The sequence below is a fragment of the Musca autumnalis genome, unplaced genomic scaffold (assembly GCF_047663935.1).
Source record: "Musca autumnalis isolate F117 unplaced genomic scaffold, ASM4766393v1 scaffold_121, whole genome shotgun sequence".
NCBI classification, from domain to species: domain Eukaryota; kingdom Metazoa; phylum Arthropoda; class Insecta; order Diptera; family Muscidae; genus Musca; species Musca autumnalis.
This window is the reverse complement of record NW_027411669.1, coordinates 131556-203644: the sequence shown is the minus strand read 5'-3', so window position 1 is coordinate 203644 and position 72089 is coordinate 131556.

Sequence of the window (72089 nt, the reverse complement as noted above, 5' to 3'; positions counted from 1 at the left end):
AATTGCATGGATTGTGTGTCAAAGTTTGCTTAACAAACGACGTAATAAACGAGACTGTAGATTCTATAGGTCACGATATATTTGCTCTCATATGGACATGTGTTTGATTTGACAAAGCTGACCCTTGTATTTCGTGAGACTTGGATGCTTCTGCATCTAATTTCGATACGGAACACGATATCATCATATAAATTGCATGGATTGTGTGTCAAAGTTTGCTTAACAAACGACGTAAGAAACGAGACTGTAGATTCTATAGGTCACGATATATTTGCTCTCATATGGACATGTGATTGATTTGACAAAGCTGACCCTTGTATTTCGTGAGATTTGGATGCTTCTGCATCTAATTTCGATACGGAACTCGATATCATCATATAAATTGCATGGATTGTGTGTCAAAGTTTGCTTAACAAACGTCGTAAGAAACGAGACTGTAGATTCTATAGGTCACGATATATTTGCTCTCATATGGACATGTGATTGATTTGACAAAGCTGACCCTTGTATTTCGTGAGACTTGGATGCTTCTGCATCTAATTTCGATACGGAACTCGATATCATCATATAAATTGCATGGATTGTGTGTCAAAGTTTGCTTAACAAACGACGTAAGAAACGAGACTGTAGATTCTTTAGCTGACGATATAGTTGCTCTCATATGGACATGTGATTGATTTGACAAAGCTGACCCTTGTATTTCGTGAGATTTGGATGCTTCTGCATCTAATTTCGATACGGAACACGATATCATCATATAATTTGCATGGATTGTGTGTCAAAGTTTGCTTAACAAACGACGTAAGAAACGAGACTGTAGATTCTATAGGTCACGATATATTTGCTCTCATATGGACATGTGATTGATTTGACAAAGCTGACCCTTGTATTTCGGGAGACTTGGATGCTTCTGCATCTAATTTCGATACGGAACTCGATATCATCATATAAATTGCATGGATTGTGTGTCAATGTTTGCTTAACAAACGAAGTAAGAAACGAGACTGTAGATTCTATAGGTCACGATATATTTGCTCTCATATGGACATGTGATTGATTTGACAAAGCTGACCCTTGTATTTCTTGAGACTTGGATGCTTCTGCATCTAATTTCGATACGGAACTCGATATCATCATATAAATTGCATGGATTGTGTGTCAAAGTTTGCTTAACAAACGACGTAAGAAACGAGACTGTAGATTTTATAGGTCACGATATAGTTGCTCTCATATGGACATGTGTTTGATTTGACAAAGCTGACCCTTGTATTTCGTGAGACTTGGATGCTTCTGCATCTAATTTCGATACGGAACTCGATATAATCATATAAATTGCATGGATTGTGTGTCAAAGTTTGCTTAACAAACGACGTAAGAAACGAGACTGTAGATCCTATAGGTCACGATATATTTGCTCTCATATGGACATGTGATTGATTTGACAAAGCTGACCCTTGTATTTCGTGAGATTTGGATGCTTCTGCATCTAATTTCGATACGGAACTCGATATCATCATATAAATTGCATGGATTGTGTGTCAAAGTTTGCTTAACAAACGTCGTAAGAAACGAGACTGTAGATTATATAGGTCACGATATATTTGCTCTCATATGGACATGTGATTGATTTGACAAAGCTGACCCTTGTATTTCGTGAGACTTGGATGCTTCTGCATCTAATTTCGATACGGAACTCGATATCATCATATAAATTGCATGGATTGTGTGTCAAAGTTTGCTTAACAAACGACGTAAGAAACGAGACTGTAGATTCTTTAGCTGACGATATATTTGCTCTCATATGGACATGTGATTGATTTGACAAAGCTGACCCTTGTATTTCGTGAGATTTGGATGCTTCTGCATCTAATTTCGATACGGAACACGATATCATCATATAAATTGCATGGATTGTGTGTCAAAGTTTGCTTAACAAACGACGTAAGAAACGAGACTGTAGATTCTATAGGTCACGATATATTTGCTCTCATATGGACATGTGATTGATTTGACAATGCTGACCCTTGTATTTCGGGAGACTTGGATGCTTCTGCATCTATCTTCGATACGGAACTCGATATCATCATATAAATTGCATGGATTGTGTGTCAAAGTTTGCTTAACAAATGTCGTAAGAAACGAGACTGTAGATTCTATAGGTCACGATATATTTGCTCTCATATGGACATGTGTTTGATTTGACAAAGCTGACCCTTGTATTTCGTTAGACTTGGATGCTTCTGCATCTAATTTCGATACGGAACTCGATATCATCATATAAATTGCATGGATTGTGTGTCAAAGTTTGCTTAACAAACGACGTAATAAACGAGACTGTAGATTCTATAGGTCACGATATATTTGCTCTCATATGGACATGTGTTTGATTTGACAAAGCTGACCCTTGTATTTCGTGAGACTTGGATGCTTCTGCATCTAATTTCGATACGGAACACGATATCATCATATAAATTGCATGGATTGTGTGTCAAAGTTTGCTTAACAAACGACGTAAGAAACGAGACTGTAGATTCTATAGGTCACGATATATTTGCTCTCATATGGACATGTGATTGATTTGACAAAGCTGACCCTTGTATTTCGTGAGATTTGGATGCTTCTGCATCTAATTTCGATACGGAACTCGATATCATCATATAAATTGCATGGATTGTGTGTCAAAGTTTGCTTAACAAACGTCGTAAGAAACGAGACTGTAGATTCTATAGGTCACGATATATTTGCTCTCATATGGACATGTGATTGATTTGACAAAGCTGACCCTTGTATTTCGTGAGACTTGGATGCTTCTGCATCTAATTTCGATACGGAACTCGATATCATCATATAAATTGCATGGATTGTGTGTCAAAGTTTGCTTAACAAACGACGTAAGAAACGAGACTGTAGATTCTTTAGCTGACGATATATTTGCTCTCATATGGACATGTGATTGATTTGACAAAGCTGACCCTTGTATTTCGTGAGATTTGGATGCTTCTGCATCTAATTTCGATACGGAACACGATATCATCATATAAATTGCATGGATTGTGTGTCAAAGTTTGCTTAACAAACGACGTAAGAAACGAGACTGTAGATTCTATAGGTCACGATATATTTGCTCTCATATGGACATGTGATTGATTTGACAAAGCTGACCCTTGTATTTCGGGAGACTTGGATGCTTCTGCATCTAATTTCGATACGGAACTCGATATCATCATATAAATTGCATGGATTGTGTGTCAATGTTTGCTTAACAAACGAAGTAAGAAACGAGACTGTAGATTCTATAGGTCACGATATATTTGCTCTCATATGGACATGTGATTGATTTGACAAAGCTGACCCTTGTATTTCTTGAGACTTGGATGCTTCTGCATCTAATTTCGATACGGAACTCGATATCATCATATAAATTGCATGGATTGTGTGTCAAAGTTTGCTTAACAAACGACGTAAGAAACGAGACTGTAGATTTTATAGGTCACGACATAGTTGCTCTCATATGGACATGTGTTTGATTTGACAAAGCTGACCCTTGTATTTCGTGAGACTTGGATGCTTCTGCATCTAATTTCGATACGGAACTCGATATAATCATATAAATTGCATGGATTGTGTGTCAAAGTTTGCTTAACAAACGACGTAAGAAACGAGACTGTAGATCCTATAGGTCACGATATATTTGCTCTCATATGGACATGTGATTGATTTGACAAAGCTGACCCTTGTATTTCGTGAGATTTGGATGCTTCTGCATCTAATTTCGATACGGAACTCGATATCATCATATAAATTGCATGGATTGTGTGTCAAAGTTTGCTTAACAAACGTCGTAAGAAACGAGACTGTAGATTATATAGGTCACGATATATTTGCTCTCATATGGACATGTGATTGATTTGACAAAGCTGACCCTTGTATTTCGTGAGACTTGGATGCTTCTGCATCTAATTTCGATACGGAACTCGATATCATCATATAAATTGCATGGATTGTGTGTCAAAGTTTGCTTAACAAACGACGTAAGAAACGAGACTGTAGATTCTTTAGCTGACGATATATTTGCTCTCATATGGACATGTGATTGATTTGACAAAGCTGACCCTTGTATTTCGTGAGATTTGGATGCTTCTGCATCTAATTTCGATACGGAACACGATATCATCATATAAATTGCATGGATTGTGTGTCAAAGTTTGCTTAACAAACGACGTAAGAAACGAGACTGTAGATTCTATAGGTCACGATATTTTTGCTCTCATATGGACATGTGATTGATTTGACAAAGCTGACCCTTGTATTTCGGGAGACTTGGATGCTTCTGCATCTAATTTCGATACGGAACTCGATATCATCATATAAATTGCATGGATTGTGTGTCAATGTTTGCTTAACAAACGAAGTAAGAAACGAGACTGTAGATTCTATAGGTCACGATATATTTGCTCTCATATGGACATGTGATTGATTTGACAAAGCTGACCCTTGTATTTCTTGAGACTTGGATGCTTCTGCATCTAATTTCGATACGGAACTCGATATCATCATATAAGACTGTAGATTCTATAGGTCACGATATATTTGCTCTCATATGGACATGTGATTGATTTGACAATGCTGACCCTTGTATTTCGGGAGACTTGGATGCTTCTGCATCTATCTTCGATACGGAACTCGATATCATCATATAAATTGCATGGATTGTGTGTCAAAGTTTGCTTAACAAATGTCGTAAGAAACGAGACTGTAGATTCTATAGGTCACGATATATTTGCTCTCATATGGACATGTGTTTGATTTGACAAAGCTGACCCTTGTATTTCGTTAGACTTGGATGCTTCTGCATCTAATTTCGATACGGAACTCGATATCATCATATAAATTGCATGGATTGTGTGTCAAAGTTTGCTTAACAAACGACGTAATAAACGAGACTGTAGATTCTATAGGTCACGATATATTTGCTCTCATATGGACATGTGTTTGATTTGACAAAGCTGACCCTTGTATTTCGTGAGACTTGGATGCTTCTGCATCTAATTTCGATACGGAACACGATATCATCATATAAATTGCATGGATTGTGTGTCAAAGTTTGCTTAACAAACGACGTAAGAAACGAGACTGTAGATTCTATAGGTCACGATATATTTGCTCTCATATGGACATGTGATTGATTTGACAAAGCTGACCCTTGTATTTCGTGAGATTTGGATGCTTCTGCATCTAATTTCGATACGGAACTCGATATCATCATATAAATTGCATGGATTGTGTGTCAAATTTTGCTTAACAAACGTCGTAAGAAACGAGACTGTAGATTCTATAGGTCACGATATATTTGCTCTCATATGGACATGTGATTGATTTGACAAAGCTGACCCTTGTATTTCGTGAGACTTGGATGCTTCTGCATCTAATTTCGATACGGAACTCGATATCATCATATAAATTGCATGGATTGTGTGTCAAAGTTTGCTTAACAAACGACGTAAGAAACGAGACTGTAGATTCTTTAGCTGACGATATATTTGCTCTCATATGGACATGTGATTGATTTGACAAAGCTGACCCTTGTATTTCGTGAGATTTGGATGCTTCTGCTCCAATTTCGATACGGAACACGATATCATCATATAAATTGCATGGATTGTGTGTCAAAGTTTGCTTAACAAACGACGTAAGAAACGAGACTGTAGATTCTATAGGTCACGATATATTTGCTCTCATATGGACATGTGATTGATTTGACAAAGCTGACCCTTGTATTTCGGGAGACTTGGATGCTTCTGCATCTAATTTCGATACGGAACTCGATATCATCATATAAATTGCATGGATTGTGTGTCAATGTTTGCTTAACAAACGAAGTAAGAAACGAGACTGTAGATTCTATAGGTCACGATATATTTGCTCTCATATGGACATGTGATTGATTTGACAAAGCTGACCCTTGTATTTCTTGAGACTTGGATGCTTCTGCATCTAATTTCGATACGGAACTCGATATCATCATATAAATTGCATGGATTGTGTCAAAGTTTGCTTAACAAACGACGTAAGAAACGAGACTGTAGATTTTATAGGTCACGACATAGTTGCTCTCATATGGACATGTGTTTGATTTGACAAAGCTGACCCTTGTATTTCGTGAGACTTGGATGCTTCTGCATCTAATTTCGATACGGAACTCGATATAATCATATAAATTGCATGGATTGTGTGTCAAAGTTTGCTTAACAAACGACGTAAGAAACGAGACTGTAGATCCTATAGGTCACGATATATTTGCTCTCATATGGACATGTGATTGATTTGACAAAGCTGACCCTTGTATTTCGTGAGATTTGGATGCTTCTGCATCTAATTTCGATACGGAACTCGATATCATCATATAAATTGCATGGATTGTGTGTCAAAGTTTGCTTAACAAACGTCGTAAGAAACGAGACTGTAGATTCTATAGGTCACGATATATTTGCTCTCATATGGACATGTGATTGATTTGACAAAGCTGACCCTTGTATTTCGTGAGACTTGGATGCTTCTGCATCTAATTTCGATACGGAACTCGATATCATCATATAAATTGCATGGATTGTGTGTCAAAGTTTGCTTAACAAACGACGTAAGAAACGAGACTGTAGATTCTTTAGCTGACGATATATTTGCTCTCATATGGACATGTGATTGATTTGACAAAGCTGACCCTTGTATTTCGTGAGATTTGGATGCTTCTGCATCTAATTTCGATACGGAACACGATATCATCATATAAATTGCATGGATTGTGTGTCAAAGTTTGCTTAACAAACGACGTAAGAAACGAGACGGTAGATTCTATAGGTCACGATATATTTGCTCTCATATGGACATGTGATTGATTTGACAAAGCTGACCCTTGTATTTCGGGAGACTTGGATGCTTCTGCATCTAATTTCGATACGGAACTCGATATCATCATATAAATTGCATGGATTGTGTGTCAATGTTTGCTTAACAAACGAAGTAAGAAACGAGACTGTAGATTCTATAGGTCACGATATATTTGCTCTCATATGGACATGTGATTGATTTGACAAAGCTGACCCTTGTATTTCTTGAGACTTGGATGCTTCTGCATCTAATTTCGATACGGAACTCGATATCATCATATAAATTGCATGGATTGTGTGTCAAAGTTTGCTTAACAAACGACGTAAGAAACGAGACTGTAGATTTTATAGGTCACGACATAGTTGCTCTCATATGGACATGTGTTTGATTTGACAAAGCTGACCCTTGTATTTCGTGAGACTTGGATGCTTCTGCATCTAATTTCGATACGGAACTCGATATAATCATATAAATTGCATGGATTGTGTGTCAAAGTTTGCTTAACAAACGACGTAAGAAACGAGACTGTAGATCCTATAGGTCACGATATATTTGCTCTCATATGGACATGTGATTGATTTGACAAAGCTGACCCTTGTATTTCGTGAGATTTGGATGCTTCTGCATCTAATTTCGATACGGAACTCGATATCATCATATAAATTGCATGGATTGTGTGTCAAAGTTTGCTTAACAAACGTCGTAAGAAACGAGACTGTAGATTATATAGGTCACGATATATTTGCTCATATGGACATGTGATTGATTTGACAAGCTGACCCTTGTATTTCGTGAGACTTGGATGCTTCTGCATCTAATTTCGATACGGAACTCGATATCATCATATAAATTGCATGGATTGTGTGTCAAAGTTTGCTTAACAAACGACGTAAGAAACGAGACTGTAGATTCTTTAGCTGACGATATATTTGCTCTCATATGGACATGTGATTGATTTGACAAAGCTGACCCTTGTATTTCGTGAGATTTGGATGCTTCTGCATCTAATTTCGATACGGAACACGATATCATCATATAAATTGCATGGATTGTGTGTCAAAGTTTGCTTAACAAACGACGTAAGAAACGAGACTGTAGATTCTATAGGTCACGATATTTTTGCTCTCATATGGACATGTGATTGATTTGACAAAGCTGACCCTTGTATTTCGGGAGACTTGGATGCTTCTGCATCTAATTTCGATACGGAACTCGATATCATCATATAAATTGCATGGATTGTGTGTCAATGTTTGCTTAACAAACGAAGTAAGAAACGAGACTGTAGATTCTATAGGTCACGATATATTTGCTCTCATATGGACATGTGATTGATTTGACAAAGCTGACCCTTGTATTTCTTGAGACTTGGATGCTTCTGCATCTAATTTCGATACGGAACTCGATATCATCATATAAGACTGTAGATTCTATAGGTCACGATATAGTTGCTCTCATATGGACATGTGTTTGATTTGACAAAGCTGACCCTTGTATTTCGTGAGACTTGGATGCTTCTGCATCTAATTTCGATACGGAACTCGATATAATCATATAAATTGCATGGATTGTGTGTCAAAGTTTGCTTAACAAACGACGTAAGAAACGAGACTGTAGATTCTATAGGTCACGATATATTTGCTCTCATATGGACATGTGATTGATTTGACAAAGCTGACCCTTGTATTTCGTGAGACTTGGATGCTTCTGCATCTAATTTCGATACGGAACTCGATATCATCATATAAATTGCATGGATTGTGTGTCAAAGTTTGCTTAACAAACGACGTAAGAAACGAGACTGTAGATTCTATAGGTCACGATATATTTGCTCTCATATGGACATGTGATTGATTTGACAAAGCTGACCCTTGTATTTCGGGAGACTTGGATGCTTCTGCATCTAATTTCGATACGGAACTCGATATCATCATATAAATTGCATGGATTGTGTGTCAAAGTTTGCTTAACAAACGACGTAAGAAACGAGACTGTAGATTCTATAGGTCACGATATAGTTGCTCTCATATGGACATGTGTTTGATTTGACAAAGCTGACCCTTGTATTTCGTGAGACTTGGATGCTTCTGCATCTAATTTCGATACGGAACTCGATATCATCATATAAATTGCATGGATTGTGTGTCAAAGTTTGCTTAACAAACGACGTAAGAAACGAGACTGTAGATTCTATAGGTCACGATATTTGCTCTCATATGGACATGTGATTGATTTGACAAAGCTGACCCTTGTATTTCTTGAGACTTGGATGCTTCTGCATCTAATTTCGATACGGAACTCGATATCATCATATAAGACTGTAGATTCTATAGGTCACGATATAGTTGCTCTCATATGGACATGTGTTTGATTTGACAAAGCTGACCCTTGTATTTCGTGAGACTTGGATGCTTCTGCATCTAATTTCGATACGGAACTCGATATAATCATATAAATTGCATGGATTGTGTGTCAAAGTTTGCTTAACAAACGACGTAAGAAACGAGACTGTAGATTCTATAGGTCACGATATATTTGCTCTCATATGGACATGTGATTGATTTGACAAAGCTGACCCTTGTATTTCGTGAGACTTGGATGCTTCTGCATCTAATTTCGATACGGAACTCGATATCATCATATAAATTGCATGGATTGTGTGTCAAAGTTTGCTTAACAAACGACGTAAGAAACGAGACTGTAGATTCTATAGGTCACGATATATTTGCTCTCATATGGACATGTGATTGATTTGACAAAGCTGACCCTTGTATTTCGGGAGACTTGGATGCTTCTGCATCTAATTTCGATACGGAACTCGATATCATCATATAAATTGCATGGATTGTGTGTCAAAGTTTGCTTAACAAACGACGTAAGAAACGAGACTGTAGATTCTATAGGTCACGATATAGTTGCTCTCATATGGACATGTGTTTGATTTGACAAAGCTGACCCTTGTATTTCGTGAGACTTGGATGCTTCTGCATCTAATTTCGATACGGAACTCGATATCATCATATAAATTGCATGGATTGTGTGTCAAAGTTTGCTTAACAAACGACGTAAGAAACGAGACTGTAGATTCTATAGGTCACGATATAGTTGCTCTCATATGGACATGTGTTTGATTTGACAAAGCTGACCCTTGTATTTCGTGAGACTTGGATGCTTCTGCATCTAATTTCGATACGGAACTCGATATAATCATATAAATTGCATGGATTGTGTGTCAAAGTTTGCTTAACAAACGACGTAAGAAACGAGACTGTAGATCCTATAGGTCACGATATATTTGCTCTCATATGGACATGTGATTGATTTGACAAAGCTGACCCTTGTATTTCGTGAGATTTGGATGCTTCTGCATCTAATTTCGATACGGAACTCGATATCATCATATAAATTGCATGGATTGTGTGTCAAAGTTTGTTTAACAAACGTCGTAAGAAACGAGACTGTAGATTATATAGGTCACGATATATTTGCTCTCATATGGACATGTGATTGATTTGACAAAGCTGACCCTTGTATTTCGTGAGACTTGGATGCTTCTGCATCTAATTTCGATACGGAACTCGATATCATCATATAAATTGCATGGATTGTGTGTCAAAGTTTGCTTAACAAACGACGTAAGAAACGAGACTGTAGATTCTTTAGCTGACGATATATTTGCTCTCATATGGACATGTGATTGATTTGACAAAGCTGACCCTTGTATTTCGTGAGATTTGGATGCTTCTGCATCTAATTTCGATACGGAACACGATATCATCATATAAATTGCATGGATTGTGTGTCAAAGTTTGCTTAACAAACGACGTAAGAAACGAGACTGTAGATTCTATAGGTCACGATATTTTTGCTCTCATATGGACATGTGATTGATTTGACAAAGCTGACCCTTGTATTTCGGGAGACTTGGATGCTTCTGCATCTAATTTCGATACGGAACTCGATATCATCATATAAATTGCATGGATTGTGTGTCAATGTTTGCTTAACAAACGAAGTAAGAAACGAGACTGTAGATTCTATAGGTCACGATATATTTGCTCTCATATGGACATGTGATTGATTTGACAAAGCTGACCCTTGTATTTCTTGAGACTTGGATGCTTCTGCATCTAATTTCGATACGGAACTCGATATCATCATATAAGACTGTAGATTCTATAGGTCACGGTATAGTTGCTCTCATATGGACATGTGTTTGATTTGACAAAGCTGACCCTTGTATTTCGTGAGACTTGGATGCTTCTGCATCTAATTTCGCTACGGAACTCGATATAATCATATAAATTGCATGGATTGTGTGTCAAAGTTTGCTTAACAAACGACGTAAGAAACGAGACTGTAGATTCTATAGGTCACGATATATTTGCTCTCATATGGACATGTGATTGATTTGACAAAGCTGACCCTTGTGTTTCGTGAGACTTGGATGCTTCTGCATCTAATTGCGATACGGAACTCGATATCATCATATAAATTGCATGGATTGTGTGTCAAAGTTTGCTTAACAAACGACGTAAGAAACGAGACTGTAGATTCTATAGGTCACGATATATTTGCTCTCATATGGACATGTGATTGATTTGACAAAACTGACCCTTGTATTTCGGGAGACTTGGATGCTTCTGCATCTAATTTCGATACGGAACTCGATATCATCATATAAATTGCATGGATTGTGTGTCAAAGTTTGCTTAACAAACGACGTAAGAAACGAGACTGTAGATTCTATAGGTCACGATATATTTGCTCTCATATGGACATGTGATTGATTTGACAAAGCTGACCCTTGTATTTTGGTAGACTTGGATGCTTCTGCATCTATCTTCGAAACGGAACTCGATATCATCATATAAATTGCATGGATTGTGTGTCAAAGTTTGCTTAACAAACGACGTAAGGAACGAGACTGTAGATTCTATAGGTCACGATATATTTGCTCTCATATGGACATGTGATTGATTTGACAAAGCTGACCCTTGTATTTCGTAAGACTTGGATGCTTCTGCATCTAATTTCGATACGGAACACGATATCATCATATAAATTGCATGGATTGTGTGTCAAAGTTTGCTTAACAAACGACGTAAGAAACGAGACTGTAGATTCCGCAATGTTTGCGGAGCAATAAAAAGAAATAAAAAAACCAAAAAGAAAAACACCAGTATCAATTCTTTTGATAATAAAAATAATAAAATCTCTTTATTGAATAAATATTGTTGGAAACAATATTTTTACCTTTTTATTTACAGTGGTGTTGTTTGGTGGACGAATATCCAAAAAGAAGTGAAGTTACAATGTAACGAGTAAGCTAGGTGTTGCAAAGTAGCGCGAATTTTACTCGTTAGAATTTGACATCTATCACTTTGTGCAAATGCACAAAGTTGCATTTGTGCTGGATATGTTCAAATTCTAACGGCAGAAGAAATTAAAAATTTCCTAAAATGCGGAAACCATTTGGAATTAAACATTTCTCGGCCACCTTGGAACATCCAGCGATGTTACAACTAAAACGACTTAATATCTAGTTATGAATGTGTCTATGTACATATATGAAAATTCAAGGGTAGAACCGTCAACGGTGAGCATTTTCTTTTAATTCATTTATTAAATAATTTTTTCAAAAAACAAGTGGCTCGGAGAGCCCATGCCAATCTTCATTGGCGCTACATCTTCATACTACATGCTACAAGGCCCAGTAATAACCCACCCAAATATAGTGAGTTGAGCCAACGGAAAACCCGGGTTCGAGAAGGTTTGCATTTTGATGATTCGGGGGTAAACCTCAGACCCAAGAATGAGACCTATGTGTCCCACCCTATAGAACTCGGGATCTGCTAATTGTAGACCAGCGTATCGTTCCTTTATACTCTCGGGTGCTGACGTCGAAGGTTTCACGATATCTCGTAACGGCATGACCTGAGCAAACACCGTCACGTTTTGGGCCCGTTCATACACAGACCCCACATTTATTTGGGAAAACATGCCATGTCCCATTGGCACCACACCCAACTGAAGATTCTCCGTAAGCGAGTGGCAGATCCGACTATGTCCCGAACACGAATCTAAAAGAGCCCTTACGGGTATTCTTCGGTCACCTATATTGATATTCACAATCATTGTCGGGGTCAAGGTTACGGTTGGCTGGAAGGAAAGCAAAGGAGCGGACATGGGAATGGGATTATGGAAGGGAGAGATGAGAGACGACTCTGAGATAGAAGACGGGACGGGATGTTGAGGGACGACTGTTCGGCGTTTTGGATTTCTCAGGTCCGGGATGTGGGAATTGCCCGTAGGATGCAAAAGAGTATGGTGGTTTCGTTGACAAACCTGGCATCTTCTCTTACTCGGACAGTTTCTATAAAAATGGCCACCCTCGAAGCAGTTAGAGCATAGTCTCTTCGACACGACAACCCGAACTCTCTTGTCGTGTGACATTTGCTGGAATTTGTAACAATCCCGTAGTTTGTGCCCTTGGTTGCAGAATGCACAGCGCTCTTCTCTTCTTCTCGAACCTGAGTGAACCGAAGTCGACGGAGCCGACTTACTTTGTTCACCGGAAGCTTTTGGTGCAACCTCCCGGATAGGAGCGGCTTCCGTGATTTCCATACTTAAACTTGGAACATGAGGTTTTAGTGCAACCTCCTGGATAGGAGCCACCTCAGTGCCTTTGGCCTTAAGGGCCCTACCATCGAGCGGAGGATTTCGTGCAATCTCCCGGATAGGAGCGTCCTCCGCTTCTTTTGCCTTAAGGGCACAATCATCGAGTGGAGGATTTTGTGCAATCTCCCGGATAGGAGCGTCCTCCACTTCTTTTGCCTTAAGGGCACAACCATCGATAGGATCTTGATTAGCGTTGTCGATTTCTTTTTCAGGAGCCATCATTATGTCGAGGTCCCTCTCTTCATCGGACATCAAAAGTTCATCTTCAATGTCGGGGAGGGTAGCGGCAATCTTGCTCAAATTTTCCATTCTGTGAAAAAGGAGAGATGCCGCGATAATATCATAATAATTAACTACTCGTTGGCCAGAATGACCAACTTAACTACCGGCCGTCTAACAACACCGTTTTCTGTGCGGACATCCGCCACGCGTACGTGTCCGTCGACACCCGGAAACACGTTGATAACGCGACCTAGTTTCCACGAAGTGGGGGGTAATTGTTCATTACGAATGACGACTAAATCGTCCGTCTGTATATCGCGCTCCGGATATTTCCATTTATAGCGGTTGTGAAGACCTTTCAAATACTCTTCCTTCCACCGAAGGCAGAATTGTTGAGTTAAAGCTTTCATTTTTCTAAACCGGTTAACGATATGCAGGGGAGATTCATTTATTGTTGGCTCCGGAGGAGCAAGAATTGGAGATCCTATCAAAAAATGTCCCGGAGTAAGTGCCACTTGAGAATCTGGACTGTCGTTCATAGGACACAGTGGCCGCGAATTTAAACATGCTTCTATCCTACATAGAAGTGTAGACAGTTCCTCAAACGTATATTTTATGTTCTTTGCATGCTTCTTAAAATGCATCTTGAAACTTTTCACAGCTGCTTCCCAAAGGCCACCCATATGTGGAGCCCCAGCAGCTATGAAATTCCATGTTATTTCCTGATAACTCAATTCAGAACATATACGCTCACGACTTTCCCTCAAGAAACCTTTGAAATCCTCCTCTAGGTGTCGCGAAGCTCCAACGAAGTTGGTGCCGTTATACGAAAACATCGTTTTAGGACAACCGCGACGCGAAATAAATCTATGAAATGCTGCTAGGAAAGTTGTTGTGGATAAATCAGAAGCAGCTTCTAAGTGTACGGCCTTTGTCGAAAAACAAACAAAAACGCAGATGTATCCTTTAGTAATCTTGCAACATCGGCCCGTGAATGACTTTATGTCAACAGGCCCTGCAAAATCTACCCCTGTGGTAGCAAATGGCCTAGTGAAAGTTGTTCTCTCCGGAGGAAGAGCTGCCATGATTTGAGTACAAACTCGACTTTTGTACAATGAACAACGCATGCAACGACTAATTACTGTACGAATCAATGTAGTGAGACGAGGTACCCAATATTCACTACGAACGAGACGCAACATTAATTGAATTTGTCCATGGATTGAACGAATGTGAATATCCTGCAGTAACAAATAAGTAAAGCGACTATGATATGGAAGTAGTATAGGATGAGTCTCCGAAGGAGAAAGAGTTGGAGACCTAACTAAACGCCCATTGATTCTCATAACACCGGCTTCATCTAAATACGGATTTAATGACAAAATCGAACTTTTAGGATGCAACGGCTTTTTATTTAACAGACAATCATACTCTTCTGCATAATGTACCTTCTGAGCTAAAATTGCTAAACGTATTTTAACACAATGAATCTCAGAACTTGAAAGAGCTATTTCCTCAAAATTATGATTTCCTTTATGCAGACGATGAGTGTTGTGGAAAAACCTAATCATGTATCCAATGGCCCCTATAGCCGTTTTCAAACACGAAAATCTTTCTAAAATGTCAGAATATTCTGAAAAGAACGAGACATGACTTTTAACACCTCGCATCTCTACATCCGTATCAAGAGACGATAAATCAGGAATATTCCATTGCGACCTATCAGAACGAAGCCAAGTAGGACCACACCACCACATTTCAGATGCAGCTAAGTCTGCCGGCGAAAGTCCACGACTACCTAAATCTGCGGGATTGTCTTCTGAGCGCACGTGATACCAATTTTCTTGACCAACGTTTTCATGAATTCTGTTCACCCTATTGGCAACGAACGTTGTCCAAGTTGAAGGGGTTTTTTTAAGCCACGAGAAGACGATCGTAGAATCTGTCCAGCAATATATCCTATGAAAATCTATACCAATCTCAGAAATAATTGATTTCACCAACTCTGAAGCCAAAACTGCACCACATAGTTCCAACCTAGGCAATGAAATCGACTTAAGCGGAGCAACCTTGGTCTTACAAGATAGTAAATTTGTGTAAATTTGCCCATTCGGTGTGACAATACGAATATATATCACCCCCGCGTATGCCTTTACTGAGGCATCAGAAAAAACGTGAAGTTCGGCTTGACAATCTGGGGCATAATTAACCCATCGAGGAATGTTAATGTAATTAACATCCTTATAGGTGTTCACAAAACTTTGCCATTCACTTGCCATCGAAGATGGTAGTGAATCATCCCAGTCAATTTTATCTTGCCAAACCTTTTGCATTATAATTTTGGCTACCACTATCACTGGTCCTAACCAGCCTACAGGATCAAACAACTTTGCGATAGTGGATAAAACTTCCCGTTTGGTATATTTATCTTTGTGAGCGAGAGGGTTCACACTGAAATAGAACAGATCTGTTTGCGCGTTCCATCGATTCCCTAGAGGTTTGGAACTACTCGCTTCTACGAATGTAAGAAGCTTTGTGTCGTACAAATGTTCAGGGGGCAAGCTTTCTAGTATGGTACGGTCATTCGACGTCCACTTTCTTAATTCAAATTTGGCAGATAATAATGCTTGAATCAGTTCATCACGAGCCTTTTGAGCGGAGCCCAAATCGTGATAACCTGCCAAAACGTCATCCACATACATACACCTACATACGTAAGATGTGGGCTGCAAGCGGAAATTCCCTTTCAGTATCGTCAGCTAATTGTAATAAAGTCCGTATAGCTAAATACGGTGCACAGTTTACACCGAAAGTTACTGTTTGGAGCTCATAGTCTTGAATGTCTTGGTCGGGAGAATCCTTAAAAACTATTCTTTGAAGAGGTGTGTATTGGGAACAAACTCTAATTTGGCGATACATTTGAGTTATATCGCAGTTAAAGACAAACTGGAAGAGTCTCCATCTTAATATAAGCAGGACTAAATCTAACTGCAAAGTAGGACCTACATACAAAATGTCGTTAAGACTTTTGCCACTAGAAGTTCCGCTAGAGGCGTTGAAAACGACTCTTAATTTGGTAGTGGGCTTCTCTGGATTTATCACAGGGTGATGAGGCAAATAGCAAACCATGGAAGTGGCTGAAGATGAAGAAACAGGCTTCATGTGACCTAACTCTAAATATTCCTTTACTACCCCATCGTACACCTCCTTAATTTCTGGTTTTCGTAAGAGGGAAGCCTCGTTACGAAGGAATTGTCGTAAAGAATTCGTTCTTGAATGTCCTAACGCTGATTGACCTAAATATTCTGGCTTAATGGGAAGGGTGACCACATATCTGCCCTCAGAGTCCCGGACAGTAGTGGACTTGAAATTCTCCTCACAAAATTTGTCCGATGGAGACAAAATTGACCGTTTAGGGGGTTCCTCTAATTCCCAAAAACGTAACAATGCCTTATCTACATTTGCTTCTTCTGAATAGTTAAGAGTAGTGGAATGTACCCTCACACTGGAATTTGGAACTGGGCCTGTAACTATCCACCCGAAAACTGTCTTCTGCGCCACTAATGAATCTAACAGATTAATATAAGTTCCCTGCAATAAAATTCGTGGGTATAAATCTGCTCCTATTAACATATCTACCGGTCTACAGTCGAATAACTGTGTATCTGCCAAACGAAGATTTGGTAATCGTGAAGCGAACTCAGGACTAACCAAAAAGGATGGTAAATTGCCTGAAATACTAGGAATTACTAGCGCCGTTAACTGAAATACCAAAGAATCCTGTATAGGAGAGGCAATATTCAGCGAACATATCTTCCTAGAAGTAGTGGCCACTGTCTGATTTACCCCTGACACCGTGGCAAGAGTCGAACTTGCGGAGATACCTAACTGACGCTGCAATTTTTCGGTTATAAAAGAGGCTTCAGACGCTGGATCGATGAGAGCACGAGCAGGATAATTAATACCGTGATGAATAATGTTCACCATGGCCGTGCCCAATAAAACATTTCTATTCTGGGAAACATGGAGGGTGTTAAAATTTGACTGACCAGTCATCAAACCTGACGAAGTCGATGGACCATTTTGATCAATAGCGGAGGAAGAAGGTGGAGCTGAAGAAGAGTTCGAATTTCTTTGTAGTGGAGCAGCTGATCTAGAAGCATTTGAAACATTTGAAGATTCTCTATGAAGTAGCGTATGATGCCGTTTATTACACTTCCCACAACTATGCTTACTAATACATTTCTTTACTTCATGTCCAACAGTCAAACAATTCAAACAACACTGGTGTCTACGAATCACCGAATAGCGACTTTCGACTGTCATTTTTATGAACTCTGGACATAAACGCAAGGAATGAACAGATCTGGGACAGAGAACGCAACATTTTTGAGAAGGAGCGGAAGAAGACTTAGTCGAGGCTTTAGTTACGTGAGAGCGAATCTTTTTATCACCTTTTTTGGAAGATTCTATACCCCTTATATCTCGAAGACATGTTAAAGTTTGAATTCTTTCCGAAAGGAAACAATCCAAATCTTTCCAAGTAGACAATGCGGATTTGTCCTTTACTGTATGTTCCCACAAGGTGACAGTATCTTTGGGCAACCTTTGAATACAAATGAAAACTAATATCGGGTCCCAATCCTCCGTAGAAACTTCATAAATGGCCATTGCAGAAATGCAACCATTTATACCTCTTTGTAAATTTTTCAAGCCTGAACAAGATTCGTTTTCAAGGATCGGAAGATCGAATAATAATTTCAGTTGATTATTGACCAGTATACGCACATTGTCATAAGTGGCCTTTAATGCCTTCCACGCTAAGTCAAAACTCTTATGGGTAAGAGGAAACTTGGAAACTATATCCTTCGCTTCGCCACTTGTCTTTTTCAATAAGTGACATAACCTTTCAATGTCACTTAGACTGTTATTTTTAATGAAAACAGCGGAGAAGAAATCCCTAAATGTCGGCCTGGAAAGGAAATCCCCGTTGAAAACATCAATATCGCAAGGAGGTAGATGCAAATTATGAAAATTACTTTCACCTAAGTACGCTGACGCTCCCATTGATGCTCCCGTACGATGAGAAACCTGAGAAATAGGTAAACTTTCATCGGAACCATTGTACTCCGATCGCAGGGTACTATTTCCATTGTGCCCAATATTGGCCGAAGAGGTCTTCGGTGTTCTAACTTTATCCAATTTCCTATTAATCATGGCAATGCTATTTATGAATGCCTTAAACGCTACCTGGTATTTACTCTCAGCCGAGGTATCATCTGTAGGATCAGGATGATCAGAAGTTTTTAGGTAATTAAGACATTCATCATACCTATCTTTGACTTTTCCCCACATTTCCTTTACTTCAACGGCTTGCGCCACAAGAATGTAAACATCAAAATCTTCATCTCGGAGATCAGATAGATTTTGATCGAAAGTGATAAGGAAATCAGTGGCTCTTAAGAAATGTCCAAAGGAGTAAGCGACATTTTGATTAGAATTTAAATTAATTGAACCGAAAGCACAAAAAATATACAAATCTTTTAAAATCGCTCGAAAAAATTTCCAATTTCCAAAAAATATGCTTGAATCCAACGATCTTTAAAATCGGAAACGAAAAATACCCAATTTTATTTTTAATATATCGAAAAATATACCAATAATCAAGAAAATCCAAAACAATTACGAAATATTTTTTTTTTCACATGTACCGAAAAGTCCCAAAATTTCTCACTGTGTATCAAAAAATTGGTTAAATGTATCGAAGAATACTCAACCCAATTATTTCTTGCGGAGAAATTGAAATAATTCAACGGAAATTGCGAAAAAAAAAGTTCAAAAAAAGCTTTAAAATCTAGAAATTCGTAAAAATTTCAACCAAAGTAGGGTGTACGGACTGTAAAATACACCCGAACGACCAACAACAACAATAAAATTTCAAAAAATCAAAAAAAAATTATAAGAATGTTAAATAAATATAGAAATATATTTATAATAATAAAAATGATTCGAAATTATTCACTTATTTGATTTTACTTTACTTTATATCGAGTATAGGGTGCATCGAAAGTCGACCCGTTTGATAATTTCTTCACTTGAATAAATTTTTTCTCAAAAAAAATTAATATAAAAATTTCCAAAAATTTAATTTAAATTGAATGCAAACTTTTCAGCCGACCGTCGTATAACTGCCTTTTGAACCGGGCCTCGTATATTAATAATATGTACGTATGTGTGTATACCCAACGTCAACGATAAACAAGCAAGCAGTGAGGATGGTTGGCAGGTATATTTGTTAGTGTTTTTTTCTTTTTCCTTTTTCTAATTCGAATTGGGCACTTTGCACCAAAAAAAATTTTATTAAAGTTCACTGCACTTTTTTTTTGTTTGCTTATTTATTTCTATTTCTTCAATATTCTCGCATACTGCGAATATGCAATTCAATTATTATTGCTTGTAATAATCACAACAACAACGCGCGACGGTGTTGTAAGACGGGCGTATGAAGAAGAATTTAACACTTTTTATTTAAAATAAAATGCAAAAAACACACGCGAATGTCCACTAATATTGACGGTACTCACCTTAAACAATATTAGTTAAAATTTAATGATGATTTTAATGAGGATGAATAGATGATGATTGCTGCTGATAGTGCTGATGGTGTATTGTAGTTGTTGGTGATGCTGACGGAGTCAGTGCGCCTTGGAAAAGACAGACAAAAAAACAATTAAATTTGTTGTTGTCAAAAACCCAATTCGATTCGGCTCGAACAGGACCAATGTTTGCGGAGCAATAAAAAGAAATAAAAAAACCAAAGAGAAAAACACCAGTATCAATTCTTTTGATAATAAAAATAATAAAATCTCTTTATTGAATAAATATTGTTGGAAACAATATTTTTACCTTTTTATTTACAGTGGTGTTGTTTGGTGGACGAATATCCAAAAAGAAGTGAAGTTACAATGTAACGAGTAAGCTAGGTGTTGCAAAGTAGCGCGAATTTTACTCGTTAGAATTTGACATCTATCACTTTGTGCAAATGCACAAAGTTGCATTTGTGCTGGATATGTTCAAATTCTAACGGCAGAAGAAATTAAAAATTTCCTACAATGCGGAAACCATTTGGAATTAAACACACGATATATTTGCTCTCATATGGACATGTGATTGATTTGACAAAGCTGACCCTTGTATTTCGTGAGACTTGGATGCTTCTGCATCTAATTTCGATACGGAACTCGACATCATCATATAAATTGCATGGAATGTGTGTCAAAGTTTGCTTAACAAACGACATAAGAAACGAGACTGTAGATTCTATAGGTCACGATATATTTGCTCTCATATGGACATGTGATTGATTTGACAAAGCTGACCCTTGTATTTCGTGAGACTTGGATGCTTCTGCATCTAATTTTGATACGGAACTCGATATCATCATATAAATTGCATGGATTGTGTGTCAAAGTTTGCTTACCAAACGACGTAAGAAACGAGACTGTAGATTATTTAGCTGACGATATATTTGCTCTCATATGGACATGTGATTGATTTGACAAAGCTGACCCTTGTATTTCGTAAGACTTGGATGCTTCTGCATCTATCTTCGAAACGGAACTCGATATCATCATATAACTTGCATGGATTGTGTGTCAAAGTTTGCTTTACAAACGACATGAGAAACGAGACTGTAGATTCTATAGGTCACGATATATTTGCTCTCATATGGACATGTGATTGATTTGACAAAGCTCACCCTTGTATTTCCTAAGACTTGGATGCTTCTGCATCTAATTTCGATACGGAACTCGATATCATCATATAAATTGCATGGATTGTGTGTCAAAGTTTGCTTAACAAACGACGTAAGAAACGAGACTGTAGATTCTATAGGTCACGATATACTTGCTCTCATATGGACATTTGATTGATTTGACGAAGCTGACCCTTGTATTTCGTGAGACTTGGATGTTTCTGCATCTATCTTCGAAACGGAACTCGATATTATCATATAAATTGCATGGATTGTGTGTCAAAGTTTGCTTAACAAACGACGTAAGAAACGAGACTGTAGATTCTATAGGTGACGATATATTTGCTCACATATGGACATGTGATTGATTTGACAAAGCTGACCCTTGTATTTCGTGAGACTTGGATGCTTCTGCATCTATCTTCGAAACGGAACTCGATATCATCATATAAATTGCATGGATTGTGTGTCAAAGTTTGCTTACCAAACGACGTAAGAAACGAGACTGTAGATTCTATAGGTCACGATATATTTGCTCTCATATGGACATGTGATTGATTTGACAAAGCTGACCCTTGTATTTCGGGAGACTTGGATGCTTCTGCATCTATCTTCGAAACGGAACTCGACATCATCATATAAATTGCATGGATTGTGTGTCAAAGTTTGTTTTACTAACGACGTAAGAAACGAGACTGTAGATTCTATAGGTGACGATATATTTGCTCTCATATGGACATGTGATTGATTTGACAAAGCTGACCCTTGTATTTCGGGAGACTTGGATGCTTCTGCATCTAATTTCGATACGGAACACGATATCATCATATAAATTGCATGGATTGTGTGTCAAAGTTTGCTTACCAAACGACGTAAGAAACGAGACTGTAGATTCTATAGGTCACGATATATTTGCTCTCATATGGACATGTGTTTGATTTGACAAAGCTGACCCTTGTATTTCGGTAGACTTGGATGCTTCTGCATCTAATTTCGATACGGAACTCGACATCATCATATAAATTGCATGGATTGTGTGTCAAAGTTTGCTTAACAAACGACGTAAGAAACGAGACTGTAGATTCTATAGGTCACGATATATTTGCTCTCATATGGACATGTGATTGATTTGACAAAGCTGACCCTTGTATTTCGTGAGACTTGGATGCTTCTGCATCTAATTTCGATACGGAACACGATATCATCATATAAATTGCATGGATTGTGTGTCAAAGTTTGCTTAACAAACGACGTAAGAAACGAGACTGTAGATTCTATAGGTGACGATATATTTGCTCTCATATTGACATGTGATTGATTTGACAAAGCTGACCCTTGTATTTCGTGAGACTTGGATGCTTCTGCATCTATCATCGAAACGGAACTCGATATCATCATATAAATTGCATGGATTGTGTGTCAAAGTTTGCTTACCAAACGACGTAATAAACGAGACTGTAGATTCTATAGGTCACGATATATTTGCTCTCATATGGACATGTGATTGATTTGACAAAGCTGGCCCTTGTATTTCGGGAGACTTGGATGCTTCTGCATCTATCTTCGAAACGGAACTCGACATCATCATATAAATTGCATGGATTGTGTGTCAAAGTTTGCTTTACTAACGACGTAAGAAACGAGACTGTAGATTCTATAGGTGACGATATATTTGCTCTCATATGGACATGTGATTGATTTGACAAAGCTGACCCTTGTATTTCGGGAGACTTGGATGCTTCTGCATCTAATTTCGATACGGAACACGATATCATCATATAAATTGCATGGATTGTGTGTCAAAGTTTGCTTACCAAACGACGTAAGAAACGAGACTGTAGATTCTATAGGTCACGATATATTTGCTCTCATATGGACATGTGATTGATTTGACAAAGCTGACCCTTGTATTTCGTGAGACTTGGATGCTTCTGCATCTAATTTCGATACGGAACACGATATCATCATATAAATTGCATGGATTGTGTGTCAAAGTTTGCTTAACAAACGACGTAAGAAACGAGACTGTAGATTCTATAGGTGACGATATATTTGCTCTCATATGGACATGTGATTGATTTGACAAAGCTGACACTTGTATTTCGTGAGACTTGGATGCTTCTGCATCTATCATCGAAACGGAACTCGATATCATCATATAAATTGCATGGATTGTGTGTCAAAGTTTGCTTACCAAACGACGTAAGAAACGAGACTGTAGATTCTATAGGTCACGATATATTTGCTCTCATATGGACATGTGATTGATTTGACAAAGCTGGCCCTTGTATTTCGGGAGACTTGGATGCTTCTGCATCTATCTTCGAAACGGAACTCGACATCATCATATAAATTGCATGGATTGTGTGTCAAAGTTTGCTTTACTAACGACGTAAGAAACGAGACTGTAGATTCTATAGGTGACGATATATTTGCTCTCATATGGACATGTGATTGATTTGACAAAGCTGACCCTTGTATTTCGGGAGACTTGGATGCTTCTGCATCTAATTTCGATACGGAACACGATATCATCATATAAATTGCATGGATTGTGTGTCAAAGTTTGCTTACCAAACGACGTAAGAAACGAGACTGTAGATTCTATAGGTCACGATATATTTGCTCTCATATGGACATGTGATTGATTTGACAAAGCTGACCCTTGTATTTCGTGAGACTTGGATGCTTCTGCATCTAATTTCGATACGGAACACGATATCATCATATAAATTGCATGGATTGTGTGTCAAAGTTTGCTTAACAAACGACGTAAGAAACGAGACTGTAGATTCTATAGGTCACGATATATTTGCTCTCATATGGACATGTGTTTGATTTGACAAAGCTGACCCTTGTATTTCGTGAGACTTGGATGCTTCTGCATCTAATTTCGATACGGAACTCGATATCATCATATAAATTGCATGGATTGTGTGTCAAAGTTTGCTTAACAAACGACGTAACAAACGAGACTGTAGATTCTATAGGTCACGATATATTTGCTCTCATATGGACATGTGATTGATTTGACAAAGCTGACCCTTGTATTTCGTGAGACTTGGATGCTTCTGCATCTAATTTCGATACGGAACTCGATACCATCATATAAATTGCATGGATTGTGTGTCAAAGTTTGCTTAACAAACGTCGTAAGAAACGAGACTGTAGATTCTATAGGTCACGATATATTTGCTCTCATATGGACATGTGATTGATTTGAAAAAGCTGACACTTGTATTTCGTGAGACTTGGATGCTTCTGCATCTATCTTCGAAACGGAACTCGATATCATCATATAAATTGCATGGATTGTGTGTCAAAGTTTGCTTAACAAACGACGTAAGAAACGAGACTGTAGATTCTATAGGTCACGATATATTTGCTCTCATATGGACATGTGATTGATTTGACAAAGCTGACCCTTGTATTTCGTAAGACTTGGATGCTTCTGCATCTAATTTCGATACGGAACACGATATCATCATATAAATTGCATGGATTGTGTGTCAAAGTTTGCTTAACAAACGTCGTAAGAAACGAGACTGTAGATTCTATAGGTCACGATATATTTGCTCTCATATGGACATGTGATTGATTTGACAAAGCTGACCTTTGTATTTCGTGAGACTTGGATGCTTCTGCATCTATCTTCGAAACGGAACTCGGTATCATCATATAAATTGCATGGATTGTGTGTCAAAGTTTGCTTAACAAACGACGTAAGAAACGAGACTGTAGATTCTATAGGTCACGATATATTTGCTCTCATATGGACATGTGATTGATTTGACAAAGCTGACCCTTGTATTTCGTAAGACTTGGATGCTTCTGCATCTATCTTCGAAACGGAACTCGATATCATCATATAAATTGCATGGATTGTGTGTCAAAGTTTGCTTACCAAACGACGTAAGAAACGAGACTGTAGATTCTATAGGTCACGATATATTTGCTCTCATATGGACATGTGTTTGATTTGACAATGCTGACCCTTGTATTTCGGGAGACTTGGATGCTTCTGCATATAATTTCGATACGGAACACGATATCATCATATAAATTACATGGATTGTGTGTCAAAGTTTGCTTAACAAACGACGTAAGAAACGAGACTGTAGATTCTTTAGCTGACGATATATTTGCTCTCATATGGACATGTGATTGATTTGACAAAGCTGACCCTTGTATTTCGTGAGACTTGGATGCTTCTGCATCTAATTTCGATACGGAACACGATATCATCATATAAATTGCATGGATTGTGTGTCAAAGTTTGCTTAACAAACGACGTAACAAACGAGACTGTAGATTCTATAGGTCACAATATATTTGCTCTCATATGGACATGTGATTGATTTGACAAAGCTGACCCTTGTATTTCGTGAGACTTGGATGCTTCTGCATCTAATTTCGATACGGAACACGATATCATCATATAAATTGCATGGATTGTGTGTCAAAGTTTGCTTACCAAACGACGTAAGAAACGAGACTGTAGATTCTTTAGCTGACGATATATTTGCTCTCATATGGACATGTGATTGATTTGACAACGCTGACCCTTGTATTTCGTAAGACTTGGATGCTTCTGCATCTATCTTCGAAACGGAACTCGATATCATCATATAAATTGCATAGATTGTGTGTCAAAGTTTGCTTTACAAACGACGTGAGAAACGAGACTGCAGATTCTATAGGTCACGATGTATTTGCTCTCAAATGCACATGTGATTGATTTGACAAAGCTCACCCTTGTATTTCCTAAGACTTGGATGCTTCTGCATCTAATTTCGATACGGAACTCGATATCATCATATAAATTGCATGGATTGTGTGTCAAAGTTTGCTTAACAAACGACGTAAGAAACGAGACTGTAGATTCTATAGGTCACGATATACTTGCTCTCATATGGACATTTGATTGATTTGACAAAGCTGACCCTTGTATTTCGTGAGACTTGGATGTTTCTGCATCTATCTTCGAAACGGAACTCGATATTGTCATATAAATTGCATGGATTGTGTGTCAAAGATTGCTTAACAAACGACGTAAGAAACGAGACTGTAGATTCTATAGGTCACGATATATTTGCTCTCATATGGACATGTGATTGATTTGACAACGCTGACCCTTGTATTTCGTAAGACTTGGATGCTTCTGCATCTATCTTCGAAACGGAACTCGATATCATCATATAAATTGCATAGATTGTGTGTCAAAGTTTGCTTTACAAACGACGTGAGAAACGAGACTGCAGATTCTATAGGTCACGATGTATTTGCTCTCAAATGCACATGTGATTGATTTGACAAAGCTCACCCTTGTATTTCCTAAGACTTGGATGCTTCTGCATCTAATTTCGATACGGAACTCGATATCATCATATAAATTGCATGGATTGTGTGTCAAAGTTTGCTTAACAAACGACGTAAGAAACGAGACTGTAGATTCTATAGGTCACGATATACTTGCTCTCATATGGACATTTGATTGATTTGACAAAGCTGACCCTTGTATTTCGTGAGACTTGGATGTTTCTGCATCTATCTTCGAAACGGAACTCGATATTGTCATATAAATTGCATGGATTGTGTGTCAAAGTTTGCTTAACAAACGACGTAAGAAACGAGACTGTTGATTCTATAGGTCACGATATATTTGCTCTCATATGGACATGTGATTGATTTGACAAAGCTGACCCTTGTATTTCGTGAGACTTGGATGCTTCTGCATCTAATTTCGATACGGAACACGATATCATCATATAAATTGCATGGATTGTGTGTCAAAGTTTGCTTAACAAACGACGTAAGAAACGAGACTGTAGATTCTATAGGTCACGATATATTTGCTCTCATATGGACATGTGTTTGATTTGACAAAGCTGACCCTTGTATTTCGTGAGACTTGGATGCTTCTGCATCTAATTTCGATACGGAACTCGATATCATCATATAAATTGCATGGATTGTGTGTCAAAGTTTGCTTAACAAACGACGTAAGAAACGAGACTGTAGATTCTATAGGTGACGATATATTTGCTCTCATATGGACATGTGATTGATTTGACAAAGCTGACCCTTGTATTTCGGGAGACTTGGATGCTTCTGCATCTAATTTCGATACGGAACACGATATCATCATATAAATTGCATGGATTGTGTGTCAAAGTTTGCTTACCAAACGACGTAAGAAACGAGACTGTAGATTCTATAGGTCACGATATATTTGCTCTCATATGGACATGTGATTGATTTGACAAAGCTGACCCTTGTATTTCGTGAGACTTGGATGCTTCTGCATCTAATTTCGATACGGAACACGATATCATCATATAAATTGCATGGATTGTGTGTCAAAGTTTGCTTAACAAACGACGTAAGAAACGAGACTGTAGATTCTATAGGTGACGATATATTTGCTCTCATATGGACATGTGATTGATTTGACAAAGCTGACCCTTGTATTTCGTGAGACTTGGATGCTTCTGCATCTATCATCGAAACGGAACTCGATATCATCATATAAATTGCATGGATTGTGTGTCAAAGTTTGCTTACCAAACGACGTAAGAAACGAGACTGTAGATTCTATAGGTCACGATATATTTGCTCTCATATGGACATGTGATTGATTTGACAAAGCTGGCCCTTGTATTTCGGGAGACTTGGATGCTTCTGCATCTATCTTCGAAACGGAACTCGACATCATCATATAAATTGCATGGATTGTGTGTCAAAGTTTGCTTTACTAACGACGTAAGAAACGAGACTGTAGATTCTATAGGTGACGATATATTTGCTCTCATATGGACATGTGATTGATTTGACAAAGCTGACCCTTGTATTTCGGGAGACTTGGATGCTTCTGCATCTAATTTCGATACGGAACACGATATCATCATATAAATTGCATGGATTGTGTGTCAAAGTTTGCTTACCAAACGACGTAAGAAACGAGACTGTAGATTCTATAGGTCACGATATATTTGCTCTCATATGGACATGTGATTGATTTGACAAAGCTGACCCTTGTATTTCGTGAGAACACGATATCATCATATAAATTGCATGGATTGTGTGTCAAAGTTTGCTTAACAAACGACGTAAGAAACGAGACTGTAGATTCTATAGGTCACGATATATTTGCTCTCATATGGACATGTGTTTGATTTGACAAAGCTGACCCTTGTATTTCGTGAGACTTGGATGCTTCTGCATCTAATTTCGATACGGAACTCGATATCATCATATAAATTGCATGGATTGTGTGTCAAAGTTTGCTTAACAAACGACGTAACAAACGAGACTGTAGATTCTATAGGTCACGATATATTTGCTCTCATATGGACATGTGATTGATTTGACAAAGCTGACCCTTGTATTTCGTGAGACTTGGATGCTTCTGCATCTAATTTCGATACGGAACTCGATACCATCATATAAATTGCATGGATTGTGTGTCAAAGTTTGCTTAACAAACGTCGTAGGAAACGAGACTGTAGATTCTATAGGTCACGATATATTTGCTCTCATATGGACATGTGATTGATTTGAAAAAGCTGACCCTTGTATTTCGTGAGACTTGGATGCTTCTGCATCTATCTTCGAAACGGAACTCGATATCATCATATAAATTGCATGGATTGTGTGTCAAAGTTTGCTTAACAAACGACGTAAGAAACGAGACTGTAGATTCTATAGGTCACGATATATTTGCTCTCATATGGACATGTGATTGATTTGACAAAGCTGACCCTTGTATTTCGTAAGACTTGGATGCTTCTGCATCTAATTTCGATACGGAACACGATATCATCATATAAATTGCATGGATTGTGTGTCAAAGTTTGCTTAGCAAACGTCGTAAGAAACGAGACTGTAGATTCTATAGGTCACGATATATTAGCTCTCATATGGACATGTGATTGATTTGACAAAGCTGACCTTTGTATTTCGTGAGACTTAGATGCTTCTGCATCTATCTTCGAAACGGAACTCGGTATCATCATATAAATTGCATGGATTGTGTGTCAAAGTTTGCTTAACAAACGACGTAAGAAACGAGACTGTAGATTCTATAGGTCACGATATATTTGCTCTCATATGGACATGTGATTGATTTGACAAAGCTGACCCTTGTATTTCGTAAGACTTGGATGCTTCTGCATCTATCTTCGAAACGGAACTCGATATCATCATATAAATTGCATGGATTGTGTGTCAAAGTTTGCTTACCAAACGACGTAAGAAACGAGACTGTAGATTCTATAGGTCACGATATATTTGCTCTCATATGGACATGTGTTTGATTTGACAATGCTGACCCTTGTATTTCGGGAGACTTGGATGCTTCTGCATATAATTTCGATACGGAACACGATATCATCATATAAATTACATGGATTGTGTGTCAAAGTTTGCTTACCAACGACGTAAGAAACGAGACTGTAGATTCTTTAGCTGACGATATATTTGCTCTCATATGGACATGTGATTGATTTGACAAAGCTGACCCTTGTATTTCGTGAGACTTGGATGCTTCTGCATCTAATTTCGATACGGAACACGATATCATCATATAAATTGCATGGATTGTGTGTCAAAGTTTGCTTAACAAACGACGTAACAAACGAGACTGTAGATTCTATAGGTCACAATATATTTGCTCTCATATGGACATGTGATTGATTTGACAAAGCTGACCCTTGTATTTCGTGAGACTTGGATGCTTCTGCATCTAATTTCGATACGGAACTCGATATCATCATATAAATTGCATGGATTGTGTGTCAAAGTTTGCTTACCAAACGACGTAAGAAACGAGACTGTAGATTCTTTAGCTGACGATATATTTGCTCTCATATGGACATGTGATTGATTTGACAACGCTGACCCTTGTATTTCGTAAGACTTGGATGCTTCTGCATCTATCTTCGAAACGGAACTCGATATCATCATATAAATTGCATAGATTGTGTGTCAAAGTTTGCTTTACAAACGACGTAAGAAACGAGACTGCAGATTCTATAGGTCACGATGTATTTGCTCTCAAATGCACATGTGATTGATTTGACAAAGCTCACCCTTGTATTTCCTAAGACTTGGATGCTTCTGCATCTAATTTCGATACGGAACTCGATATCATCATATAAATTGCATGGATTGTGTGTCAAAGTTTGCTTAACAAACGACGTAAGAAACGAGACTGTAGATTCTATAGGTCACGATATACTTGCTCTCATATGGACATTTGATTGATTTGACAAAGCTGACCCTTGTATTTCGTGAGACTTGGATGTTTCTGCATCTATCTTCGAAACGGAACTCGATATTGTCATATAAATTGCATGGATTGTGTGTCAAAGTTTGCTTAACAAACGACGTAAGAAACGAGACTGTAGATTCTATAGGTCACGATATATTTGCTCTCATATGGACATGTGATTGATTTGACAAAGCTGACCCTTGTATTTCGTAAGACTTGGATGCTTCTGCATCTATCTTCGAAACGGAACTCGATATCATCATATAAATTGCATGGATTGTGTGTCAAAGTTTGCTTAACAAACGACGTAAGAAACGAGACTGTAGATTCTATGGGTCACGATATATTTGCTCTCATATGGACATGTGATTGATTTGACAAAGCTGACCCTTGTATTTCGTAAGACTTGGATGCTTCTGCATCTAATTTCGATACGGAACACGATATCATCGTATAAATTGCTTGGATTGTGTGTCAAAGTTTGCTTACCAAACGACATAAGAAACGAGACTGTAGATATTATAGGTCACGATATATTTGCTCTCATATGGACATGTGATTGATTTGACAAAGCTGACCCTTGTATTTCGTGAGACTTGGATGCTTCTGCATCTAGTTTCGATACGGAACACGACATCATCATATAAATTGCATGGATTGTGTGTCAAAGTTTGCTTAACAAACGACGTAAGAAACGAGACTGTAGATTCTATAGGTGACGATATATTTGCTCTCATATGCACATGTGATTGATTTGACAAAGCTGACCCTTGTATTTCGTAAGACTTGGATGCTTCTGCATCTATCTTCGAAACGGAACTCGATATCATCATATAAATTGCATGGATTGTGTGTCAAAGTTTGCTTACCAAACGACGTAAGAAACGAGACTGTAGATTCTATAGGTCACGATATATTTGCTCTCATATGGACATGTGATTGATTTGACAAAGCTGACCCTTGTATTTCGTGAGACTTGGATGCTTCTGCATCTAATTTCGATACGGAACACGATATCATCATATAAATTGCAAGGATTGTGTGTCAAAGTTTGCTTAACAAACGACGTAAGGAACGAGACTGTAGATTCTATAGGTCACGATATATTTGCTCTCATATGGACATGTGATTGATTTGACAAAGCTGACCCTTGTATTTCGTGAGATTTGGATGCTTCTGCATCTAATTTCGATACGGAACTCGATATCATCATATAAATTGCATGGATTGTGTGTCAAAGTTTGCTTTACTAACGACGTAAGAAACGAGACTGTAGATTCTATAGGTGACGATATATTTGCTCTCATATGGACATGTGATTGATTTGACAAAGCTGACCCTTGTATTTCGGGAGACTTGGATGCTTCTGCATCTAATTTCGATACGGAACACGATATCATCATATAAATTGCATGGATTGTGTGTCAAAGTTTGCTTACCAAACGACGTAAGAAACGAGACTGTAGATTCTATAGGTCACGATATATTTGCTCTCATATGGACATGTGATTGATTTGACAAAGCTGACCCTTGTATTTCGTGAGACTTGGATGCTTCTGCATCTAATTTCGATACGGAACACGATATCATCATATAAATTGCATGGATTGTGTGTCAAAGTTTGCTTAACAAACGACGTAAGAAACGAGACTGTAGATTCTATAGGTCACGATATATTTGCTCTCATATGGACATGTGTTTGATTTGACAAAGCTGACCCTTGTATTTCGTGAGACTTGGATGCTTCTGCATCTAATTTCGATACGGAACTCGATATCATCATATAAATTGCATGGATTGTGTGTCAAAGTTTGCTTAACAAACGACGTAACAAACGAGACTGTAGATTCTATAGGTCACGATATATTTGCTCTCATATGGACATGTGATTGATTTGACAAAGCTGACCCTTGTATTTCGTGAGACTTGGATGCTTCTGCATCTAATTTCGATACGGAACTCGATACCATCATATAAATTGCATGGATTGTGTGTCAAAGTTTGCTTAACAAACGTCGTAAGAAACGAGACTGTAGATTCTATAGGTCACGATATATTTGCTCTCATATGGACATGTGATTGATTTGAAAAAGCTGACCCTTGTATTTCGTGAGACTTGGATGCTTCTGCATCTATCTTCGAAACGGAACTCGATATCATCATATAAATTGCATGGATTGTGTGTCAAAGTTTGCTTAACAAACGACGTAAGAAACGAGACTGTAGATTCTATAGGTCACGATATATTTGCTCTCATATGGACATGTGATTGATTTGACAAAGCTGACCCTTGTATTTCGTAAGACTTGGATGCTTCTGCATCTATCTTCGAAACGGAACTCGATATCATCATATAAATTGCATGGATTGTGTGTCAAAGTTTGCTTACCAAACGACGTAAGAAACGAGACTGTAGATTCTATAGGTCACGATATATTTGCTCTCATATGGACATGTGTTTGATTTGACAATGCTGACCCTTGTATTTCGGGAGACTTGGATGCTTCTGCATATAATTTCGATACGGAACACGATATCATCATATAAATTACATGGATTGTGTGTCAAAGTTTGCTTAACAAACGACGTAAGAAACGAGACTGTAGATTCTTTAGCTGACGATATATTTGCTCTCATATGGACATGTGATTGATTTGACAAAGCTGACCCTTGTATTTCGTGAGACTTGGATGCTTCTGCATCTAATTTCGATACGGAACACGATATCATCATATAAATTGCATGGATTGTGTGTCAAAGTTTGCTTAACAAACGACGTAACAAACGAGACTGTAGATTCTATAGGTCACAATATATTTGCTCTCATATGGACATGTGATTGATTTGACAAAGCTGACCCTTGTATTTCGTGAGACTTGGATGCTTCTGCATCTAATTTCGATACGGAACTCGATATCATCATATAAATTGCATGGATTGTGTGTCAAAGTTTGCTTACCAAACGACGTAAGAAACGAGACTGTAGATTCTTTAGCTGACGATATATTTGCTCTCATATGGACATGTGATTGATTTGACAACGCTGACCCTTGTATTTCGTAAGACTTGGATGCTTCTGCATCTATCTTCGAAACGGAACTCGATATCATCATATAAATTGCATAGATTGTGTGTCAAAGTTTGCTTTACAAACGACGTGAGAAACGAGACTGCAGATTCTATAGGTCACGATGTATTTTCTCTCAAATGCACATGTGATTGATTTGACAAAGCTCACCCTTGTATTTCCTAAGACTTGGATGCTTCTGCATCTAATTTCGATACGGAACTCGATATCATCATATAAATTGCATGGATTGTGTGTCAAAGTTTGCTTAACAAACGACGTAAGAAACGAGACTGTAGATTCTATAGGTCACGATATACTTGCTCTCATATGGACATTTGATTGATTTGACAAAGCTGACCCTTGTATTTCGTGAGACTTGGATGTTTCTGCATCTATCTTCGAAACGGAACTCGATATTGTCATATAAATTGCATGGATTGTGTGTCAAAGTTTGCTTAACAAACGACGTAAGAAACGAGACTGTAGATTCTATAGGTCACGATATATTTGCTCTCATATGGACATGTGATTGATTTGACAAAGCTGACCCTTGTATTTCGTAAGACTTGGATGCTTCTGCATCTATCTTCGAAACGGAACTCGATATCATCATATAAATTGCATGGATTGTGTGTCAAAGTTTGCTTAACAAACGACGTAAGAAACGAGACTGTAGATTCTATGGGTCACGATATATTTGCTCTCATATGGACATGTGATTGATTTGACAAAGCTGACCCTTGTATTTCGTAAGACTTGGATGCTTCTGCATCTAATTTCGATACGGAACACGATATCATCGTATAAATTGCTTGGATTGTGTGTCAAAGTTTGCTTACCAAACGACATAAGAAACGAGACTGTAGATATTATAGGTCACGATATATTTGCTCTCATATGGACATGTGATTGATTTGACAAAGCTGACCCTTGTATTTCGTGAGACTTGGATGCTTCTGCATCTAGTTTCGATACGGAACACGACATCATCATATAAATTGCATGGATTGTGTGTCAAAGTTTGCTTAACAAACGACGTAAGAAACGAGACTGTAGATTCTATAGGTGACGATATATTTGCTCTCATATGCACATGTGATTGATTTGACAAAGCTGACCCTTGTATTTCGTAAGACTTGGATGCTTCTGCATCTAATTTCGATACGGAACACGATATCATCATATAAATTGCAAGGATTGTGTGTCAAAGTTTGCTTAACAAACGACGTAAGGAACGAGACTGTAGATTCTATAGGTCACGATATATTTGCTCTCATATGGACATGTGATTGATTTGACAAAGCTGACCCTTGTATTTCGTGAGATTTGGATGCTTCTGCATCTAATTTCGATACGGAACTCGATATCATCATATAAATTGCATGGATTGTGTGTCAAAGTTTGCTTAACAAACGTCGTAAGAAACGAGACTGTAGATTCTATAGGTCACGATATATTTGCTCTCATATGGACATGTGTTTGATTTGACAATGCTGACCCTTGTATTTCGGGAGACTTGGATGTTTCTGCATCTAATTTCGATACGGAACTCGATGTCATCATATAAATTGCATGGCTTGTGTGTCAAAGTTTGCTTAACAAACGACGTAAGAAACGAGACTGTAGATTCTATAGGTCACGATATATTTGCTCTCATATGGACATGTGTTTGATTTGACAAAGCTGACCCTTGTATTTCTTGAGACTTGGATGCTTCTGCATCTAATTTCGATACGGAACTCGATATCATCATATAAATTGCATGGATTGTGTGTCAAAGTTTGCTTAACAAACGACGTAAGAAACGAGACTGTAGATTCTTTAGCTGACGATATATTTGCTCTCATATGGACATGTGATTGATTTGACAAAGCTGACCCTTGTATTTCGTAAGACTTGGATGCTTCTGCATCTATCTTCGAAACGGAACTCGATATCATCATATAAATTGCATGGATTGTGTGTCAAAGTTTGCTTTACAAACGACGTAAGAAACGAGACTGTAGATTCTTTAGGTCACGATATATTTGCTCTCATATGGACATGTGTTTGATTTGACAAAGCTGACCCTTGTATTTCGTTAGACTTGGATGCTTCTGCATCTAATTTCGATACGGAACACGACATCATCATATAAATTGCATGGATTGTGTGTCAAAGTTTGCTTACCAAACGACGTAAGAAGCGAGACTGTAGATTCTATACGTCACGATATATTTGCTCTCATATGGACATGTGATTGATTTGACAAAGCTGACCCTTGTATTTCGTGAGACTTGGATGCTTCTGCATCTAATTTCGATACGGAACACGATATCATCATATAAATTGCATGGATTGTGTGTCAAAGTTTGCTTAACAAACGACGTAAGAAACGAGACTGTAGATATTATAGGTCACGATATATTTGCACTCATATGGACATGTGATTGATTTGACAAAGCTGACCCTTGTATTTCGTAAGACTTGGATGCTTCTGCATCTAATTTCGATACGGAACTCGATATCATCATATAAATTGCATGCATTGTGTGTCAAAGTTTGCTTAACAAACTACGTAAGAAACGAGACTGTAGATTCTATAGGTCACGATATATTTGCTCTCATATGGACATGTGATTGATTTGACAAAGCTGACCCTTGTATTTCGTGAGTCTTGGATGCTTCTGCATCTAATTTCGATACGGAACTCGATATCATCATATAAATTGCATGGATTGTGTGTCAAAGTTTGCTTACCAAACGACGTAAGAAATGAGACTGTAGATTCTATAGGTCACGATATATTTGTTCTCATATGGACATGTGATTGATTTGACAAAGCTGACCCTTGTATTTCGTGAGATTTGGATGCTTCTGCATCTAATTTCGATACGGAACTCGATATCATCATATAAATTGCATAGATTGTGTGTCAAAGTTTGCTTAACAAATGACGTAAGAAACGAGACTGTAGATTCTATAGGTCACGATATATTTGCTCTCATATGGACATGTGATTGATTTGACAAAGCTCACCCTTGTATTTCCTAAGACTTGGATGCTTCTGCATCTAATTTCGATACGGAACTCGATATCATCATATAAATTGCATGGATTGTGTGTCAAAGTTTGCTTAACAAACGACGTAAGAAACGAGACTGTAGATTCTATAGGTCACGATATACTTGCTCTCATATGGACATGTGATTGATTTGACAAAGCTGACCCTTGTATTTCGTGAGACTTGGATGTTTCTGCATCTATCTTCGAAACGGAACTCGATATTATCATATAAATTGCATGGATTGTGTGTCAAAGTTTGCTTAACAAACGACGTAAGAAACGAGACTGTAGATTCTATAGGTGACGATATATTTGCTCTCATATGGACATGTGATTGATTTGACAAAGCTGACCCTTGTATTTCGTGAGACTTGGATGCTTCTGCATCTATCTTCGAAACGGAACTCGATATCATCATATAAATTGCATGGATTGTGTGTCATAGTTTGCTTACCAAACGACGTAAGAAACGAGACTGTAGATTCTATAGGTCACGATATATTTGCTCTCATATGGACATGTGATTGATTTGACAAAGCTGACCCTTGTATTTCGGGAGACTTGGATGCTTCTGCATCTAATTTCGATACGGAACACGATATCATCATATAAATTGCATGGATTGTGTGTCAAAGTTTGCTTACCAAACGACGTAAGAAACGAGACTGTAGATTCTATAGGTCACGATATATTTGCTCTCATATGGACATGTGTTTGATTTGACAAAGCTGACCCTTGTATTTCGTTAGACTTGGATGCTTCTGCATCTAATTTCGATACGGAACTCGACATCATCATATAAATTGCATGGATTATGTGTCAAAGTTTGCTTAACAAACGACGTAAGAAACGAGACTGTAGATTCTATAGGTCACGATATATTTGCACTCATATGGACATGTGATTGATTTGACAAAGCTGACCCTTGTATTTCGTAAGACTTGGATGCTTCTGCATCTAATTTCGATACGGAACTCGATATCATCATATAAATTGCATGCATTGTGTGTCAAAGTTTACTTAACAAACTACGTAAGAAACGAGACTGTAGATTCTATAGGTCACGATATATTTGCTCTCATATGGACATGTGATTGATTTGACAAAGCTGACCCTTGTATTTCGTGAGACTTGGATGCTTCTGCATCTAATTTCGATACGGAACTCGATATCATCATATAAATTGCATGGATTGTGTGTCAAAGTTTGCTTACCAAACGACGTAAGAAATGAGACTGTAGATTCTATAGGTCACGATATATTTGTTCTCATATGGACATGTGATTGATTTGACAAAGCTGACCCTTGTATTTCGTGAGATTTGGATGCTTCTGCATCTAATTTCGATACGGAACTCGATATCATCATATAAATTGCATAGATTGTGTGTCAAAGTTTGCTTAACAAATGACGTAAGAAACGAGACTGTAGATTCTATAGGTCACGATATATTTGCTCTCATATGGACATGTGATTGATTTGACAAAGCTCACCCTTGTATTTCCTAAGACTTGGATGCTTCTGCATCTAATTTCGATACGGAACTCGATATCATTATATAAATTGCATGGATTGTGTGTCAAAGTTTGCTTAACAAACGACGTAAGAAACGAGACTGTAGATTCTATAGGTCACGATATACTTGCTCTCATATGGACATGTGATTGATTTGACAAAGCTGACCCTTGTATTTCGTGAGACTTGGATGTTTCTGCATCTATCTTCGAAACGGAACTCGATATTATCATATAAATTGCATGGATTGTGTGTCAAAGTTTGCTTAACAAACGACGTAAGAAACGAGACTGTAGATTCTATAGGTGACGATATATTTGCTCTCATATGGACATGTGATTGATTTGACAAAGCTGACCCTTGTATTTCGTGAGACTTGGATGCTTCTGCATCTATCTTCGAAACGGAACTCGATATCATCATATAAATTGCATGGATTGTGTGTCATAGTTTGCTTACCAAACGACGTAAGAAACGAGACTGTAGATTCTATAGGTCACGATATATTTGCTCTCATATGGACATGTGATTGATTTGACAAAGCTGACCCTTGTATTTCGGGAGACTTGGATGCTTCTGCATCTAATTTCGATACGGAACACGATATCATCATATAAATTGCATGGATTGTGTGTCAAAGTTTGCTTACCAAACGACGTAAGAAACGAGACTGTAGATTCTATAGGTCACGATATATTTGCTCTCATATGGACATGTGTTTGATTTGACAAAGCTGACCCTTGTATTTCGTTAGACTTGGATGCTTCTGCATCTAATTTCGATACGGAACTCGACATCATCATATAAATTGCATGGATTGTGTGTCAAAGTTTGCTTAACAAACGACGTAAGAAACGAGACTGTAGATTCTATAGGTCACGATATATTTGCTCTCATATGGACATGTGTTTGATTTGACAAAGCTGACCCTTGTATTTCGTGAGACTTGGATGCTTCTGCTTCTATCTTCGAAACGGAACTCGATATCATCATATAAATTGCATGGATTGTGTGTCAAAGTTTGCTTAACAAACGACGTAAGAAACGAGACTGTAGATTCTATAGGTCACGATATATTTGCTCTCATATGGACATGTGATTGATTTGACAAAGCTGACCCTTGTATTTCGTAAGACTTGGATGCTTCTGCATCTAATTTCGATACGGAACACGATATCATCATATAAATTGCATGGATTGTGTGTCAAAGTTTGCTTAACAAACGTCGTAAGAAACGAGACTATAGATTCTATAGGTCACGATATATTTGCTCTCATATGGACATGTGATTGATTTGACAAAGCTGACCCTTGTATTTCGTGAGACTTGGATGCTTCTGCATCTATCTTCGAAACGGAACTCGGTATCATCATATAAATTGCATGGATTGTGTGTCAAAGTTTGCTTAACAAACGACGTAAGAAACGAGACTGTAGATTCTATAGGTCACGATATATTTGCTCTCATATGGACATGTGATTGATTTGACAAAGCTGACCCTTGTATTTCGTAAGACTTGGATGCTTCTGCATCTATCTTCGAAACGGAACTCGATATCATCATATAAATTGCATGGATTGTGTGTCAAAGTTTGCTTACCAAACGACGTAAGAAACGAGACTGTAGATTCTATCGGTCACGATATATTTGCTCTCATATGGACATGTGTTTGATTTGACAATGCTGACCCTTGTATTTCGGGAGACTTGGATGCTTCTGCATCTAATTTCGATACGGAACACGATATCATCATATAAATTGCATGGATTGTGTGTCAAAGTTTGCTTAACAAACGACGTAAGAAACGAGACTGTAGATTCTTTAGCTGGCGATATATTTGCTCTCATATGGACATGTGATTGATTTGACAAAGCTGACCCTTGTATTTCGTGAGACTTGGATGCTTCTGCATCTAATTTCTATACGGAACACTATATCATCATATAAATTGCATGGATTGTGTGTCAAAGTTTGCTTAACAAACGACGTAAGAAACGAGACTGTAGATTCTTTAGCTGACGATATATTTGCTCTCATATGGACATGTGATTGATTTGACAAAGCTGACCCTTGTATTTCGTAAGACTTGGATGCTTCGCATCTATCTTCGAAACGGAACTCGATATCATCATATAAATTTCATTGATTGTGTGTCAAAGTTTGCTTAACAAACGACGTAAGAAACGAGACTGTATATTCTATAGGTCACGATATATTTGCTCTCATATGGACATGTGATTGATTTGACAAAGCTGACCCTTGTATTTCGTAAGACTTGGATGCTTCTGCATCTAATTTCGATACGGAACACGATATCATCATATAAATTGCATGGATTGTGTGTCAAAGTTTGCTTACCAAACGACGTAAGAATCGAGACTGTAGATATTATAGGTCACGATATATTTGCTCTCATATGGACATGTGATTGATTTGACAAAGCTGACCCTTGTATTTCGTGAGACTTGGATGCTTCTGCATCTAGTTTCGATACGGAACACGACATCATCATATAAATTGCATGGATTGTGTGTCAAAGTTTGCTTAACAAACGACGTAAGAAACGAGACTGTAGATTCTTTAGCTGACGATATATTTGCTCTCATATGGACATGTGATTGATTTGACAAAGCTGACCCTTGTATTTCGTAAGACTTGGATGCTTCTGCATCTAATTTCGATACGGAACTCGACATCATCATATAAATTGCATGGATTGTGTGTCAAAGTTTGCTTAACAAACGACGTAAGAAACGAGACTGTAGATTCTATAGGTCACGATATATTTGCTCTCATATGGACATGTGATTGATTTGACAAAGCTGACCCTTGTATTTCGTGAGACTTGGATGCTTCTGCATCTAATTTCGATACGGAACTGGATATCATCATATAAATTGCATGGATTGTGTGTCAAAGTTTGCTTACCAAACGACGTAAGAAACGAGACTGTAGATTCTATAGGTGACGATATATTTGCTCTCATATGGACATGTGATTGATTTGACAAAGCTGACCCCTGTATTTCGTAAGACTTGGATGCTTCTGCATCTAATTTCGATACGGAACACGATATCATCATATAAATTGCATGGATTGTGTGTCAAAGTTTGCTTAACAAACGACGTAAGGAACGAGACTGTAGATTCTATAGGTCACGATATATTTGCTCTCATATGGACATGTGATTGATTTGACAAAGCTGACCCTTGTATTTCGTGAGATTTGGATGCTTCTGCATCTAATTTCGATACGGAACTCGATATCATCATATAAATTGCATGGATTGTGTGTCAAAGTTTGCTTAACAAACGTCGTAAGAAACGAGACTGTAGATTCTATAGGTCACGATATATTTGCTCTCATATGGACATGTGATTGATTTGACAAAGCTGACCCTTGTATTTCGTGAGACTTGGATGCTTCTGCATCTAATTTCGATACGGAACTCGACATCATCATATAAATTGCATGGATTGTGTGTCAAAGTTTGCTTAACAAACGACGTAAGGAACGAGACTGTAGATTCTATAGGTCACGATATATTTTCTCTCATATGGACATGTGTTTGATTTGACAAAGCTTACCCTTGTATTTCGTAAGACTTGGATTCTTCTGCATCTAATTTCGATACGGAACTCGACATCATCATATAAATTGCATGGATTGTGTGTCAAAGTTTGCTTTACAAACGACGTAAGAAACGAGACTGTAGATTCTTTAGGTCACGATATATTTGCTCTCATATGGACATGTGTTTGATTTGACAAAGCTGACCCTTGTATTTCGATAGACGTAAGAAACGAGACTGTAGATTCTATAGGTCACGATATATTTGCTCTCATATGGACATGTGATTGATTTGACAAAGCTGACCCTTGTATTTCGTGAGATTTGGATGCTTCTGCATCTAATTTCGATACGGAACTCGATATCATCATATAAATTGCATGGATTGTGTGTCAAAGTTTGCTTAACAAACGTCGTAAGAAACGAGACTGTAGATTCTATAGGTCACGATATATTTGCTCTCATATGGACATGTGATTGATTTGACAAAGCTGACCCTTGTATTTCGTAAGACTTGGATGCTTCGCATCTATCTTCGAAACGGAACTCGATATCATCATATAAATTGCATTGATTGTGTGTCAAAGTTTGCTTAACAAACGACGTAAGAAACGAGACTGTAGATTCTATAGGTCACGATATATTTGCTCTCATATGGACATGTGATTGATTTGACAAAGCTGACCCTTGTATTTCGTAAGACTTGGATGCTTCTGCATCTAATTTCGATACGGAACACGATATCATCATATAAATTGCATGGATTGTGTGTCAAAGTTTGCTTACCAAACGACGTAAGAATCGAGACTGTAGATATTATAGGTCACGATATATTTGCTCTCATATGGACATGTGATTGATTTGACAAAGCTGACCCTTGTATTTCGTGAGACTTGGATGCTTCTGCATCTAGTTTCGATACGGAACACGACATCATCATATAAATTGCATGGATTGTGTGTCAAAGTTTGCTTAACAAACGACGTAAGAAACGAGACTGTAGATTCTTTAGCTGACGATATATTTGCTCTCATATGGACATGTGATTGATTTGACAAAGCTGACCCTTGTATTTCGTAAGACTTGGATGCTTCTGCATCTAATTTCGATACGGAACTCGACATCATCATATAAATTGCATGGATTGTGTGTCAAAGTTTGCTTAACAAACGACGTAAGAAACGAGACTGTAGATTCTATAGGTCACGATATATTTGCTCTCATATGGACATGTGATTGATTTGACAAAGCTGACCCTTGTATTTCGTGAGACTTGGATGCTTCTGCATCTAATTTCGATACGGAACTGGATATCATCATATAAATTGCATGGATTGTGTGTCAAAGTTTGCTTACCAAACGACGTAAGAAACGAGACTGTAGATTCTATAGGTGACGATATGTTTGCTCTCATATGGACATGTGATTGATTTGACAAAGCTGACCCCTGTATTTCGTAAGACTTGGATGCTTCTGCATCTAATTTCGATACGGAACACGATATCATCATATAAATTGCATGGATTGTGTGTCAAAGTTTGCTTAACAAACGACGTAAGGAACGAGACTGTAGATTCTATAGGTCACGATATATTTGCTCTCATATGGACATGTGATTGATTTGACAAAGCTGACCCTTGTATTTCGTGAGATTTGGATGCTTCTGCATCTAATTTCGATACGGAACTCGATATCATCATATAAATTGCATGGATTGTGTGTCAAAGTTTGCTTAACAAACGTCGTAAGAAACGAGACTGTAGATTCTATAGGTCACGATATATTTGCTCTCATATGGACATGTGATTGATTTGACAAAGCTGACCCTTGTATTTCGTGAGACTTGGATGCTTCTGCATCTAATTTCGATACGGAACTCGACATCATCATATAAATTGCATGGATTGTGTGTCAAAGTTTGCTTAACAAACGACGTAAGGAACGAGACTGTAGATTCTATAGGTCACGATATATTTCTCTCATATGGACATGTGTTTGATTTGACAAAGCTTACCCTTGTATTTCGTAAGACTTGGATTCTTCTGCATCTAATTTCGATACGGAACTCGACATCATCATATAAATTGCATGGATTGTGTGTCAAAGTTTGCTTTACAAACGACGTAAGAAACGAGACTGTAGATTCTTTAGGTCACGATATATTTGCTCTCATATGGACATGTGTTTGATTTGACAAAGCTGACCCTTGTATTTCGTTAGACGTAAGAAACGAGACTGTAGATTCTATAGGTCACGATATATTTGCTCTCATATGGACATGTGATTGATTTGACAAAGCTGACCCTTGTATTTCGTGAGATTTGGATGCTTCTGCATCTAATTTCGATACGGAACTCGATATCATCATATAAATTGCATGGATTGTGTGTCAAAGTTTGCTTAACAAACGTCGTAAGAAACGAGACTGTAGATTCTATAGGTCACGATATATTTGCTCTCATATGGACATGTGATTGATTTGACAAAGCTGACCGTTGTATTTCGTGAGACTTGGATGCTTCTGCATCTAATTTCGATACGGAACTCGACATCATCATATAAATTGCATGGATTGTGTGTCAAAGTTTGCTTAACAAACGACGTAAGAAACGAGACTGTAGATTCTTTAGCTGACGATATATTTGCTCTCATATGGACATGTGATTGATTTGACAAAGCTGACCCTTGTATTTCGTAAGACTTGGATGCTTCTGCATCTATCTTCGAAACGGAACTCGATATCATCATATAAATTGCATGGATTGTACGACGACGAAACGACGTAAGAAACGAGAGTATAGATTCTTTAGGTCACGATATATTTGCTCTCATATGGACATGTGTTTGATTTGACAAAGCTGACCCTTGTATTTCGTTAGACTTGGATGCTTCTGCATCTAATTTCGATACGGAACACGACATCATCATATAAATTGCATGGATTGTGTGTCAAAGTTTGCTTACCAAACGACGTAAGAAACGAGACTGTAGATTCTATAGGTCACGATATATAGACATGTGATTGATTTGACAAAGCTGACCCTTGTATTTCATGAGACTTGGATGCTTCTGCATCTAATTTCGATACGGAACTCGATATCATCATATAAATTGCATGGATTGTGTGTCAAAGTTTGCTTGGATGCTTCTGCATCTAATTTCGATACGGAACACGATATCATCATATAAATTGCATGGATTGTGTGTCAAAGTTTGCTTAACAAACGACGTAAGAAACGAGACTGTAGATATTATAGGTCACGATATATTTGCTCTCATATGGACATGTGATTGATTTGACAAAGCTGACCCTTGTATTTCGTAAGACTTGGATGCTTCTGCATCTAATTTCGATACGGAACTCGATATCATCATATAAATTGCATGGATTGTGTGTCAAAGTTTGCTTAACAAACGACGTAAGAAACGAGACTGTAGATTCTATAGGTCACGATATATTTGCTCTCATATGGACATGTGATTGATTTGACAAAGCTGACCCTTGTATTTCGTGAGACTTGGATGCTTCTGCATCTAATTTCGATACGGAACTCGATATCATCATATAAATTGCATGGATTGTGTGTCAAAGTTTGCTTAACAAACGTCGTAAGAAACGAGACTGTAGATTCTATAGGTCACGATATATTTGCTCTCATATGGATATGTGTTTGATTTGACAAAGCTGACCCTTGTATTTCGTTAGACTTGGATGCTTCTGCATCTAATTTCGATACGGAACTCGACATCATCATATAAATTGCATGGATTGTGTGTCAAAGTTTGCTTGGATGCTTCTGCATATAATTTCGGTACGGAACTCGACATCATCATATAAATTGCATGGATTGTGTGTCAAAGTTTGCTTAACAAACGACGTAAGGAACGAGACTGTGGATTCTATAGGTCACGATATATTTGCTCTCATATGGACATGTGATTGATTTGACAAAGCTGACCCTTGTATTTCGGGAGACTTGGATGTTTCTGCATCTAATTTCGATACGGAACTCGATGTCATCATATAAATTGCATGGCTTGTGTGTCAAAGTTTGCTTAACAAACGACGTAAGAAACGAGACTGTAGATTCTATAGGTCACGATATATTTGCTCTCATATGGACATGTGTTTGATTTGACAAAGCTGACCCTTGTATTTCTTGAGACTTGGATGCTTCTGCATCTAATTTCGATACGGAACTCGATATCATCATATAAATTGCATGGATTGTGTGTCAAAGTTTGCTTAACAAACGACGTAAGAAACGAGACTGTAGATTCTTTAGCTGACGATATATTTGCTCTCATATGGACATGTGATTGATTTGACAAAGCTGACCCTTGTATTTCGTAAGACTTGGATGCTTCTGCATCTATCTTCGAAACGGAACTCGATATCATCATATAAATTGCATGGATTGTGTGTCAAAGTTTGCTTTACAAACGACGTAAGAAACGAGACTGTAGATTCTTTAGGTCACGATATATTTGCTCTCATATGGACATGTGTTTGATTTGACAAAGCTGACCCTTGTATTTCGTTAGACTTGGATGCTTCTGCATCTAATTTCGATACGGAACACGACATCATCATATAAATTGCATGGATTGTATGTCAAAGTTTGCTTACCAAACGACGTAAGAAACGAGACTGTAGATTCTATACGTCACGATATATTTGCTCTCATATGGACATGTGATTAATTTGACAATGCTGACCCTTGTATTTCGTGAGACTTGGATGCTTCTGCATCTAATTTCGATACGGAACTCGATATCATCATATCAATTGCATGGATTGTGTGTCAAAGTTTGCTTAACAAACGAGGTAAGAAACGAGACTGTAGATTCTTTAGCTGACGATATATTTGCTCTCATATGGACATGTGATTGATTTGACAAAGCTGACCCTTGTATTTCGTGAGACTTGGATGCTTCTGCATCCAATTTCGATACGGAACACGATATCATCATATAAATTGCATGGATTGTGTGTCAAAGTTTGCTTAACAAACGACGTAAGAAACGAGACTGTAGATACTATAGGTCACGATATATTTGCACTCATATGGAGATGTGATTGATTTGACAAAGCTGACCCTTGTATTTCGTAAGACTTGGATGCTTCTGCATCTAATTTCGATACGGAACTCGATATCATCATATAAATTGCATGCATTGTGTGTCAAAGTTTGCTTAACAAACTACGTAAGAAACGAGACTGTAGATTCTATAGGTCACGATATATTTGCTCTCATATGGACATGTGATTGATTTGACAAAGCTGACCCTTGTATTTCGTGAGACTTGGATGCTTCTGCATCTAATTTCGATACGGAACTCGATATCATCATATAAATTGCATGGATTGTGTGTCAAAGTTTGCTTACCAAACGACGTAAGAAATGAGACTGTAGATTCTATAGGTCACGATATACATATTTGTTCTCATATGGACATGTGATTGATTTGACAAAGCTGACCCTTGTATTTCGTGAGATTTGGATGCTTCTGCATCTAATTTCGATACGGAACTCGATATCATCATATAAATTGCATAGATTGTGTGTCAAAGTTTGCTTAACAAATGACGTAAGAAACGAGACTGTAGATTCTATAGGTCACGATATATTTGCTCTCATATGGACATGTGATTGATTTGACAAAGCTCACCCTTGTATTTCCTAAGACTTGGATGCTTCTGCATCTAATTTCGATACGGAACTCGATATCATCATATAAATTGCATGGATTGTGTGTCAAAGTTTGCTTAACAAACGACGTAAGAAACGAGACTGTAGATTCTATAGGTCACGATATACTTGCTCTCATATGGACATGTGATTGATTTGACAAAGCTGACCCTTGTATTTCGTGAGACTTGGATGTTTCTGCATCTATCTTCGAAACGGAACTCGATATTATCATATAAATTGCATGGATTGGTTGTCAAAGTTTGCTTAACAAACGACGTAAGAAACGAGACTGTAGATTCTATAGGTGACGATATATTTGCTCTCATATGGACATGTGATTGATTTGACAAAGCTGACCCTTGTATTTCGTGAGACTTGGATGCTTCTGCATCTATCTTCGAAACGGAACTCGATATCATCATATAAATTGCATGGATTGTGTGTCATAGTTTGCTTACCAAACGACGTAAGAAACGAGACTGTAGATTCTATAGGTCACGATATATTTGCTCTCATATGGACATGTGATTGATTTGACAAAGCTGACCCTTGTATTTCGGGAGACTTGGATGCTTCTGCATCTAATTTCGATACGGAACACGATATCATCATATAAATTGCATGGATTGTGTGTCAAAATTTGCTTACCAAACGACGTAAGAAACGAGACTGTAGATTCTATAGGTCACGATATATTTGCTCTCATATGGACATGTGTTTGATTTGACAAAGCTGACCCTTGTATTTCGTTAGACTTGGATGCTTCTGCATCTAATTTCGATACGGAACTCGACATCATCATATAAATTGCATGGATTGTGTGTCAAAGTTTGCTTAACAAACGACGTAAGAAACGAGACTGTAGATTCTATAGGTCACGATATATTTGCTCTCATATGGACATGTGATTGATTTGACAAAGCTGACCCTTGTATTTCGTGAGACTTGGATGCTTCTGCATCTAATTTCGATACGGAACACGATATCATCATATAAATTGCATGGATTGTGTGTCAAAGTTTGCTTAACAAACGACGTAAGAAACGAGACTGTAGATTCTATAGGTCACGATATATTTGCTCTCATATGGACATGTGTTTGATTTGACAAAGCTGACCCTTGTATTTCGTGAGACTTGGATGCTTCTGCATCTATCTTCGAAACGGAACTCGATATCATCATATAAATTGCATGGATTGTGTGTCAAAGTTTGCTTAACAAACGACGTAAGAAACGAGACTGTAGATTCTATAGGTCACGATATATTTGCTCTCATATGGGCATGTGATTGATTTGACAAAGCTGACCCTTGTATTTCGTAAGACTTGGATGCTTCTGCATCTAATTTCGATACGGAACACGATATCATCATATAAATTGCATGGATTGTGTGTCAAAGTTTGCTTAACAAACGTCGTAAGAAACGAGACTGTAGATTCTATAGGTCACGATATATTTGCTCTCATATGGACATGTGATTGATTTGACAAAGCTGACCCTTGTATTTCGTGAGACTTGGATGCTTCTGCATCTATCTTCGAAACGGAACTCGGTATCATCATATAAATTGCATGGATTGTGTGTCAAAGTTTGCTTAACAAACGACGTAAGAAACGAGACTGTAGATTCTATAGGTCACGATATATTTGCTCTCATATGGACATGTGATTTATTTGACAAAGCTGACCCTTGTATTTCGTAAGACTTGGATGCTTCGCATCTATCTTCGAAACGGAACTCGATATCATCATATAAATTGCATTGATTGTGTGTCAAAGTTTGCTTAACAAACGACGTAAGAAACGAGACTGTAGATTCTATAGGTCACGATATATTTGCTCTCATATGGACATGTGATTGATTTGACAAAGCTGACCCTTGTATTTCGTAAGACTTGGATGCTTCTGCATCTAATTTCGATACGGAACACGATATCATCATATAAATTGCATGGATTGTGTGTCAAAGTTTGCTTACCAAACGACGTAAGAATCGAGACTGTAGATATTATAGGTCACGATATATTTGCTCTCATATGGACATGTGATTGATTTGACAAAGCTGACCCTTGTATTTTGTGAGACTTGGATGCTTCTGCATCTAGTTTCGATACGGAACACGACATCATCATATAAATTGCATGGATTGTGTGTCAAAGTTTGCTTAACAAACGACATAAGAAACGAGACTGTAGATTCTTTAGCTGACGATATATTTGCTCTCATATGGACATGTGATTGATTTGACAAAGCTGACCCTTGTATTTCGTAAGACTTGGATGCTTCTGTATCTAATTTCGATACGGAACTCGACATCATCATATAAATTGCATGGATTGTGTGTCAAAGTTTGCTTAACAAACGACGTAAGAAACGAGACTGTAGATTCTATAGGTCACGATATATTTGCTCTCATATGGACATGTGATTGATTTGACAAAGCTGACCCTTGTATTTCGTGAGACTTGGATGCTTCTGCATCTAATTTCGATACGGAACTGGATATCATCATATAAATTGCATGGATTGTGTGTCAAAGTTTGCTTACCAAACGACGTAAGAAACGAGACTGTAGATTCTATAGGTGACGATATATTTGCTCTCATATGGACATGTGATTGATTTGACAAAGCTGACCCCTGTATTTCGTAAGACTTGGATGCTTCTGCATCTAATTTCGATACGGAACACGATATCATCATATAAATTGCATGGATTGTGTGTCAAAGTTTGCTTAACAAACGACGTAAGGAACGAGACTGTAGATTCTATAGGTCACGATATATTTGCTCTCATATGGACATGTGATTGATTTGACAAAGCTGACCCTTGTATTTCGTGAGATTTGGATGCTTCTGCATCTAATTTCGATACGGAACTCGATATCATCATATAAATTGCATGGATTGTGTGTCAAAGTTTGCTTAACAAACGTCGTAAGAAACGAGACTGTAGATTCTATAGGTCACGATATATTTGCTCTCATATGGACATGTGATTGATTTGACAAAGCTGACCCTTGTATTTCGTGAGACTTGGATGCTTCTGCATCTAATTTCGATACGGAACTCGACATCATCATATAAATTGCATGGATTGTGTGTCAAAGTTTGCTTAACAAACGACGTAAGGAACGAGACTGTAGATTCTATAGGTCACGATATATTTTCTCTCATATGGACATGTGTTTGATTTGACAAAGCTTACCCTTGTATTTCGTAAGACTTGGATTCTTCTGCATCTAATTTCGATACGGAACTCGACATCATCATATAAATTGCATGGATTGTGTGTCAAAGTTTGCTTTACAAACGACGTAAGAAACGAGACTGTAGATTCTTTAGGTCACGATATATTTGCTCTCATATGGACATGTGTTTGATTTGACAAAGCTGACCCTTGTATTTCGTTAGACGTAAGAAACGAGACTGTAGATTCTATAGGTCACGATATATTTGCTCTCATATGGACATGTGATTGATTTGACAAAGCTGACCCTTGTATTTCGTGAGATTTGGATGCTTCTGCATCTAATTTCGATACGGAACTCGATATCATCATATAAATTGCATGGATTGTGTGTCAAAGTTTGCTTAACAAACGTCGTAAGAAACGAGACTGTAGATTCTATAGGTCACGATATATTTGCTCTCATATGGACATGTGATTGATTTGACAAAGCTGACCGTTGTATTTCGTGAGACTTGGATGCTTCTGCATCTAATTTCGATACGGAGCTCGACATCATCATATAAATTGCATGGATTGTGTGTCAAAGTTTGCTTAACAAACGACGTAAGAAACGAGACTGTAGATTCTTTAGCTGACGATATATTTGCTCTCATATGGACATGTGATTGATTTGACAAAGCTGACCCTTGTATTTCGTAAGACTTGGATGCTTCTGCATCTATCTTCGAAACGGAACTCGATATCATCATATAAATTGCATGGATTGTACGACGACGAAACGACGTAAGAAACGAGAGAATAGATTCTTTAGGTCACGATATATTTGCTCTCATATGGACATGTGTTTGATTTGACAAAGCTGACCCTTGTATTTCGTTAGACTTGGATGCTTCTGCATCTAATTTCGATACGGAACACGACATCATCATATAAATTGCATGGATTGTGTGTCAAAGTTTGCTTACCAAACGACGTAAGAAACGAGACTGTAGATTCTATAGGTCACGATATATAGACATGTGATTGATTTGACAAAGCTGACCCTTGTATTTCATGAGACTTGGATGCTTCTGCATCTAATTTCGATACGGAACTCGATATCATCATATAAATTGCATGGATTGTGTGTCAAAGTTTGCTTGGATGCTTCTGCATCTAATTTCGATACGGAACACGATATCATCATATAAATTGCATGGATTGTGTGTCAAAGTTTGCTTAACAAACGACGTAAGAAACGAGACTGTAGATATTATAGGTCACGATATATTTGCTCTCATATGGACATGTGATTGATTTGACAAAGCTGACCCTTGTATTTCGTAAGACTTGGATGCTTCTGCATCTAATTTCGATACGGAACTCGATATCATCATATAAATTGCATGGATTGTGTGTCAAAGTTTGCTTAACAAACGACGTAAGAAACGAGACTGTAGATTCTATAGGTCACGATATATTTGCTCTCATATGGACATGTGATTGATTTCACAAAGCTGACCCTTGTATTTCGTGAGACTTGGATGCTTCTGCATCTAATTTCGATACGGAACTCGATATCATCATATAAATTGCATGGATTGTGTGTCAAAGTTTGCTTAACAAACGTCGTAAGAAACGAGACTGTAGATTCTATAGGTCACGATATATTTGCTCTCATATGGATATGTGTTTGATTTGACAAAGCTGACCCTTGTATTTCGTTAGACTTGGATGCTTCTGCATCTAATTTCGATACGGAACTCGACATCATCATATAAATTGCATGGATTGTGTGTCAAAGTTTGCTTGGATGCTTCTGCATATAATTTCGGTACGGAACTCGACATCATCATATAAATTGCATGGATTGTGTGTCAAAGTTTGCTTAACAAACGACGTAAGGAACGAGACTGTGGATTCTATAGGTCACGATATATTTGCTTTCATATGGACATGTGATTGATTTGACAAAGCTGACCCTTGTATTTCGGGAGACTTGGATGCTTCTGCATCTAATTTCGATACGGAACTCGATATCATCATATAAATTGCATGGATTGTGTGTCAAAGTTTGCTTAACAAACGACGTAAGAAACGAGACTGTAGATTCTATAGGTCACGATATATTTGCTCTCATATGGACATGTGATTGATTTGACAAAGCTGACCCTTGTATTTCGTTAGACTTGGATGCTTTTGCATCTAATTTCGATACGGAACTCGATATCATCATATAAATTGCATGGATTGTGTGCAAAGTTTGCTTAACAAACGACGTAAGAAACGAGACTGTAGATTCTATAGGTCACGATATATTTGCTCTCATATGGACATGTGATTGATTTGACAAAGCTGACCCTTGTATTTCGTAAGACTTGGATGCTTCTGCATCTATCTTCGAAACGGAACTCGATATTATCATATAAATTGCATGGATTGTGTGTCAAAGTTTGCTTTACAAACGACGTAAGAAACGAGACTGTAGATTCTATAGGTCACGATATATTTGCTCTCATATGGACATGTGATTGATTTGACAAAGCTGACCCTTGTATTTCGTGAGATTTGGATGCTTCTGCATCTAATTTCGACACGGAACTCGATATCATCATATAAATTGCATGGATTGTGTGTCAAAGTTTGCTTAACAAACGACGTAAGAAACGAGACTGTAGATTCTATAGGTCACGATATATTTGCTCTCATATGGACATGTGATTGATTTGACAAAGCTGACCCTTGTATTTCGTAAGACTTGGATGCTTCTGCATCTAATTTCGATACGGAACTCGATATCATCATATAAATTGCATGGATTGTGTGTCAAAGTTTGCTTTACAAACGACGTAAGAAACGAGACTGTTGATTCTACAGGTCACGATATATTTGCTCTCATATGGACATGTGATTGATTTGACAAAGCTGACCCTTGTATTTCTTGAGACTTGGATGCTTCTGCATCTATCTTCGAAACGGAACTCGATATCATCATATAAATTGCATGGATTGTGTGTCAAAGTTTGCTTAACAAACGACGTAAGAAACGAGACTGTAGATTCTATAGCAGACGATATATTTGCTCTCATATGGACATGTGATTGATTTGACAAAGCTGACCCTTGTATTTCGTGAGACTTGGATGCTTGCATGGATTGTGTGTCAAAGTTTGCTTAACAAACGACGTAAGAAACGAGACTTTAGATATTATAGGTCACGATATATTTGCTCTCATATGGACATGTGATTGATTTGACAAAGCTGACCCATGTATTTCGTAAGACTTGGATGCTTCTGCATCTAATTTCGATACGGAACTCGATATCATCATATAAATTGCATGGATTGTGTGTCAAAGTTTGCTTAACAAACGACGTAAGGAACGAGACTGTAGATTCTATAGGTCACGATATATTTGCTCTCATATGGACATGTGATTGATTTGACAAAGCTGACCCTTGTATTTCGGGAGACTTGGATGCTTCTGCATCTAATTTCGATACGGAACACAATATCATCATATAAATTGCATGGATTGTGTGTCAAAGTTTGCTTAACAAACGACGTAAGAAACGAGACTGTAGATTCTTTAGCTGATGATATATTTGCTCTCATATGGACATGTGATTGATTTGGCAAAGCTGACCCTTGTATTTCGTGAGACTTGGATGCTTCTCGACATCATCATATAAATTGCATGGATTGTGTGTCAAAGTTTGCTTAACAAACGACGTAAGGAACGAGACTGTAGATTCTATAGGTCACGATATATTTGCTCTCATATGGTCATGTGATTGATTTGACAAAGCTGACCCTTGTATTTCGGGAGACTTGGATGCTTCTGCATCTAATTTCGATACGGAACTCGATATCATCATATAAATTGCATGGATTGTGTGTCAAAGTTTGCTTAACAAACGACGTAAGAAACGAGACTGTAGATTCTATAGGTCACGATATATTTGCTCTCATATGGACATGTGATTGATTTGACAAAGCTGACCCTTGTATTTCGTTAGACTTGGATGCTTCTGCATCTAATTTCGATACGGAACTCGATATCATCATATAAATTGCATGGATTGTGTGTCAAAGTTTGCTTAACAAACGACGTAAGAAACGAGACTGTAGATTCTATAGGTCACGATATATTTGCTCTCATATGGACATGTGATTGATTTGACAAAACTGACCCTTGTATTTCGTAAGACTTGGATGCTTCTGCATCTATCTTCGAAACGGAACTCGATATCATCATATAAATTGCATGGATTGTGTGTCAAAGTTTGCTTAACAAACGTCGTAAGAAACGAGACTGTAGATTCTATAGGTCACGATATATTTGCTCTCATATGGACATGTGATTGATTTGACAAAGCTGACCCTTGTATTTCGTAAGACTTGGATGCTTCTGCATCTAATTTCGATACGGAACACGATATCATCATATAAATTGCATGGATTGTGTGTCAAAGTTTGCTTAACAAACAACGTAAGGAACGAGATTGTAGATTCTATAGGTCACGATATATTTGCTCTCATATGGACATGTGTTTGATTTGACAAAGCTGACCCTTGTATTTCGTTAGACTTGGATGCTTCTGCATCTAATTTCGATACGGAACACGACATCATCATATAAATTGCATGGATTGTGTGTCAAAGTTTGCTTAACAAACGACGTAAGGAACGAGACTGTAGATTCTATAGGTCACGATATATTTGCTCTCATATGGACATGTGTTTGATTTGACAAAGCTGACCCTTGTATTTCGTTAGACTTGGATGCTTCTGCATCTAATTTCGATACGGAACACGACATCATCATATAAATTGCATGGATTGTGTGTCAAAGTTTGCTTACCAAACGACGTAAGAAACGAGACTATATATTCTATAGGTCACGATATATTTGCTCTCATATGGACATGTGATTGATTTGACAAAGCTGACCCTTGTATTTCGTGAGACTTGGATGCTTCTGCATCTAATTTCGATACGGAACTCGATATCATCATATAAATTGCATGGATTGTGTGTCAAAGTTTGCTTAACAAACGACGTAAGAAACGAGACTGTAGATTCTTTAGCTGACGATATATTTGCTCTCATATGGACATGTGATTGATTTGACAAAGCTGACCCTTGTATTTCGTGAGACTTGGATGCTTCTGCATCTAATTTCGATACGGAACACGATATCATCATATAAATTGCATGGATTGTGTGTCAAAGTTTGCTTAACAAACGACGTAAGAAACGAGACTGTAGATATTATAGGTCGCGATATATTTGCTCTCATATGGACATGTGATTGATTTGACAAAGCTGACCCTTGTATTTCGTAAGACTTGGATGCTTCTGCATCTAATTTCGATACGGAACTCGATATCATCATATAAATTGCATGGATTGTGTGTCAAAGTTTGCTTAACAAACGACGTAAGAAACGAGACTGTAGATTCTATAGGTCACGATATATTTGCTCTCATATGGACATGTGATTGATTTGACAGAGCTGACCCTTGTATTTCGTGAGACTTGGATGCTTCTGCATCTAATTTCGATACGGAACTCGATATCATCATATAAATTGCATGGATTGTGTGTCAAAGTTTGCTTAACAAACGTCGTAAGAAACAAGACTGTAGATTCTATAGGTCACGATATATTTGCTCTCATATGGATATGTGATTGATTTGACAAAGCTGACCCTTGTATTTCGTGAGACTTGGATGCTTCTGCATCTAATTTCGATACGGAACTCGACATCATCATATAAATTGCATGGATTGTGTGTCAAAGTTTGCTTACCAAACGACGTAAGAAACGAGACTGCAGATTCTATAGGTCACGATATATTTGCTCTCATATGGACATGTGATTGATTTGACAAAGCTGACCCTTGTATTTCGTGAGACTTGGATGCTTCTGCATCTAATTTCGATACGGAACTCGATATCATCATATAAATTGCATGGATTGTGTGTCAAAGTTTGCTTACCAAACGACGTAAGAAACGAGACTGTAGATTCTTTAGCTGACGATATATTTGCTCTCATATGGACATGTGATTGATTTGACAATGCTGACCCTTGTATTTCGTGAGACTTGGATGCTTCTGCATCTAATTTCGATACGAACTCGATATCATCATATAAATTGCATGGATTGTGTGTCAAAGTTTGCTTTACAAACGACGTAAGAAACGAGACTGTAGATTCTATAGGTCACGATATATTTGCTCTCATATGGACATGTGATTGATTTGACAAAGCTGACCCTTGTATTTCGTTAGACTTGGATGCTTCTGCATCTAATTTCGATACGGAACTCGATATCATCATATAAATTGCATGGATTGTGTGTCAAAGTTTGCTAAACAAACGACGTAAGAAACGAGACTGTAGATTCTATAGGTCACGATATATTTGCTCTCATATGGACATGTGATTGATTTGACAAAGCTGACCCTTGTATTTCGTGAGATTTGGATGCTTCTGCATCTATCTTCGAAACGGAACTCGATATCATCATATAAATTGCATGGATTGTGTGTCAAAGTTTGCTTAACAAACGTCGTAAGAAACGAGACTGTAGATTCTATAGGTCACGATATATTTGCTCTCATATGGACATGTGATTGATTTGACAAAGCTGACCCTTGTATTTCGTAAGACTTGGATGCTTCTGCATCTAATTTCGATACGGAACACGATATCATCATATAAATTGCATGGATTGTGTGTCAAAGTTTGCTTAGCAAACGACGTAAGGAACGAGACTGTAGATTCTATAGGTCACGATATATTTGCTCTCATATGGACATGTGTTTGATTTGACAAAGCTGACCCTTGTATTTCGTTAGACTTGGATGCTTCTGCATCTAATTTCGATACGGAACACGACATCATCATATAAATTGCATGGATTGTGTGTCAAAGTTTGCTTAACAAACGACGTAAGGAACGAGACTGTAGATTCTATAGGTCACGATATATTTGCTCTCATATGGACATGTGTTTGATTTGACAAAGCTGACCCTTGTATTTCGTTAGACTTGGATGCTTCTGCATCTAATTTCGATACGGAACACGACATCATCATATAAATTGCATGGATTGTGTGTCAAAGTTTGCTTACCAAACGACGTAAGAAACGAGACTGTATATTCTATAGGTCACGATATATTTGCTCTCATATGGACATGTGATTGATTTGACAAAGCTGACCCTTGTATTTCGTGAGACTTGGATGCTTCTGCATCTAATTTCGATACGGAACTCGATATCATCATATAAATTGCATGGATTGTGTGTCAAAGTTTGCTTAACAAACGACGTAAGAAACGAGACTGTAGATTCTTTAGCTGACGATATATTTGCTCTCATATGGACATGTGATTGATTTGACAAAGCTGACCCTTGTATTTCGTGAGACTTGGATGCTTCTGCATCTAATTTCGATACGGAACACGATATCATCATATAAATTGCATGGATTGTGTGTCAAAGTTTGCTTAACAAACGACGTAAGACATATGGACATGTGATTGATTTGACAAAGCTGACCCTTGTATTTCGTGAGACTTGGATGCTTCTGCATCTAATTTCGATACGGAACTCGATATCATCATATAAATTGCATGGATTGTGTGTCAAAGTTTGCTTAACAAACGTCGTAAGAAACGAGACTGTAGATTCTATAGGTCACGATAAATTTGCTCTCATATGGATATGTGTTTGATTTGACAAAGCTGACCCTTGTATTTCGTTAGACTTGGATGCTTCTGCATCTAATTTCGATACGGAACTCGACATCATCATATAAATTGCATGGATTGTGTGTCAAAGTTTGCTTAACAAACGACGTAAGAAACGAGACTGTAGATTCTATAGGTCACGATATATTTGCTCTCATATGGACATGTGATTGATTTGACAAAGCTGACCCTTGTATTTCGTGAGACTTGGATGCTTCTGCATCTAATTTCGATACGGAACTCGACATCAGCATATAAATTGCATCGATTGTGTGTCAAAGTTTGCTTAACAAACGACGTAAGGAACGAGACTGTAGATTCTATAGGTCACGATATATTTTCTCTCATATGGACATGTGTTTGATTTGACAAAGCTTACCCTTGTATTTCGTAAGACTTGGATGCTTCTGCATCTAATTTCGATACGGAACTCGACATCGTCATATAAATTGCATGGATTGTGTGTCAAAGTTTGCTTACCAAACGACGTAAGAAACGAGACTGTAGATTCTATAGGTCACGATATATTTGCTCTCATATGGACATGTGATTGATTTGACTATGCTGACCCTTGTATTTCGTGAGACTTGGATGCATCTGCATCTAATTTCGATACGAACTCGATATCATCATATAAATTGCATGGATTGTGTGTCAAAGTTTGCTTTACAAACGACGTAAGAAACGAGACTGTAGATTCTATAGGTCACGATATATTTGCTCTCATATGGACATGTGATTGATTTGACAAAGCTGACCCTTGTATTTCGTGAGATTTGGATGCTTCTGCATCTAATTTCGACACGGAACTCGATATCATCGTATAAATTGCATGGATTGTGTGTCAAAGTTTGCTTAACAAACGACGTAAGAAACGAGACTGTAGATTCTATAGGTCACGATATATTTGCTCTCATATGGACATGTGATTGATTTGACAAAGCTGACCCTTGTATTTCGTAAGACTTGGATGCTTCTGCATCTAATTTCGATACGGAACTCGATATCATCATATAAATTGCATGGATTGTGTGTCAAAGTTTGCTTTACAAACGACGTAAGAAACGAGACTGTAGATTCTATAGGTCACGATATATTTGCTCTCATATGGACATGTGATTGATTTGACAAAGCTGACCCTTGTATTTCTTGAGACTTGGATGCTTCTGCATCTATCTTCGAAACGGAACTCGATATCATCATATAAATTGCATGGATTGTGTGTCAAAGTTTGCTTAACAAACGACGTAAGAAACGAGACTGTAGATTCTATAGCTGACGATATATTTGCTCTCATACGGACATGTGATTGATTTGACAAAGCTGACCCTTGTATTTCGTGAGACTTGGATGCTTCTGCATCTAGTTTCGATACGGAACTCGATATCATCATATAAATTGCATGGATTGTGTGTCAAAGTTTGCTTAACAAACGACGTAAGAAACGAGACTGTAGATATTATAGGTCACGATATATTTGCTCTCATATGGACATGTGATTGATTTGACAAAGCTGACCCTTGTATTTCGTAAGACTTGGATGCTTCTGCATCTAATTTCGATACGGAACTCGATATCATCATATAAATTGCATGGATTGTGTGTCAAGGTTTGCTTAACAAACGACGTAAGAAACGATACTGTAGATATTATAGGTCACGATATATTTGCTCTCATATGGACATGTGATTGATTTGACAAAGCTGACCCTTGTATTTCGTAAGACTTGGATGCTTCTGCATCTAATTTCGATACGGAACTCGATATCATCACATAAATTGCATGGATTGTGTGTCAAAGTTTGCTTAACAAACGACGTAAAAACGAGACTGTAGATTCTTTAGCTGACGATATATTTGCTCTCATATGGACATGTGATTGATTTGACAAAGCTGACCCTTGTATTTCGTGAGACTTGGATGCTTCTGCATATAATTTCGGTACGGAACTCGACATCATCATACAAATTGCATGGATTGTGTGTCAAAGTTTGCTTAACAAACGACGTAAGGAACGAGACTGTAGATTCTATAGGTCACGATATATTTGCTCTCATATGGACATGTGATTGATTTGACAAAGCAGACCCTTGTATTTCGGGAGACTTGGATGCTTCTGCATCTAATTTCGATACGGAACTCGATATCATCATATAAATTGCATGGATTGTGTGTCAAAGTTTGCTTAACAAACGACGTAAGAAACGAGACTGTAGATTCTATAGGTCACGATATATTTGCTCTCATATGGACATGTGATTGATTTGACAAAGCTGACCCTTGTATTTCGTTAGACTTGGATGCTTCTGCATCTAATTTCGATACGGAACTCGATATCATCATATAAATTGCATGGATTGTGTGTCAAAGTTTGCTTAACAAACGACGTAAGAAACGAGACTGTAGATTCTATAGGTCACGATATATTTGCTCTCATATGGACATGTGATTGATTTGACAAAGCTGACCCTTGTATTTCGTAAGACTTGGATGCTTCTGCATCTATCTTCGAAACGGAACTCGATATCATCATATAAATTGCATGGATTGTGTGTCAAAGTTTGCTTAACAAACGTCGTAAGAAACGAGACTGTAGATTCTATAGGTCACGATATATTTGCTTTCATATGGACATGTGATTGATTTGACAAAGCTGACCCTTGTATTTCGTAAGACTTGGATGCTTCTGCACCTAATTTCGATACGGAACACGATATCATCATATAAATTGCATGGATTGTGTGTCAAAGTTTGCTTAACAAACGACGAAAGGAACGAGACTGTAGATTCTATAGGTCACGATATATTTGCTCTCATATGGACATGTGATTGATTTGACAAAGCTGACCCTTGTATTTCGTAAGACTTGGATGCTTCTGCATCTAATTTCGATACGGAACTCGATATCATCATATAAATTGCATGGATTGTGTGTCAAAGTTTGCTTTACAAACGACGTAAGAAACGAGACTGTAGATTCTATAGGTCACGATATATTTGCTCTCATATGGACATGTGATTGATTTGACAAAGCTGACCCTTGTATTTCTTGAGACTTGGATGCTTCTGCATCTATCTTCGAAACGGAACTCGATATCATCATATAAATTGCATGGATTGTGTGTCAAAGTTTGCTTAACAAACGACGTAAGAAACGAGACTGTAGATTCTATAGCTGACGATATATTTGCTCTCATATGGACATGTGATTGATTTGACAAAGCTGACCCTTGTATTTCGTGAGACTTGGATGCTTCTGCATCTAGTTTCGATACGGAACTCGATATCATCATATAAATTGCATGGATTGTGTGTCAAAGTTTGCTTAACAAACGACGTAAGAAACGAGACTGTAGATATTATAGGTCACGATATATTTGCTCTCATATGGACATGTGATTGATTTGACAAAGCTGACCCTTGTATTTCGTAAGACTTGGATGCTTCTGCATCTAATTTCGATACGGAACTCGATATCATCATATAAATTGCATGGATTGTGTGTCAAAGTTTGCTTAACAAACGACGCAAGAAACGAGACTGTAGATATTATAGGTCACGATATATTTGCTCTCATATGGACATGTGATTGATTTGACAAAGCTGACCCTTGTATTTCGTAAGACTTGGATGCTTCTGCATCTAATTTCGATACGGAACTCGATATCATCATATAAATTGCATGGATTGTGTGTCAAAGTTTGCTTAACAAACGACGTAAGAAACGAGACTGTAGATTCTTTAGCTGACGATATATTTGCTCTCATATGATTGATTTGACAAAGCTGACCCTTGTATTTCGTGAGACTTGGATGCTTCTGCATATAATTTCGGTACGGAACTCGACATCATCATATAAATTGCATGGATTGTGTGTCAAAGTTTGCTTAACAAACGACGTAAGGAACGAGACTGTAGATTCTATAGGTCACGATATATTTGCTCTCATATGGACATGTGATTGATTTGACAAAGCTGACCCTTGTATTTCGGGAGACATGGATGCTTCTGCATCTAATTTCGATACGGAACTCGATATCATCATATAAATTGCATGGATTGTGTGTCAAAGTTTGCTTAACAAACGACGTAAGAAACGAGGCTGTAGATTCTATAGGTCACGATATATTTGCTCTCATATGGACATGTGATTGATTTGACAAAGCTGACCCTTCTATTTCGTTATACTTGGATGCTTCTGCATCTAATTTCGATACGGAACTCGATATCATCATATAAATTGCATGGATTGTGTGTCAAAGTTTGCTTAACAAACGACGTAAGAAACGAGACTGTAGATTCTATAGGTCACGATATATTTGCTCTCATATGGACATGTGATTGATTTGACAAAGCTGACCCTTGTATTTCGTAAGACTTGGATGCTTCTGCATCTATCTTCGAAACGGAACTCGATATCATCATATAAATTGCATGGATTGTGTGTCAAAGTTTGCTTAACAAACGTCGTAAGAAACGAGACTGTAGATTCTATAGGTCACGATATATTTGCTCTCATATGGACATGTGATTGATTTGAAAAAGCTGACCCTTGTATTTCGTAAGACTTGGATGCTTCTGCATCTAATTTCGATACGGAACACGATATCATCATATAAATTGCATGGACTGTGTGTCAAAGTTTGCTTAACAAACGACGTAAGAAACGAGACTGTAGATTCTATAGGTCACGATATATTTGCTCTCATATGGACATGTGATTGATTTGACAAAGCTGACCCTTGTATTTCGTGAGACTTGGATGCTTCTGCATCTATCATCGAAACGGAACTCGATATCATCATATAAATTGCATGGATTGTGTGTCAAAGTTTGCTTACCAAACGACGTAAGAAACGAGACTGTAGATTCTATAGGTCACGATATATTTGCTCTCATATGGACATGTGATTGATTTGACAAAGCTGGCCCTTGTATTTCGGGAGACTTGGATGCTTCTGCATCTATCTTCGAAACGGAACTCGACATCATCATATAAATTGCATGGATTGTGTGTCAAAGTTTGCTTAACAAACGACGCAAGAAACGAGACTGTAGATATTATAGGTCACGATATATTTGCTCTCATATGGACATGTGATTGATTTGACAAAGCTGACCCTTGTATTTCGTAAGACTTGGATGCTTCTGCATCTAATTTCGATACGGAACTCGATATCATCATATAAATTGCATGGATTGTGTGTCAAAGTTTGCTTAACAAATGACGTAAGAAACGAGACTGTAGATTCTTTAGCTGACGATATATTTGCTCTCATATGATTGATTTGACAAAGCTGACCCTTGTATTTCGTGAGACTTGGATGCTTCTGCATATAATTTCGGTACGGAACTCGACATCATCATATAAATTGCATGGATTGTGTGTCAAAGTTTGCTTAACAAACGACGTAAGGAACGAGACTGTAGATTCTATAGGTCACGATATATTTGCTCTCATATGGACATGTGATTGATTTGACAAAGCTGACCCTTGTATTTCGGGAGACATGGATGCTTCTGCATCTAATTTCGATACGGAACTCGATATCATCATATAAATTGCATGGATTGTGTGTCAAAGTTTGCTTAACAAACGACGTAAGAAACGAGGCTGTAGATTCTATAGGTCACGATATATTTGCTCTCATATGGACATGTGATTGATTTGACAAAGCTGACCCTTGTATTTCGTTAGACTTGGATGCTTCTGCATCTAATTTCGATACGGAACTCGATATCATCATATAAATTGCATGGATTGTGTGTCAAAGTTTGCTTAACAAACGACGTAAGAAACGAGACTGTAGATTCTATAGGTCACGATATATTTGCTCTCATATGGACATGTGATTGATTTGACAAAGCTGACCCTTGTATTTCGTAAGACTTGGATGCTTCTGCATCTATCTTCGAAACGGAACTCGATATCATCATATAAATTGCATGGATTGTGTGTCAAAGTTTGCTTAACAAACGTCGTAAGAAACGAGACTGTAGATTCTATAGGTCACGATATATTTGCTCTCATATGGACATGTGATTGATTTGAAAAAGCTGACCCTTGTATTTCGTAAGACTTGGATGCTTCTGCATCTAATTTCGATACGGAACACGATATCATCATATAAATTGCATGGACTGTGTGTCAAAGTTTGCTTAACAAACGACGTAAGGAACGAGACTGTAGATTCTATAGGTCACGATATATTTGCTCTCATATGGACATGTGTTTGATTTGACAAAGCTGACCCTTGTATTCCGTTAGACTTGGATGCTTCTGCATCTAATTTCGATACGGAACATGACATCATCATATAAATTGCATGGATTGTGTGTCAAAGTTTGCTTAACAAACGACGTAAGGAACGAGACTGTAGATTCTATAGGTCACGATATATTTGCTCTCATATGGACATGTGTTTGATTTGACAAAGCTGACCCTTGTATTTCGTTAGACTTGGATGCTTCTGCATCTAATTTCGACACGGAACACGACATCATCATATAAATTGCATGGATTGTGTGTCAAAGTTTGCTTAACAAACGACGTAAGAAACGAGACTGTAGATTCTATAGGTCACGATATATTTGCTCTCATACGGACATGTGTTTGATTTGACAAAGCTGACCCTTGTATTTCGTGAGATTTGGATGCTTCTGCATCTAATTTCGATACGGAACACGATATCATCATATAAATTGCATGGATTGTGTGTCAAAGTTTGCTTACCAAACGACGTAAGAAACGAGACTGTAGATTCTATAGGTCACGATATATTTGCTCTCATATGGACATGTGATTGATTTGACAAAGCTGACCCTTGTATTTCGTGAGATTTGGATGCTTCTGCATCTAATTTCGATACGGAACTCAATATCATCATATAAATTGCATTGATTGTGTGTCAAAGTTTGCTTAACAAACGTCGTAAGAAACGAGACTGTAGATTCTATAGGTCACGATATATTTGCTCTCATATGGACATGTGATTGATTTAACAAAGCTGACACTTGTATTTCGTGAGACTTGGATGCTTCTGCATCTAATTTCGATACGGAACACGATATCATCATATAAATTGCATGGATTGTGTGTCAAAGTTTGTCACGATATATTTGCTCTCATATGGACATGTGATTGATTTGACAAAGCTGACCCTTGTATTTCGTGAGATTTGGATGCTTCTGCATCTAATTTCGATACGGAACTCAATATCATCATATAAATTGCATTGATTGTGTGTCAAAGTTTGCTTAACAAACGACGTAAGAAACGAGACTGTAGATTCTATAGGTCACGATATATTTGCTCTCATATGGACATGTGATTGATTTGACAAAGCTGATCCTTGTATTTCGTGAGATTTGGATGCTTCTGCATCTAATTTCGATACGGAACTCAATATCATCATATAAATTGCATTGATTGTGTGTCAAAGTTTGCTTAGCAAACGTCGTAAGAAACGAGACTGTAGATTCTATAGGTCACGATATATTTGCTCTCATATGGACATGTGATTGATTTGACAAAGCTGACCCTTGTATTTCGTGAGATTTGGATGCTTCTGCATCTAATTTCGATACGGAACTCGACATCATCATATAAATTGCATGGATTGTGTGTCAAAGTTTGCTTAACAAACGACGTAAGGAACGAGACTGTAGATTCTATAGGTCACGATATATTTGCTCTCATATGGACATGTGATTGATTTGACAAAGCTGACCCTTGTATTTCGTAAGACTTGGATGCTTCTGCATCTAATTTCGATACGGAACACGATATCATCATATAAATTGCATGGATTGTGTGTCAAAGTTTGCTTAACAAACGACGTAAGAAACGAGACTGTAGATTCTATAGGTCACGATATATTTGCTCTCATATGGACATGTGATTGATTTGACAAAGCTGACCCTTTTATTTCGTGAGACTTGGATGCTTCTGCATCTAATTTCGATACGGAACTCGATATCATCATATAAATTGCATGGATTGTGTGTCAAAGTTTGCTTAACAAACGACGTAAGAAACGAGACTGTAGATTCTATAGGTCACGATGTATTTGCTTTCATATGGACATGTGATTGATTTGACAAAGCTGACCCTTGTATTTCGTGAGACTTGGATGCTTCTGCATCTAATTTCGATACGGAAGTCGATATCATCATATAAATTGCATGGATTGTGTGTCAAAGTTTGCTTAACAAACGACGTAAGAAATGAGACTGTAGATTCTTTAGCTGACGATATATTTGCTCTCATATGGACATGTGATTGATTTGACAGAGCTGACCCTTGTATTTCGTGAGACTTGGATGCTTCTGCATCTATCTTCGAAACAGAACTCGATATCATCATATAAATTGCATGGATTGTGTGTCAAAGTTTGCTTACCAAACGACGTAAGAAACGAGACTGTAGATATTATAGGTCACGATATATTTGCTCTCATATGGACATGTGATTGATTTGACAAAGCTGACACTTGTATTTCGTGAGACTTGGATGCTTCTGCATCTAATTTCGATGCGGAACTCGACATCATCATATAAATTGCATGGATTGTGTGTCAAAGTTTGCTTAACAAACGACGTAAGGAACGAGACTGTAGATATTATAGGTCACGATATATTTGCTCTCATATGGACATGTGATTGATTTGACAAAACTGACCCTTGTATTTCGTGAGACTTGGATGCTTCTGCATCTAATTTCGATACGGAACTCAATATCATCATATAAATTGCATTGATTGTGTGTCAAAGTTTGCTTAACAAACGTCGTAAGAAACGAGACTGTAGATTCTATAGGTCACGATATATTTGCTCTCATACGGACATGTGTTTGATTTGACAAAGCTGACCCTTGTATTTCGTGAGATTTGGATGCTTCTGCATCTAATTTCGATACGGAACACGATATCATCATATAAATTGCATGGATTGTGTGTCAAAGTTTGCTTACCAAACGACGTAAGAAACGAGACTGTAGATTCTATAGGTCACGATATATTTGCTCTCATATGGACATGTGATTGATTTGACAAAGCTGACCCTTGTATTTCGTGAGATTTGGATGCTTCTGCATCTAATTTCGATACGGAACTCAATATCATCATATAAATTGCATTGATTGTGTGTCAAAGTTTGCTTAACAAACGTCGTAAGAAACGAGACTGTAGATTCTATAGGTCACGATATATTTGCTCTCATATGGACATGTGATTGATTTGACAAAGCTGACACTTGTATTTCGTGAGACTTGGATGCTTCTGCATCTAATTTCGATACGGAACACGATATCATCATATAAATTGCATGGATTGTGTGTCAAAGTTTGTCACGATATATTTGCTCTCATATGGACATGTGATTGATTTGACAAAGCTGACCCTTGTATTTCGTGAGATTTGGATGCTTCTGCATCTAATTTCGATACGGAACTCAATATCATCATATAAATTGCATTGATTGTGTGTCAAAGTTTGCTTAACAAACGACGTAAGAAACGAGACTGTAGATTCTATAGGTCACGATATATTTGCTCTCATATGGACATGTGATTGATTTGACAAAGCTGACCCTTGTATTTCGTGAGATTTGGATGCTTCTGCATCTAATTTCGATACGGAACTCAATATCATCATATAAATTGCATTGATTGTGTGTCAAAGTTTGCTTAGCAAACGTCGTAAGAAACGAGACTGTAGATTCTATAGGTCACGATATATTTGCTCTCATATGGACATGTGATTGATTTGACAAAGCTGACACTTGTATTTCGTGAGATTTGGATGCTTCTGCATCTAATTTCGATACGGAACTCAATATCATCATATAAATTGCATTGATTGTGTGTCAAAGTTTGCTTAACAAACGTCGTAAGAAACGAGACTGTAGATTCTATAGGTCACGATATATTTGCTCTCATATGGACATGTGATTGATTTGACAAAGCTGACCCTTGTATTTCGTGAGATTTGGATGCTTCTGCATCTAATTTCGATACGGAACTCAATATCATCATATAAATTGCATTGATTGTGTGTCAAAGTTTGCTTAGCAAACGTCGTAAGAAACGAGACTGTAGATTCTATAGGTCACGATATATTTGCTCTCATATGGACATGTGATTGATTTGACAAAGCTGACCCTTGTATTTCGTGAGATTTGGATGCTTCTGCATCTAATTTCGATACGGAACTCGACATCATCATATAAATTGCATGGATTGTGTGTCAAAGTTTGCTTAACAAACGACGTAAGGAACGAGACTGTAGATTCTATAGGTCACGATATATTTGCTCTCATATGGACATGTGATTGATTTGACAAAGCTGACCCTTGTATTTCGTAAGACTTGGATGCTTCTGCATCTAATTTCGATACGGAACACGATATCATCATATAAATTGCATGGATTGTGTGTCAAAGTTTGCTTAACAAACGACGTAAGAAACGAGACTGTAGATTCTATAGGTCACGATATATTTGCTCTCATATGGACATGTGATTGATTTGACAAAGCTGACCCTTTTATTTCGTGAGACTTGGATGCTTCTGCATCTAATTTCGATACGGAACTCGATATCATCATATAAATTGCATGGATTGTGTGTCAAAGTTTGCTTAACAAACGACGTAAGAAACGAGACTGTAGATTCTATAGGTCACGATATATTTGCTTTCATATGGACATGTGATTGATTTGACAAAGCTGACCCTTGTATTTCGTGAGACTTGGATGCTTCTGCATCTAATTTCGATACGGAAGTCGATATCATCATATAAATTGCATGGATTGTGTGTCAATGTTTGCTTAACAAACGACGTAAGAAATGAGACTGTAGATTCTTTAGCTGACGATATATTTGCTCTCATATGGACATGTGATTGATTTGACAGAGCTGACCCTTGTATTTCGTGAGACTTGGATGCTTCTGCATCTATCTTCGAAACAGAACTCGATATCATCATATAAATTGCATGGATTGTGTGTCAAAGTTTGCTTACCAAACGACGTAAGAAACGAGACTGTAGATATTATAGGTCACGATATATTTGCTCTCATATGGACATGTGATTGATTTGACAAAGCTGACACTTGTATTTCGTGAGACTTGGATGCTTCTGCATCTAATTTCGATGCGGAACTCGACATCATCATATAAATTGCATGGATTGTGTGTCAAAGTTTGCTTAACAAACGACGTAAGGAACGAGACTGTAGATATTATAGGTCACGATATATTTGCTCTCATATGGACATGTGATTGATTTGACAAAACTGACCCTTGTATTTCGTGAGACTTGGATGCTTCTGCATCTAATTTCGATACGGAACTCAATATCATCATATAAATTGCATTGATTGTGTGTCAAAGTTTGCTTAACAAACGTCGTAAGAAACGAGACTGTAGATTCTATAGGTCACGATATATTTGCTCTCATACGGACATGTGTTTGATTTGACAAAGCTGACCCTTGTATTTCGTGAGATTTGGATGCTTCTGCATCTAATTTCGATACGGAACACGATATCATCATATAAATTGCATGGATTGTGTGTCAAAGTTTGCTTACCAAACGACGTAAGAAACGAGACTGTAGATTCTATAGGTCACGATATATTTGCTCTCATATGGACATGTGATTGATTTGACAAAGCTGACCCTTGTATTTCGTGAGATTTGGATGCTTCTGCATCTAATTTCGATACGGAACTCAATATCATCATATAAATTGCATTGATTGTGTGTCAAAGTTTGCTTAACAAACGTCGTAAGAAACGAGACTGTAGATTCTATAGGTCACGATATATTTGCTCTCATATGGACATGTGATTGATTTGACAAAGCTGACACTTGTATTTCGTGAGACTTGGATGCTTCTGCATCTAATTTCGATACGGAACACGATATCATCATATAAATTGCATGGATTGTGTGTCAAAGTTTGTCACGATATATTTGCTCTCATATGGACATGTGATTGATTTGACAAAGCTGACCCTTGTATTTCGTGAGATTTGGATGCTTCTGCATCTAATTTCGATACGGAACTCAATATCATCATATAAATTGCATTGATTGTGTGTCAAAGTTTGCTTAACAAACGACGTAAGAAACGAGACTGTAGATTCTATAGGTCACGATATATTTGCTCTCATATGGACATGTGATTGATTTGACAAAGCTGACCCTTGTATTTCGTGAGATTTGGATGCTTCTGCATCTAATTTCGATACGGAACTCAATATCATCATATAAATTGCATTGATTGTGTGTCAAAGTTTGCTTAGCAAACGTCGTAAGAAACGAGACTGTAGATTCTATAGGTCACGATATATTTGCTCTCATATGGACATGTGATTGATTTGACAAAGCTGACCCTTGTATTTCGTGAGATTTGGATGCTTCTGCATCTAATTTCGATACGGAACTCGACATCATCATATAAATTGCATGGATTGTGTGTCAAAGTTTGCTTAACAAACGACGTAAGGAACGAGACTGTAGATTCTATAGGTCACGATATATTTGCTCTCATATGGACATGTGATTGATTTGACAAAGCTGACCCTTGTATTTCGTAAGACTTGGATGCTTCTGCATCTAATTTCGATACGGAACACGATATCATCATATAAATTGCATGGATTGTGTGTCAAAGTTTGCTTAACCAACGACGTAAGAAACGAGACTGTAGATTCTATAGGTCACGATATATTTGCTCTCATATGGACATGTGATTGATTTGACAAAGCTGACCCTTTTATTTCGTGAGACTTGGATGCTTCTGCATCTAATTTCGATACGGAACTCGATATCATCATATAAATTGCATGGATTGTGTGTCAAAGTTTGCTTAACAAACGACGTAAGAAACGAGACTGTAGATTCTATAGGTCACGATATATTTGCTCTCATATGGACATGTGATTGATTTGACAAAGCTGACCCTTGTATTTCGTGAGACTTGGATGCTTCTGCATCTAATTTCGATACGGAAGTCGATATCATCATATAAATTGCATGGATTGTGTGTCAAAGTTTGCTTAACAAACGACGTAAGAAATGAGACTGTAGATTCTTTAGCTGACGATATATTTGCTCTCATATGGACATGTGATTGATTTGACAGAGCTGACCCTTGTATTTCGTGAGACTTGGATGCTTCTGCATCTATCTTCGAAACAGAACTCGATATCATCATATAAATTGCATGGATTGTGTGTCAAAGTTTGCTTACCAAACGACGTAAGAAACGAGACTGTAGATATTATAGGTCACGATATATTTGCTCTCATATGGACATGTGATTGATTTGACAAAGCTGACACTTGTATTTCGTGAGACTTGGATGCTTCTGCATCTAATTTCGATGCGGAACTCGACATCATCATATAAATTGCATGGATTGTGTGTCAAAGTTTGCTTAA